Source organism: Indicator indicator, chromosome 8 (genome assembly GCF_027791375.1).
Source record: "Indicator indicator isolate 239-I01 chromosome 8, UM_Iind_1.1, whole genome shotgun sequence".
Classification (NCBI taxonomy): domain Eukaryota; kingdom Metazoa; phylum Chordata; class Aves; order Piciformes; family Indicatoridae; genus Indicator; species Indicator indicator.
Window position 1 is genome coordinate 16,582,792 of NC_072017.1, and position 72,089 is coordinate 16,654,880.

At 36.5% G+C, this 72,089-nt stretch overlaps 1 protein-coding gene across 5 annotated transcripts; it reads right to left on the minus strand.

Moving 5' to 3' along the window:
- Positions 1-5,619: 5,619 nt before the first annotated feature.
- Positions 5,620-41,175, minus strand: WDR17 (WD repeat domain 17). 5 transcript variants are annotated; one of them, XM_054382869.1, is made up of 30 exons: positions 41,089-41,175; positions 34,720-34,848; positions 33,444-33,627; positions 31,634-31,864; positions 30,326-30,577; positions 29,534-29,656; positions 29,003-29,190; positions 27,587-27,755; positions 25,679-25,770; positions 24,487-24,569; positions 23,549-23,635; positions 22,700-22,864; positions 21,012-21,214; positions 20,722-20,871; positions 20,500-20,630; positions 19,331-19,456; positions 17,926-18,081; positions 17,588-17,652; positions 17,072-17,204; positions 16,162-16,253; positions 15,189-15,288; positions 13,960-14,099; positions 12,752-12,772; positions 11,677-11,788; positions 10,600-10,741; positions 10,409-10,511; positions 9,574-9,675; positions 7,710-7,805; positions 7,346-7,529; positions 5,620-5,739 (listed from the first exon to the last, which is right to left on the minus strand). In XM_054382869.1, the coding sequence occupies exons 1-30, from the start codon at positions 41,152-41,154 to the stop codon at positions 5,620-5,622; spliced, it is 3,945 nt and encodes a 1,314-aa protein (XP_054238844.1). In that variant the 5' UTR covers positions 41,155-41,175. The 5 variants fall into 5 exon arrangements, with proteins under 5 accessions (XP_054238844.1, XP_054238840.1, XP_054238842.1 ...); XM_054382865.1 differs by having other exon boundaries at positions 11,677-11,810; positions 12,753-12,772; positions 41,089-41,154; XM_054382867.1 differs by lacking the exons at positions 22,700-22,864; positions 41,089-41,175 and having other exon boundaries at positions 34,720-34,842.
- Between the last annotated feature and the right edge of the window lie 30,914 nt (positions 41,176-72,089).

The window sequence follows — 72,089 nt, forward strand, 5'->3', positions numbered from 1 at the left end:
GAAAATGATTGTATAGCTTTAGCTTAACACTTACTAAATAGCTTTAGTGCTGTTCATTGTATTTATATTTTTAAAATCTGCTTGACACACCTGAACCACGAAGAGTTTGTTTGTCCATTTGAAGTCATTAAGTTTTTAAATATCTATTGTTTGTGTACCTAAAAATATGTGGTGATAGGTATGCTACATACACTGATAAAAATAAAATAACTAAATGTCATTTTTTTTTCTTCTTTTTCTTTATATAGAGAATTTATTTAATGACAGCAAGAGGCTCTATTTATTCTTACTCACTATCTGTGCTGTGAATTGGAATTATGCTGCTGTGAACATAATCACAATTTTCAGTTTTTCATGCACAGGTTATAGTTGCTCCATTTATTAGTACAGTTCATAACTTTCAAAGTTTCAGAGGAATATTCCCCAAAAAGCCTTAATGCTGAAATACTTTTAATCTCCTCTTGTAAAACAGAATTATCTGGGCTCTTTATTTTTTCCTACCAATGATGCATCACAACTCATGGGCATATTAGATAATTATTTGACTCAGAAAAAGGCATATGTAATTGTATAATATTTGTGAGGTTTCTGAAGGCATATCCTGGAGATGTGGATACTACATCTTCAACCTCAAGTTCAGGAGGTGGATGCAAGACTCCAGACTAATGTTCCCTGTATAAAGACATTATTTCTCTTGTGGGCTAGTTTTACAAACTATTTTCCAGCTCCAAAACTCACACTGCAGAATCCCAGAATGCTCTAGCAGACATTTCTGTGACCAGGTTGGAATTTTATTGTTCAGCTCTCTAACCAGAGAAGGAAAGCTGACACCTCCAGGAAACAGCAGAAACCCCAAAGGTTTTTGCCTTGCTCATGCCAGTCATGTCAGAAAAAGGTGACTTGACTAACTCATTGAAATACAGTGCTCCTTCTCTCAGTCTTTTTGTTTGGTCATTTTTTGAGAACAGATCACTTCTTCAGTCACTGTTGGTCAGTTCCTGCAACCCAAAGCATGAGACACATGAAAATTTGTGACTTGCCCTTGGTGATTCACCCATTCCTTTTCAGTGACTATTTTCAGTATTTATGTTCCTACTGGAAAGATGCTAAGTAAGGAACTAACTAGAGGGGAAGTTTTTGCAAAGAAGAATGATCAGTTGCTAAATTGTAACCACTTAATACAACTGCAGCTCTCTGACACTTGGCCTTGTTAAAAGTCATCTTGATTTGCCTTTGTTGCTTGCAAAAACTCTAGTGAGGACCTCTTCTTGAGTCAAGCCAGGTGCAAGTAAGAGGAACTGCTTAGGAGTCCCTAAAGTACATACTCTGTAATGGAGCAAGTTGGGTGGTTTTTATGTACAATACTGTTACTGTGTATTACTTCAAGAAACAAGGAAGTGCCAAGCCAGCTATGGCACTGTTGAACTTTCCTACGTAGAATGAGATCATTTAGACACACACCGTCAGGTGTACGCAGTGCTTTTCAAGTTTGACACAGGAAAAGTGTCATAGAAAAAAGTACCCATGTTCTATACAATAAGATTAGTGTTCAGCAAGCATGGCTACTCGGCAAAACACGTTTGAAACTAAATTAGAAGTTTTGCTGAGTCACATCAGAGTCCAAGCCATCTCATCTTGAATAGGTGTTTTTATGCTCTTGTGGCATTTGCAATGGCTGTTCTTGCCTTTCCCACTGATCCTTGCCATTGTCCAAAGACCAAATGGCCATTGAGCAAATAAGTTTATAGGTATTTGATACTACTCTCTTTTTAATTCTAGATTGAATGGTAGATTAGCCCAAAGAATAATGCAGAACTAGTTTACAGTAATACTATGATTTAAATCTCATGCAAGATGCAGCTTTCAATATAATCTTTAATCTTTTGCTTGAGTTAACCATATGAAAATAGAGTGACTTGGCAGGCTGAGCCAAGTTGGATGGGCATTCCTTCTGTTACTATGTAACAGGAACAAACAAAATAGGGAATAGATGTTAATCCTGCCAGGTCAACATGTGCTGGAACAGGTCTCTGGGAGATCAAACCATGCTAATGCCACATACCAAAAATACATAGCAATGAAATATCTGACATTACTGTTTGGTAAAGTACTTTCCAAAGAATGCTCTCCTCTTTAGCCAGAAATGAAAATGGTTTTGTTCTCATTATGTAGAGTCCTGTTACAAAGGGACTTCTGATGGGCTGAATTCTTAGTATGAAATAAATGTTAAGTAATGTATTAAAATATTTGGAACCAGGATCTGATGCAAACATTGAACCATATTAGAACACTGTTAAAAACAAGTACAGCACACTCAAGTTTAGAAGGCATTCTGCTAGAGAAGCTGGTGGTTCATGGCTTTGACAGGTGAACTCTTCACTGGGTTTAAAAAGTATCTGGATGGCTGAGCTCAGAGATTAGTTGTGATGGAGTTAAATCCAGTTGGTGGCTGGTCACAAGCAGCGTTCCCCAGGGCTCAAGTTTGGGGCCAGCCTTGTTTAATATCTTTATCAACAATCTGCATGAGAGAATTGAATGCACTCTCAGTAAGTTTGCAGATGACACTAAATTGGGAGGGACTGTTGATCTGCTTGAGGCTAGGAAGACTGCAGAAGGATCTGCCAGACTGAATTGATGGGCTGAGATCAATTGTATGAGGTTTAACAAGGCCAGGTGCTGGGTCCTGCACTTCAGTCACAGTATGGGTTAAGCATACAATCTTCTGAATTTTTCCTGGTTTTTCATAACATTCGATGGCTGCTGTGTGGCTACATTCAGCATTCGTTGGGTAGTGTTATGCTGCTGGAATACAATCTACGCTTAATAAATAGCCCTTACACCATTCACATGTTAAATACTCTCTGTTACTGAAGCTGCAGCATTCTTTGCCCTTCTTAGCTGGATCATTATACCTATGGTAGAAATATTGTAACTTGTCTTCAAGTCTTAAAAAACCCTAATGCCTATTCTGAAAAATGTATCTAAACTCAATAGTTTAGTTTTCTGTGTAAAGAAAGGAGTTTCTTGCATTAATCTTAAATTGTTTTAGTTCTGGATTTAAATGATTCTTAAGCAATGAAGAAATTCAGCTACATGGGTTTAAAAATTGTCATATCTCATTTTCAAGGCAGTCTTTGAAATGTGAGGAGTTTACAGCATGACAGATTTTTTTGTGGTTGTTATTGTTGTGGAAGCCACCTAGCAAAGTCTCAGATATGACTGCAGTCTGTGAAGTTTATAAATATGTCAGTAATGTTGGTCAGATTTCTTTAATAGAACAATGAATTTGATTTTGTAGGGATAAAGTGAACTGAGATTTGACAGTCATTGGAAGACACTAGCTGTGTAGCTTGATAAATGTCTTCATTCAAATAGAAATATGACTTTTACAGAAGGGTCAAACAATAATTTGAAGACAAAAGAATTCTTAAATGATGAATCTATAGTTTGACAGTTGCAACTGCAGTTGTAGCAGTACAAAACTGAAATCTTTTCTGCGTGTTCCCCTCATTACAACACGGGGTACAACCACTTTAAAGAAAATTCAACCTCATTTTATTCACAATGACTTATACCTGATAGATTCCCAATATAAAAAGCACCCTTTGATTCCATTGTTTGTGTCTCAGCATCGAAAGAGTTCATTGCTCTGAGTCCCTTAAAGTGAGTAACCCTCACTCTAATTTAAAGAGGGAGTAGATTTGTCCAAGGTTCTAAGTTAAGGCACAACTTAAGCACAAGAAATTGATGCAGTTATGGAACATATTGTAAGATGTTTAAACTGTGAAATACTGGTAAAAATCCCTAGGACACAGCAAAAGATTTAAAATATAGTAGAGTGGCAGTTGAGTCAATCCTTCAGATCTCAATCATCAATCACAAGCCTACCTGTTCAGTTCTTAACTTTGCTCTCCGACTTTCTATTAAAAAACTGCTAAATACAAGGCAGTGTAATTTATATGCTAAGACAGGTAGCCTTTCATTTGACAGAAGCAACATATCAGATACTGACTGCTGGAAAATTCTTTCAAAAACTATGAATTTATTTCTCAAGTCCAGCTCTTACTCCCCAAGCTCCACAGGGTTAAACAAAGGAAAACATGTTCCACACAATCAATGTACAAAGGAAAACCTTCTGTTCCAGCATCCAAGGATACACAAATCTTTTTTTGTGCAGGTTATAAACCAGTTTAGCTTAAACCTCCAATACATTCTTGCACCAGAAACCTTGTAGTAATACACTAGAACAGTGGCAGAGTGAAATTGTAACTTTTTAAAGAGAAAAAAAACCCAACGAAACACAAAACATGGGATTTCTTTTTATTTTTAATCTCCATCCCACCTCTCCACCGTGGTGGCGTCGTTACTTCTAATTAAATAAAGGCATTGAGGATTTTGTTCCATAGAGCCTGCTAAAACAGATGTCATTTCCAGTTTTAAAACAATTTCTGAAGAAATAGTTCTGCCAATTTTTAACTGGAATTTCTTTACATTTTATGTAACTATCGGGATTGTACAATTTATTTTTAAATAGCAGCAAAAAAATGTAACAACAGATAAAGCAGATTTTTGCTTGTGTGCAAAAATTAATTTTCTAGAGGTGAGTAATTCTGATGGGAATTATTAGTAAGATTTGCCTTATGATTAAATTCCATAATATACACAGCTTTAAAATTTAAATAGTCTTAGTATTCTATTGCTATAATGTTCTTTCCATTTGAGCAGTTTTAATAAATAAAAATATATCCAAAACTATTTACTTCTGGTCTGTCATACTATATGTGCATTTATAACTAATAAAAAATGTAAAACGAAAACAAGTATTTAAAATGTACATAATGCGTTTAAATAATTTTAATACATTTGATGTTTGTTCTTTACAAACCCTTTGTTATTTCAAGAAAACAAACAAACAAACATTTTATAAATAGGTTTTAGCTTCCAGTGAAAGTACATGGGGAACAGTTGTCAAAAATGGACTTAGAAGAAAACAGAATTTTATCATCTACCTATATAACCAAAATGTTAATAAACATCTTTGTACTGCTCTTAAGTACAACAACTAATGGACAAAATAAAATAATAATCTAAGTACTTTTAAAAATTTTCTTTTGCTATAGAATCCTGTGTGTAAAAATTTGTTACAATTAAAAAGGGGGAACACAACATGTGGAACAGCTGTAGGATCCTAGTCATTCTAGAAACAGGTTACAGTGGCTATCAATAAAGTCATTCTGTTGTTATGTATTTGAAAGTGTGTCTATGGATTTCACAGTTTGTTATCCATATTTTGATAATGTGCAGATAGTTGCTTTCTTTGCAAGGCATCTATTTACACAGAGTTGACAAATATGCCTATTTTTATTTAAAAAAAAACATGGCTGTCCATGAAGTTAAGACTTTTGTTTTCTTTGGATTCTCAAATAATTTTTTCTTTGGATTATCAACAAACATTTGGATAGAAATCTTGTTCTCATTTTGCAATTTTCAAAGTCCAAGTAATTGCCCTTCAGGAGGAGTCAACTGCTATCTTTCTGTCGTTTGACAATCAAAGTTAAATCAGTATTAACCTCCAAAGTTTTATTTTAAACACTACAATTTACAGAGGAAAACACCTCGTCAAAATGGGTTAAGTCGTATTCCTGTTCCTAGTGGTGAAAAAGGATTCACTTTGGCCCACATCAAAGCATCATTCAGTGAAACAGCAGATTTTCCATCTTCAAGGAAGAACACTGGACCCTGTACAGCAAAAATTATTTGATGAGGGAAAGAAAAAGTACACAGGTGTTATGAAAAAGCCACCACAACAGAAAGCAGTGTTATCTGAGAACATCCAAAGCTGATTTATAACTATTGTCTACAATTGTACTGAACTGTACTTTGCCACTTTAAAGCTTTAATAATTACACACTACAAACTGAGTGAACTTGTTACGCTCCAAAATCCAGAGACCTGTTATTTCATAATCCTTAAACTTTTAGTTTGATTTTTAATAACTGCAGTATTTTATATATGTTTGGCAATTATTCTAGAGTTAAATTCAGCCTGAATTAGAAAATGAAGAATCGAGGGTTTTTTTTCCTTCAGAATACTGTACTGATTTCATTGTGTCTGTTGTGTGCTGATCTTGAGTACTTTCCCATCTACAAAAAACATTGTAATGCCTCCATGAACTGTTTGAAAACATGGAGTCTACATGCAGGCCAAAAGAATAATTTCAAAGGTTCACTATGAAAAAGACAAAATACTAATGTATCTAGTGGAAGAAGAGGTATTTCTTAATTTCCTCACTTGACAATACATGGTCTCAAGGCTGCATTTCAAGTGAATTCTTAAAAGACCAGCTCTCCGAACTTGCTACTTAAAACTTGTAAACCCCATGCAATTAGGCTACTCTACCTTAGTATTAACTAAGCGATTTGTGAGCTGATCTGCATGCCTAAAACAATGACTTGTCATGGTCACTAATCCAGAAATAATGACACTGTAGAGACAAGCTGGTGACACCACATTTGCTATTCTTGTAGAACGGATTTTAACAAAGGCAGCTTTACATGGCTGTTAGCCAACATTGAGAGTACATCCATAGCCAGAGACCACTGATCTAATGTGGAAGTGTTGGCAGCAAGTTACTTCTAAATTTGATGGTGTACAGTTGTGAATTGTTTACCTCAAAAATCCCATTAACATCCTGCAACCAACCATTCCCAATGCAAAACTATCCCTGATACTCGCAGCTTGCACTGGACAGAGAAAACAGATTTGGCCTCGTATAAGAGAGTAAATTCACACTGAGGCACTGTCTGGAAACAGGAGCCTAAAAACAGTGTTTCCAGAGTCAGTCAGTTTTCCTTTTATGGGCATAACATATACCAAAGAGGTAATAAAAGGACTGTTATGTTTTGAGCACAAAGCTTTATGTGAGTGATGAATAAATATGTTTCAATATTTAGTCTTCTAATACCTGGCTTTAATCAATCACAAATTACAAGTTTTATGGTATTTATCATTCTGGAAATATGTACCAACAACAGAATGATTTTAATATGTAGTGATGTTGCACACACTTTAGACAGAACATTTGGCAATGGAAATCTGCCTTTCCCATGGAAATGAAAAAAGTTTTGTATTAGGAAACTAGGTCATTATTGGGCTGGATAATTCTTTTTATAGCCTTTCTTATACAGCAGAAGTCAGTCCCTGTCCTCTTTTAACTTCTGCAACTATGGCAACAAGGAAAATGTTTTTCCTCTCAAATGATAAGAGGTGCCTTAGATTTATGGCAATCTCACAACTAGTCAATGCTATCACCAAGAAAGAACATACCAACTCTCTGAAACCATACCTGTATCCTTAGCCCTGTCAAACAAGAGATGTGAGCATCTGAATGACTAGGAAGATTTGAGCCAGCGACATAATCTGGCCCAACCATTCCTTTCAGAGGCTCCTCTTGTATTCGGGATACAAGTACGGAATACACTGTTCTTTGTGACTCAGAAGGCGGAGTGCATGGCAAGTCATCGGTGGGCCTACAAACAAAAGACACTCAGTTTTCAACCGTACATCTTCATTTCTGTCAGAAATAAGAGCCACAAAGTACTCTTTCCTTTCACATTCATACTCAGGTTTTATAAAGGAAATAAATGATGCTTTTACAACTGAACGGTTAAACACTCTCCTTCGTGGTTATTTTGTGTTTTTCCACCTACTTGTTTAATTGAGTACAAGCTCTCCATGCATCTAGCTCCTCAGAAAGCTGTTCGATTCTCAAAGGTACAGATACTTCCCGTCTTTTTAACAGCTGACTGAAAAGGAATGCAATTAAAGTCCAAATTAATTCTAATAATTAAGTACTTAAAAACAAGACAGACTGTCATAATATAAAACTATTTTTGACAAGATTTGAAAATAACTTTATGGAAATAAATTGATCCTTCACAATAATCATTATATTAAACCTTAGAAATATTAAATTACTAGATATAAAAGTAAAGCTCTTCATTTAAGTCTGGCTTTAATTATCCATAATGTACACTTTCTTATTTAAGCTTGCTTTTAATTCACTCTGATTCTTTTTTTTTTCTTTGATACCATTGTAGATTTTGGGGCTGTATGCATTTTTATTTTGTAATGATAACTTTACCAAAATTAAGGACTCATTTTGCCTATATATATAGTAGGTATGTTAAAAATACAGTTGAGTAGCATGGTTCACTATATGCTCTAGGACAGCCTTGTTTCACCTGGTTTCTTGCAGAAACCAATTTCAGAACCCTTGCAGTAGATGCATTTTTATTTATCAAATCATAATTCAAGGCACAGTTATTACTTGACCTAATTCATCAAATTTTCATTTGTGGTGGGATACCTTAAAAATATCCATCCCAAGCTTTTAAGTGCCCATTTTAAGATGAGCTGGAATCTGAAAAATCTATGAATCCTGAAAACATTGGTTAATCTAAAGAAAAAAAAATACAGTGTTGTTCTATGGAACATCTGGAACATCCAGCACTGGAACATCTCTCCTACGAGGACAGTTTAAGCAAGATAGGGTTGTTCATCTTGGAGAAGAGAAGACTCGGGGAAAATCTAATAGAAGGCTTCCAGTACCTGAAGGGGGCCTACAAGAAGGCTAGAGAGGGACTGTTCACAAAGGCCTGTAGTGATAGGATGAGGGGCAAAGGTTTGAAATCAGAGAAGCATAGCTTTAGGTTGGACATTAGGAGGAAGTTCTTTGCCATGAGGGTAGTGGGACACTGGAACAGGTTGCCCAGAAAAGTATTTGAGGTCCAGTCCTTAGAGATATTCAAGGTCAGGCTTGACAGGGCTCTGTGCAACCTGATCTAATGGAGGATTTCCCTGCTCACTCCAGGGGGGGTGGACTAGATGACCTTTGTAAGTTCCTTCCAACCCAAACCATTCTATGATTGAATGATAAATTGAGCTGTTGCAAGTCACTCGAGTCTAATCAGGCAGATGTAGACAGATCAGGTCAAGTCAGGTGACTGTTTGGGACTGACCTAGGTCATATGGGCAGGACCAGGCCAGGTCAGATCAAGTGGGCTAGGTCAAGTGTATTAATGCCTCGGAATATTAGCTCTCTGAGTAACAGAAGGTCAAGCCAGGTTTCTTGGTAGGAATCAAGCTAGTGCCCAATCATGAGCTCTAAATTCAAAGCAACCTTGTTGCCACTAAGCAAGTTTTGACAAATGGTCTACACACAGATATTAAATTGGAACTCTTACTGTCAATATATATTCATGCATGGAGGTAATGCTGAATACCCATCTACTTCTAGAAATTGTTTTCCTTACTGAAATAAGAGTTTGACCGAAATCCTGGATTCACAACTTGTTGCATAACCTCAGAAAATTCTGTATAAAGTAAGGAAGGTTCTATATGCAGACATGGCCACACCCTTATAACAGAGCTGAGAACTCAGATTTACTTATTTTTCCAGGTGGATGGGGGCAGAAGGGGAGGAAACGTTTAGAGAGGGAAGTGCAGACAATGTACAGCATATGTCATAATAGGGACTGAGATTTCTCAGTGTTACTGAAGGCATAATATTACCTTGTATACTCATAAAGTGCAGGTACAATGCTGTTGTACTGTCTTCTGATAGCAAGTAAAGCTCCAATGTAACCACACAAAATCAACAACTCATTCCGAAATCTATAAATGGACAAATACTAATCATGAAGAACTACAAGCAAAAACAACTCATTTTCAAATTATAGTTTCAAAACCTAATTTAGCCATCCATCTTTTGTGGAGAATAAATTTTTACTGCTTATGCTAACTTTCCATGTGATGTAATTGTTAAAAAGAATCCATCTGCTTTATATTGATCTTAATTATTAAATTTTAAATTGCATGTACAAGACATAGTTATTGAAGCACAATCATGCAGCATTACAAAAACTAACATCACTAAGACCCTTTAAATGTAAATAAAATTGACCCACGTATTAGCATGCTACTTGAATTTTATCAAGTTTTCGCATAGGCCACAGAAAAAAGTTAAGATTTTTGCTCTTTTTAGTCACATGCACACCTGTGCAGACATCCAGGCCTAGCCTCAGCTATCTCTGATAAAGGTGAACCTCAGCTATTCAACTATTTTAGACTTAATTCTGAGAGCTATCACTCTCAGCTCAAATTTCCGTAATACTTTGATATAAAAACCCATGTTACGTGAACCACTGCTCTTTTCCTTCAGGAAACTGAAACCAGAGCTGATTGAAGTGAGATTCTTCAAATTCTTCAATCAACATTGATTCTTCCGTTGTGAATACCCCATAAAGAAAGAAGCAGTAAAATATCTGGTTTGGTTATTGTTGGTTTTTTTTTCAATTCCAAAAGTTTCCTTTCATTGAAATTCCATTTTTATGGAAAATATACTCACTCACTACATTTATGCAACACCAGTCGTTCGGTGCGAACGTAACTTAGAAGATCAAGGTATGGACACACTGAATCTAAAGTCCAATCTGAGCCACAAAGTTGTTCTGTTGAAAAACAGAAACAAAATGATCTCAAAAGGCAACCTACAGAAATCATTTAAGCTTTAAAAGGTTTTTCCATTCCAGTGTTTACCTTTCACATACTGAATGCCAATCGGGAGAGCCTTTTCAGGTTCTGTGCTTAACAAATAGTATTTTATAGTTTCAAATATATCCCCATCTGCCTGAATTGTCTCTGCCAACCGCATGCACTCTTCTACATCAGGAAGATTACACTGGAAAACAAAGATTATGCCAAAGGATGATTGCAAAGTTCAGTTCTCTAAGATGCAGAGAAATTCGGAAGTTTGCACAGACTCCAACTATTAACCTTCATCTGCCAAGTCCACCACTAAGCCATATTCCCAGGCAATGCATCTACACAGGTTTTAACTACATCCAGGGATGGTGACTCAACCACCTCCCTGGGCAGCCTATTCCAATGCCTGACAACCCTTTCAGTAAAAGAATGTTTCCTAATGTCCAGTCTAATCCTCCTGGGTGCTGCTTGAGGCCATTCTGTCTTGTTCTATGACTAGTTACATAATAATCTCAAACTCTCACAGAAAGATGAGTCATTGTTTGAAAGGACATACTTGCATATAATGCATGTTAAGAAAGCCATCTAGACCAGAGAACAACACAGCAGAAAAAAAGTTCCCTAACTTTTGATTTAAGCAGTACCAGTTTCCATTGCCAATGTTGTCATGAACTTTTACTACTGCTTAATAGATGTGCAGTCTGAATTGAATATTGTTAGTGGAGACCCTTCTGCTACTGAAGGGAAAAAGGGGGGATTTAAGGAGATTACACACACGAAATGTAAAACAAAATTCAGAATAGTACAGAAGGCTGATATGCAAAGACATGACTAGGCTGCACTTCCATTATGAGGAGGTTATAAATCATACTGACAGGTAATTCTGTAGATAATAAGCTACTTCAGGAAGTAACCCATGCCAAAGAAATAATACAGAAAGTTATTCTTGAGCAGTAGTGAAAATAAAGTCAATGAAGACTGAAAGAGCAAAAAAGGATACGTTACATATAAGACTGCTAATGACAAATTCATCCTGCAGATTCATTTGGCCTGAAGGTTTTTTTTTTAATTAGTAAACAAATCAATACATAACCTCTTGTTATCATTTGGGTAAATTCATTTTCACTGTACCTTTTCATGCAGGTCATTTATTTCTGCTACACATCCAGGATAAAATGCACATAGTTTTACTAACTGCAGTTTATTATCAGGAATCATCATAAGAAGATCAGCTGCTAAATCCCTGCACAAACAAAAGATGACACATAGTTACTCTTGATGGTTTGTAATAGGAGAAAACTGTTATCCCTTTTACATTACTTTTATAAAGAAGAGTTTACTGAAAAAAAATACTATATCCAGAGAAGAGTAGAAGCAGCTTCAGTCTCCAAGACTATTTTGGTACAAATAAATGAGGCTTAATCTATTAATTAATCTTTTGGGGGAAGTTATGTGTTAATTTTCTGTTGCTTTAGTTTGATGAATTACACAGCTGTGCAATCCTAAAGCATCAGAATGACCTCAAAAGTGAGATGGAAGAAAAGTGAGCAGGTATGGGAAGGAACAGTAGGATCTATCCAATTTGAAACATGTTAATGTGGCTCTGTGTCATTAAACCATCCTCAAAATTCCAGTGTTCATGAGCTCCATGACACCAGCGTAAAGCATCTCTCAGTGATTCAGAATGGCTAGTGTTCCTGTGGCATTACAAAAGAGAAACCATACAAGAAAAGAATGTGATACCTATTTTCATCCTTCCGAAAGGAAAATGGTGTTTTAGCTAACTGATGTTTCTGAAATATTCCTAACTTTTACCATTTCTTACCCCCTCCTTAACACAACAAGCAGTGAACACATATTAAGAAATTATTTTGAAATGGTTACTCAATTAAGCTTTTAATAAGTGATTATTCTGGTTGTTCGGTGACTCTTGATTAATGCAGAAACCATTTCTCCTGTGACTCACAGACTAACTTGCTCCTGTGTATGGCAAAAAAATCCTACTGAGTTCCCCTGCATTTTCAGAATGCAGTTCTTGGCTTAAAAACCTTTGGAGTAAGCTACTGTCCAAAATTTGCAACCGCTTTCTATCCCACTTTAAGATATTGCTGATAATTTAAAAAATAGAACACTTTGTTTAAGCTTATTTTTAGCATTAGTAAAGTCACATGCTTTTCAAATCTCTTTGTATAAACAAGCAAAATACCTGTATCCAAGTGATGGAAGGCTATAAGGAAGACATTGAAACATTAATGAACAAAACTTTTGTTTGTGTTCTTACTTTACAGAGGAAAAATCCAATAGAAAGTTATTCAACTACAAGAGCAAATCTAAGGGTCAAGTTAACCAATTTCAACACAAAATAAGTCTTTGACAACCTAATGAAGCTAATGACAAAAGGTCCTTGGAAAATCTGTTGTACTGTATTACCATACAATAGCCACTTTTCCAAGTTACAGAAAGGCTCTTTCAGAATGTAGGACATTTCACAAGTTCTTCAACTATTTTCAAGATCAGTTACTCACACGTACTCATCTTCATGGGCAATTTAAACATTTTTAAAAAAGTGATTAAAAATGGCTCAGTCAAAAAAGTGAAATCAAATGTTTATTTTAAAAAATCCAAAGAAGCCCTCATAAAATGGCCTACAAATTATGGAATAGTTTTTTAAGCACAAACTGTCAGGATAAACAACAAAATCTGGTGGTGGCTGAGTCTGCATATGTGGAATTCAGTATCTCAAGTAAAATACCACCAGCCTTCTCAATAGCAGAAGTTTGCTTTTAACAGTATTTGGGTGCTAAACACGAATAAAATGAAAATTCCCCCAAAGCTGTAGATTTGAGAAGATGGGGAAGAGCAGGAATATTTAGGTTTGACTTTTTATATTTTAGCACACTTTATAAAAAACACAAACAACAAAAAGCAAACAACCAAACTCCTGAAAACATTGCACCAATAAATAATTTCATTTTTAATCCATCAAGGTCCTTTCAGTATTCCTTGAGGTGTCTACAATTGAGTATGTCTCTACAATGAAATGTTTCCAGTCATTGGACATCCTGAAGCATAACACCCAGTAAAAACAAAAAGGGAAGCCTTCAGATATCAGAGCCCCTTGACTACCAGATTCTCCCTGCTTGATCTTATACATGCAGTAGACCAAGGGGTATTATACTGTGCCAGTATCTCTTTACTACACAATATGAAGAGATTCATGAATCTCTGATCATTTCCTACAGAATAAAAAAAAAATATATGCTGTAATGGCTGAAAATCAGAATCTGAGATTACAGTGTGCAACTGTAATCAGGGCTCAGTATAGCACAGGAAACGCACTGACAAATCCAGATGTTTACTTGGGCAATATGCAGTACACCAATTTAAATTTAATTCTTTGGATTAAATTCTTACCATGTTGTTACTGTCATACATTTTCTTGCTAGCAATTCTAGGGCATAATGTGTTGCTTGTGCTGCACTTTCTCCTAAGACAGTACCCACACTGATTGCCAACTCCAGTTCATTTCCACGAATCAGGTTTGCCATCGCAAGCTTGCTCAATGAAAAAATTATATCATTAAGGGACACAAGCATTTTTGGGGATTCACCATGTTGAGCATATGACATTCATTTATGAGACTGCTTTTTACAGGACAAAATATCTATTAATTAAAGTAGCTTTATATATAATTTGGGTCTCTTGAATAACTAAATATGTAATTGTGCACCACATGTTAACCAGTTTTTAAATATCCAAATAGATTTCCTTTAGCAGAATTTTCCTTTGTTCAGCCAAAGAGATTACATAAAAATCATAGCTAAAAAGCATAATGATTCCTTCCACTCTTACATAAGGACACTAGCTTTCAGAGTATGCATTTCCCCTCTCTCTTGATAAAAGGAGACTCAACTCCAAACCAATAATGGTCGTACTCCAAACCAATAATGTTCTTCCTGTCTATGGGCAACTGGAGGTACTGACAGAAGAATATTGAATAGTAAGAGACTACACAACAGCTTGAAATATGTCTGTTTTGAAATATAGACATTAACTCATTATTGTTTTCTCTCTAGTGCAATTTTACTCATTTTGCAGGGATAGAGGAGGAAGAACATGTTCAGTCAGCAACAACAAAATCCAGAGAGAATGAGAAAAAGGCAAAATTTGTAAAACTAAAACCAAAAAAAGTAGCAACATATTTCGTACATGTCAGCCCTATTTTTGTACTGAGGGTGGTTTTTTTCCTATTTATTTCGTCATGTAGAATGCAAATTCCTCCAGGTAAAGTTCCAGTTTGAATGGGTCTCTTGAGTCACAGTAAAAAGTAATATTTATATGAATATGGATATATATCTATATAAGATACTTAGCTACCTTTTATTTTCTAATATAACAAGATATATTAAAATATTAACAAATAATAACATAATAGCTTCTGTGCATGAAAGAAATAATTGAATTTAATAAAATCAAGAGGTTTGCTACTAACTTTAATACTGTAAGGATCAAACTATATAAGTATGTACAAGCAAATGTTATAGTAACACATTTTGGCATGTGATACATAGATTTCAAAATATAAAAAGGAAGTAAATGTTGGCCTTTCCATAGTTAAAGAGGAAAAAAAATATAAAAATTACCTCTATATTTTCAACAGCCAGATGGCAACATGCTGCAAGCACTGCATGGCCATTCTGGAAATACCATTCTGCTAGTTCTTTACTGACTTCATGCAGGAGCCTGCAGGAACAAAAAATGAATTCTGCAAGGTCATTCTGCAAGGTCACTTACAATTTTGAGTTCTTTGACTCTTAATTTGTATACAAGTCACCACATTTGCTTCTGTACCCTAAAATTTTTTTTAATTTCACTTAATAACACCACTAGATTCCAAAATGCAATCCAGTGCTTAGGTTGGTGCATATTCAGGTGAGTCAATATGGAAATGTCTCTTCAGATTGACAGAAGAAAATTCAAGTATTTGGGTATTCACTCTGTACCTGTTAACTCTGCATAAATATCTCTAATTGTTCAAAAATTGCACCTGTAAATGAAGTAACTACACAGCCTCCAAGCTTCTTTTGTTATGACACATATACACTAATAATGTAATTTATGTTTTTAAGCACTGTTCTAAACAAGAAGGTTTTTTTATGGATACATACAATGAAAATATGGCTATTAGTGTGCATTGTCAGAAACTTCACTGATGAAAAGTGAAGCTTCAGGAGGAAAAGATACATAAGAGACTCTCATAGATACTTGTTAATGCTAAATATTACTATGCTCACCAAAATTTCTAAGTTGGTATGCTAGATATTTAAATATATAAATACATAAGGTACATATGAAGGTACCTTAAACGGCAAGTAAATGAAAAGAATATTTATAATATATATGTATGAAAAATTCTTTTGGTGCCAGAAGGTTCCACAATAGGGGAACTAGTCAGTGCAGCATTAGTTAGTAAGTCTATCAACTAAGTAACAGGAGATGTAATATTTTCTTGTCAAATTCTACATTGCTGATTATCAAATTAAGTCATTAAGGTTTATTTAAGACTTCATGTTGTCCACTGAAGTGAGGCTTTAGATATAAACTAGAATAACATACTCGTTATAACAATCTGTATTGTTTTCACCAGAATTTGAAGATCCACTTGTTGTGGAGAGTGATGACATCTGTATATTTCCCTCACAAGCTGCCTAGAAGTGAGTAAAAAATGATTAATGAATGAAACTGGATATGAAATACGATTTTTCAGCAGCAAAAAAAATAAGATCTAGAAAATTTCTTCTAAAACCCACTTACAAGAAAGGAAATGTTTAAAACCAATGAAGCTATTCATACCTAAATCTTAGCCTAGTTTCATCCAACCATACAAGAAATTATATAGAAGCAAGAGATCTCTTCCTTCCTATGCATTTGTACAGGATTTTTCTGGCATCTGAATATGCTTAAAATGGACAGTGAGGGCTATAACCTTCATTTTTACCCCATAAGGAGCAAGTGGCTGTGAGTGAAGGATAAACTCCATAGATACTTCTCAGTATACCAGCAAATCTGGAAAGGTGGCATAAGCTGAACCTCTTTCATGTCTGGCAATAATTTTTTTCTAACATTAAATGAGAGATCAGTGTGGGTTAAAAGGAAATTCTTTCACATGCTTTAAGGTGTATCTAGCGAAACAACATTAAAACTCTGGGCTCAGTTAAAAGGGAAAGAAAGTCCTGATATTTTATTGCTTAATATTACCTGATTAAAACTTTGAGGAAAAGGCTATTTTATGAATTGCAGTACGAATAACCCCTACAATATGTCTCCTACAAGAAAAATGAAGATCTTTCTAAAGATCTTTCTAAATATTTATAAATTTAAGCATACCTCAAAGTTCCATTCTGTGCTCCATTCAGCTACTATTAGAAAATGACACACAGATAGACATTTCTAAAGGACAAATATGTCATCTTCAGAGTTGGAAACAAACAGCTAAATACATCCCCCACATTGTTATATATAATACCTGTGCAATAAGAAGAGCATCTTTAAGCTGGCCTCTTGAAGTAAAGAAAGAAACTAATTTTTTAACATCTCCAACAGCTATACAGTATGGGATGACATCATCATTTTCTTCCTGAATTAACTGATCAGCTCTCCTAATCAAACAAATTGATAAATAAACAAGAGAGACTTACATATTTAATTGATCAATAAACTCATCTCTATAGGTGCTAAATGAAACCACATGAATTGCAATGAAACCCATCTGCCTTTCCAGGCCTCAGAAGACTCTGGATACTGCACTAATGAGTTTGCAGTAAAGGCTGCAATTTATGATTAACCCTTTGATTCCTGTACACAAAATAATTACTGAAATCCTCTATAGTTCCATTCCAAAGCTTAGTGAACAAAAAGGAACATCTCTAGACCACTGTAACAAAAGCCAACTACAAGTGATACTACTGTTTATCCTTCCTACTTTTCTGTGTCTTTTTAAGGACAGAAGCTACAATTCAGCATCATATTTTTATTATTTTACCTTTGCATTAACTTCCTCCAGTATTTCATTGATACACCAGGTGCTACTGAGAGAGCTTTGTCCCACTAGAAGAAAGCAGCAATATATTTAACCTGATTATTTCATTTGTGAAGAAGCTCTATTTTCTAACTAGCTTCATGTTTCTTCCATTAAAATAAATTTATTAAGAGGTAAGGAATGATCTATGCACTAGTCTACATATGTTAAAAATAACTGTAACAAGATTACTCTTTTCTGGATTTGGGACCCATTTGGTTGCTACCCCATCTTTGCTAGGGTAGCTGGTTTTCAAAAATCTTCCTATTTCATTGTTCTTCAATAACATTCTGGTATTATACCTCTCCAAGTTCTACCATTAGTTCACAATATCGCTGAATTTGTCCTAATCTTAAGTGTATTTCTGCAGCTTCTTTGAGCCTCTCTTCTTTGCTCGGTGCACCAATACCACCTCCAAACTTGGACATTTTTACTGTTGTCAGTTCTTGTGCCTTGGACTGAGAGAGAAAGAAAGGAAAGATAAATTAATTTCTTTTTTTTAAGAAGTACAATCTTCTCTGATGTTTTAAACAAGTTTTCTTAAGAACGAACTAGTGTCAAACATTACAATGAAATATAAAGGATATAATTTAAGGAAAAAATCCTTTTGAGACTAATTGAAAGAGATTACTATGAGAGTACAGTGAACTAATTAGAAGACTTTACAATGAGATTAAAGTGAAGTTGTTAAAGTAACTGTGTGTTTTGTTGCATACATACATTTTCCTTGATTGTCTTCCTTTAATCTTATTTATATACATTTTTTTAGCCCATTTTCTCATATGTAGTAGTAATTCACCCAGAGGTCCACTGTAAAAATCTTGATCTTTTTGAAATTAAAAAGAGTATGTGAACATAATCCACAGACCTGGAAATTGTACTTATTACCATTATAATGATGCCCACATAAAGAAAGAATAAAGACAAGAGGCTCAACCTGTGTCCTCACCTGTCATACTCCATTACCTTTACGACTAATAAATGCATTTCCATACGCATACAATAGATATGGATATTTCAATAGATATAAATATTCCTGTATTTCCAACCCAGTCATTAGAGTATGGGATTTTTTAGTATCCCTAAGTCCCCAACAGAACCATGGTTCCCCATATTCTGCACAAATTGTATGTCTGGTTGAATATTCATTTATGCAGCTACTAATAAATTTATGGCCTAGTACTTGAATTTCATATTCATATCTGACTCACTCTTCAGCTGCATTATCTGTATTAATGGCAGGTTCTTATTTTTCCATTCCTTCTTCCAGGCAGCTAGATAACCTATTTCTGCTGACTCTCCTTCATTTTCAGACCTGAGTACCCCTGTACCTGCATCTGAACATAACTACAAACTTTGTGTTTATACAACCAAATATGACTCACTTTATTGAATATAAAAGTACAGAATATATAACGGGCAGACGAAATCACTTCATCACTCAAGCTGCAGTGATGCTTGCTTTGCAATTTCTTTTCTCTATTTTGAAAACTGATTTCCTAGTTAATAATTATAACCTATCATTTTAAGAGAGTATGCATGCACTTAACTAGATGCTATTGTTCTGGCAGACGAATCATGCAAAGAGAACTGCACAATTGCAATTGAAATTGTAACCCTTTTGTATAGCACTGAATGTTATTCTTCAAGACTGAAATACTATATGGATTAACAACCATTTTCACATACTGTTCATGGTTCACTTACCATTCTAAATCTAATGAGATGTTTCATATGCATAATTCCTTTGGAATAGTTTTGTGGAAGCAAACTGTCATCTTGTCCATTTATTACAGCAACCAAATCCCATAAATTTTTGCTGCCTCCTGGAGGCTAAATTTATTAGAAAAGAAAAGAGCTGTGTTACAGGGATGTTCACGAGAGAAACTTGAACTTATAAACCATAGGAAAATATTTATCAGTCACTTCCATGAAATAAAATATCAGTCCATTTCAATATTAGAAGCTATACTATGAAGACATGAAACTTCTCTAAGAATTACAATCCTTTTCTAAGGATTACAAATCAGTTCTGAGCTGATGAAAACTAGAAGATCCTACAAAGAGTTAAAAAAGAAAAGAGAGACAATTTTCTGTATTTTCAATCCCTTAGAGCTTGTAATTGACTCCCTATACTTTAAGCACAACACTTCTAATTTTCTGGACTCAAAAAGCACTGAACAGAGATGATAAAAAAAAGCTTTTGTTCTTAGAAAATGTTATAATTCTTATAATAGCTTTACTCTCGGATCAACACAGGATGTCAACATTTATAACTTCTGTAAACCAAGGAATTATATTTAAAAAAATTTAAACCGGGAAATGTCAGTATTTGTAATTCACAGAACTGAGGAAGATTTTTTCAGTATTTTACAAATCACACATTTGAATTTAGTTAGAAATCAAACCAAATTCTTTGGGTGAACCAACTCTTTGTAGACTACTGTACTGACTTATATTACAGCAGTGCTTGAGACAAGCTGTAATATAAGGACAAATCTTTGTTCTACCTGGGGTTCAGCTTCTATGCAGGTAAGCACTGATAGGGACTCACAGTTGAGTTTTTAACTCAACTGCACAGAAAGGCAGCAGTGATTTAAAATTTTTGTCAAAGCACTTTTCCTATGGATAATTAAATTACTCCATCAATTTCACTTCGTGAAAAACTGGTGTTCACAACTGACAAACAACTCAGTCACGAACATTTTTGCGTGCAGAACTGCTAAGGGACAGAATTGAGTTCTGCCTATTTTCTGAGCTCCCTTTAGAAAGAGAGACAAAAATTATTGTAGAGAAGAAATTTCATTTTTGAAGATTAACTTCAGAAAAGAAAGTCATGCTCAGTGACAACATCCTTAAGTTTGCAGAATACTTACTGAAAAACATTCTGAAAACCACCTTAGTTTTTTTCCTCGAGGATTTCCTGTCAATTTTTCCACTTCTTGTTTAATGTCCTTGGAAACTTTACCACACAGCAAAGGAGGAGCACCAGATTCTATAGCCCGATCTAACATATACAAAGATTTATACATGAGAACTAAAAAAGAAATAAAGTAACATGCAGAAAATTAAAATGACAGTATATACAACTTACTTACCTGTATTACTGATAATCTCATCCCAACATCTATCCACTAAGATATTTATTTGTAGAGGGTTTATAAGAGGTGCCAATGACCAGAGTCTCACAGTAGAGTCACGAGAGCAAGATGCCATAGTAAACGGACGACTAGGATGACATGTTAATCCTAGCAGAGAAAAGCATTTTAAAATGTAGTCAAATAATTAAGTTTATCTAATAACTAGTTTGATTAAGCTATTTTATACATTGTAAAATATTTTCAAATGCATTTCAATACCAAAATAAAACAAAATTTTAAAATATTACCATATACATCTGCACCATGATCATAAACTGTGTCCAAACATGTTCCATCTCTTGTGTCCCAGGCTCGAATTGTATAGTCCCAACTGCCAGATATTAGAAGGTAGGGAATTTCAGGGTTCCACATCAGTCCCCGTACTGGAGCTGTATGTCCACTAAGAATATTTATACAAGCATCCTGTGTATAATCCCATATCCGAACAGTACTGAAACAGGATTAAAAAGACCTATGTCCATCAAATCACCTACTGAAATATCATTTTCTCTCTACTTCGTCAATATGGTAAGCAAATTCATCAGAATACTCATTTGCAATATGTTTACAGAAGTTCTAATTGGAGAGGTTGAAGCCCGTGCCTTTCATGTTTAGGGCAGGATACAAAATATACCAAAGACAGTTCACCAGAGTAAGGAACTATTCTATCTACCATAGTCTTCAAAAATCTCACATGCTCCTTATCTTGCATGTCAATGAGAGAAAAGTTGCCTGTATGCCTGCATGCATAATAAAATTATGTTAGAACAGCCAAAATGAAAAAAAAATGAAAGGAAAGGAAAGCAAAACTGTAAGATATCTCTCTCCTAAGAGCCTTCTGACAGACCCTGGAAACTACAGATCTGCTAATTTAACCTGCAGTTCCTATAGAAACTATGAAGATCATACAGGGTAGTACTGAAAGGCATTTAAAGAATAATGAAATCATCAGGCACAGGCAGTCAGCATGGGTTCACAAAAGGAACATCCAGTTTAACTAATTTGTTATTCTTCTATGGTAAGGTTGCATGCCTAGTGACTGTATTTTAATAAGGCTTTGATACTGTCCTTCACAGCATCCTTTTAGAGAAGTTCTCCAATGGTGGGATAAGCAGGTTCATGGTGCACTGGGTCAAGAACTAGCCCCAAAAGTGAAAGTGTGACTGTATTCTGGAAATCCCTCTGTAATCAAGTCTTATTACATAGCCATGATAGGTAATAACATCAGTATATTTCATAATGACACTATGACAAAATTTTGGATTCATTGCACCCACATGAAATAGGATTTACATGTAGAAGAATTCTTTAGTCAAGTTTGTTTTATTCAGCAGTCATTCCAGTATAGATTTTGCTGTGAGCGTAGACATCTAATGAATGATACTGGGGAAAGCAATAGAAGCCAATACTCTAAACCTGTGATCCTGCATACTCTGCAGAAAAGTCATAGGAAAATCCTCCTGCTTATACCATAGACTAATGTGCTGTCCCTCAGGAAATGTCATCAAAACCAAACTGAAGTACCTAGCACTTATTAAAAATCTCCACAGGTTATACCTAATTATACATTTCAAAGACATCAAATAAAGGAGGCCTTGCACTCACATCTTAAATACATAATGTAAGTGTGTAGTATTCCCCTTTTATCATTAATGGGAGTAACAGGTATCAGTCACTGACTCTAATCTTTGTAAAGTATTTGTAAAGTTGCACTGTTCCAGCAGTTGTAGCAATTTTAGATAATGATCCTGCTGCCAAATACTATATTAAGCTATTTGTAAATCTACAGCCTGAGTCTTAACAAGGCAGAGATTTAGATTATTATATTATTCACAGGCTTTTCAAAGGTGCCAGTACCAGCATAACTAAAAATACAAAATTTTTCTCATATTCTTGCTTGAGGTTTTAAGTTTTCCAACAGATCAGAATTACACACCCATCATCAGAGCCACTGCAGAGGATTCCTTCTCTCAGAGGAGACCATCGTACATGAAACACCTTTGCAGTATGTCCTGAAAAAACTTTCAATGGCTGATCAGAGCTCGTTGCCAAGTAGTAAACACGAACATTTTTATCCTCACAACCAGTAGCAATCATATCTCTGCAAAATAAAAATGGTAAAATCTTTGGTCAGAGAGATCATCAAAAGAACTTATGCTTTTTTCGTTTAAAAATAAATATGGTATGTATTTCACAATTTACTTTTTAAAAGTGTGTTTTTTAAAGAAGCATTTTTGCTTCTCTTTTGTCTCTTTATAATTATTGATAACCCAAATAAATATGCTACATCAGAAAAAAAATGATGAAGATCTATTAGTTACAAAAGAGGAGAGTATTTGCACTACAGTCTGATCAAGCGCCCAACACAAAACTATTAATCGACTGAATCACTGCACAATTTTTTTTTGGATAAAAGTTCTATTAACATATATCAAATACGTATTTAGTGGCCTGCTACATCTTCAGCTTAGCAGTCATTAGAAGGAAACCAATCTAAACAGTATTGAATGCCTTCCCCATCCCTCCTGTTCCCCATTACATATTTACCCAGAGAACTTTTCTTATTTTTTCTCTCATCAATGGGAAAAGATCCTCCTTTGAAAGTTAAGTAAGTTCATGCAAGGCAATAAAATATACTACTGGGAATAAAAAGCTGCTACAGACATATCCTACTGTGGAACAGAAAACATTTCAGAGCTCTAAAATCACATTATGAGTAGCTTTGTGTTACTTTATTGTTAATCAATTTAAAAAGTATCAATTAGTTGGGTTAATTTTTACTTACTTGTTATTTTGACTCCAGTCACATCCAAACACTGCAGCTGGATGTTTGTACTTGTGAAGGACCTTGCCATCGATGGTTCGAATGATACTGAAACCAATTACAATGTAATATTGTGAGGAAAAATGCATTCTGAGTACACTACCCAAAATCAAGTTTGATTCTGTGCAAATAAGCCAGGTAGCCAAATGTGTAGCAAAGAAAATGAGACATTTTTATTCCTACAGCCTGTCAACTACAAGCTTAACTATATATGTCCCAACAAAAGATTTAACTTGACTTCAGAGTCAGTGTTCTTTCAGAAGTGCTGTAAAGATGTCCACTGAAAGGATCTTCATAGCCCTAAATCAAAGTTGTAGCTATAGCTTTAAGCAGATCTTTAGGGACTTTTTTTTTTAAAGCTGATTGTTTTCTAAAATTCATGCTCATTGTGTTTGAGCTGAAATAATGTGGGTAGCAAAGGAGAAGAATGAACATTTAAAAATCTACTGAAACATAACACATGCAAAGTCGTTCACAATGGGCATTTGCAATTTTTTACAAATCAGCTATTACACTCCTGAAATAGTATCATTGCAATTACTTTGTTCTAAAATAGTGGTTCCTAGTCATTCAAACAACAGACATAAATTTTTTTTAAAACAAAGGCAAGTAAAGTAGGATAGCTTTTGAAGTCTCCTTCACATCTACACAAGAAATCTAGGGTATTCCTGGCTAAATAAAAATCATTATTCCATTTCACTATCAGTGTCTTACATACTCTTCTTCTTGCAACTATTTAATTTTTAAAATCATGAGAAACATATCCTAACATGAGATTAATATAATAAATATTTTTCTAATAAGAAAAATTTTACAATTAATCACTGATAGACCTGGCAAAGTTTACTGACTTGACAAGTGCACTTAGGAGTTAGGTTTTCTTTTCCAGTAACACTCACCAAAATCCATCACTGCTGCAGGTTGCTATTCTTTTGGAATCTTTATGACTCCAGGCAATGCAGAAGATTCCATTCTTTCCATGCTTCAAAAAATGCAAAATACCTATCAATAAGAAATAATTCACCCCTTTTTCTCTCATCTGTTGACTCATCTTTTTTGTATTGTTCTCCTATGGGTTTATCCCTTTTCTCCCAGCAATGTATACGGTGCAAAATCACATTGTAATCAGTCCTCAATACAGCTATGACATTTGAGAATCCAAGTCCAAAAATTTGGGCTGAGGGCAGAGACACAGTAAAAATACAATATTCTTCAGGATCTAAGAGATAGAACTGGGTCAAGTTGAAGAATGAGAAGTGCATAACTATAAAAACCAGAAGACTGAAAAAAAAGGGGCTAGCTGCTTTGTGGAATAATGAAGTTAGTGGGCATGAATAATTGTGGTATGGGACATATATTAGGATGAGTATTTGAGAAAGGAAGTTTAGTAGCACAAGTGCTAATTTTGTGGGTGCTATAACTGAAGAACTCATTAATGTTTTGTGCCCACCTCCCCAGTTCTCCATCCCCCAATACACCATCCTTGTCTTCTTAAAAACATCCTAGCAGCAGATGCTGCGGTTAATTATGTCTGCATTATCTGAATATTACAGCTGTATACCAATACACAAAACAGTATTAAATAGCTCCTTATGCCATTAACAATTATGCTACAGCTTCAGGACTTGCACAGATTTCAGGTAACAAAAGGCAAGATTCTAAATAAGGCCAACTGTTCAGTGTGCTGCAAAATACAGTTTTATGGATCCAGACTTCAAGGACATAAATTTTTTTCTGTGTCTTATGTATGAAAATACAGAACATTATTTTACATTTTGTTACCAAGTCTATACTTCCACGTATATTTACATGTTTAAGAAAGAATCAGCTATGCTTTTGCTGTGTATCATTACAGGACCAGTTTTAAGAAAGGAGATCATTTAGTGCTTCATCATTCTCACATCACAAACTCAGTCTGAGGAGGTAAAAATGCCTCAGACATAAGCTGGCATCCACATAATCTTTATACAGATATTTATATTATAGCAACCTTTTATAAAAATATGAACTCTGACTCATTTTTTTATAGACAATAGAGACAACACCTAAATTACTTTCATATAGACAAAAAAAGAAGTAATCTCAGCTTACCTCACTGAATCTGGTTATAATTTTGCCTTTTCTGACATCCCAGATGAAACCACCATTTCTGGATGTTGCACCTGCTATGCAGTTCAGATCTCCTTTAGAGAAAGACATTTGTAAGACCTCACAATAAATATAAGATCACAATATCATTTGACTAATGAGTTCATACTGTAACTTCAAGAAACGTAACATAAACAGAACAGGTACATAAACGAGAGTTTTTCATAGTTTAAGGACAGCATTTGATATTAAATCACAAACATTAATTTCAACAAAACTCCAACCTGCTTTTCCACATTCTTATTTTGAGTAAAGGCAAAATAAAAGTTGTATTGTTGTATATTCTGAATCTCTGTTCAAAGTTAAGGTGGCAAAAGGGAAAAAAAAAGATCTCTAGGTGATCCTGCTTTGGCAGGAGCATTGGACTTGATGAGCTTTGGAAGACTCTTCCAACCTCTACCATTCTATGACTCTATGAAATAACATCCACAACACATACAACTCAAACTGAAGAAAGATATAATCTTAATGTTTCAAGCACAAAGTTGTATCATCTAGAGATATTATTTTCAAGTTCCCTGCATATTAAGACATATCAGGAAGACTGTGACAGAACATCTAACAGTACTTTTTCTTAATCTTGCATGACTGCCGCCCTAAGCCCAGCAATTACGTAGCTGAATCTGTAACCACACGCTCTGTGGTGGAAAATCTTCAATACATGATTCCACAGGGAGAACCTGAAATATTCAGGTAGGAGAATGATAGGGTTGGAAAAATTGAGTAATCACTAAGTTCAAAGGTCTTTTAAGACTAAATACAAATGGTGGTATCCATTCAGTTATACCTTAGGAATAAAGTACAAGGCAAAGAGGAACTCTCTAAGAGTAAGGGATGTGAAAGAAGCAGGGAAAGTTCGGCATGGGATGGATAGGAGCTTTTGGTCTGGATGGTAAGGAAGCAAAGTCAAAGCACATACTTTCAGCTAGTTAACTTTTTTTGCCTTTTATGTAAAAAAAAATCAGAATGCAAGACTTGAAAATCATCACCCCAAGTTAACAAAGTATTCTCTCAATGTGAGATACTACTACAAACCAAATTCAAATTTCAAAACAAAAGGAAACACCATATTTCATAATGCCATATGCCTCTGTGAAGAACAACAACATAGAAGAAACACTCTGAAAGGAAAAAAGTGCAAATTAATTTCACATATGGAGACTATATTAAATTTCTCATCACAGTATTTTTTTCTTGTCAGCTATTGTTTCTTAGAGTTTGAAAGTATAGGACAGAAACAGTGAGATGAATTATTTAGACTTTTAACAAAGTGCATCTTGAGATGCAGGAAGAATTAAAAACACAACATGAAAGCCTATCTATCATCAACTATTACCATCAGTAACTAGTAACATAATCCCAGGTTCAGTTCAGTGGATTGCAGAACAGTTTTAAGAAAATTTCCCACTCACTTCAGTGCCTTCTCTAAGAAAAAGTAGATGCTGAAAAGGTACTCCCTATTCAAATGAAGTAAAAGCAAGGCTTTTCATTGTTTAGAATCCTATGCAAAGAAGGAAGAGAAAGTACTAAATACTTATGTTCCACTTTTTCACCACAAAACAGAATCTCAATTCCTTTAAGTAGCTGCTTCCCATGCAAAGAAAGTCTGCATAAAGTTCTGCTAGAAAGATTCTGGAGATTTCTCTCTCTGCATTCTGACTCAGTATGAAATACTCATATGGGTCGTCATCAACAAGGTCTGAAACATTGAATTCTACAAGTTTCACTGATAACACTTCAGTCATGTTTAAATCTTAGAAGGTACCCTCCTATCTCACACTTTTATAACACAAATTCTGCTATTCAATGCTAATTCAAAAAATATTTAGACCTAAAGCAAAATATTCTTACCTGGAGCCCAAGAAAGGGAATAAATAACCCCCTCATTACCAGGAGATGTGTAAACCGCTGTTAAAGTATTTATGTCCCAAACTTTTATTGTGCCATCAAATGAAGCTGTAGCAAGAAGATCAGGGTTATCGGGTTTGAATTTGCAATCAAAGATGGTCTCAACATGTCCCTTAAATGAAACAAATATTTAATCCATTTTTATTAAATTTGATTTTTTTTCAAAAATCCATCTCTAGATCATACTCTAAAATACACTGTATTATAATCTGTTAGGTCTGAGTTAAACAAAACCCTGTATGTTATGCCTCAGTCAGAATTAAAAGGCTTTAAATAGCTTGGACTATAACACTTCTCCCTTTCATAGATCATTGCTAAAGACAAAAAAATTCTACCCTGAAACAACAAAGTGATGCAGTGCCAGGGACTTGCTGGTATTTTCTGTTGGAACTGAGTTGATAAAAGGTAGAATGACAAAAGAGTCAACCTAAAAAAAAGGAAAAAAATATTTGTAAAAAACAAAAATACTTTCTAATTAAAGGGCAAAATTATGTGACTGAAAAAATAAAGCTTAGTATGTTGATCATGTTCTACGAGTTTTCTACTATTCCATTGAGTTTTACATGTTTATACAGTCTATGCTCTACTGCAGTTTAAACCGCAATCCATTAAAAATTTTACATCAGTTGTGTATTTTCTAAGATATGCATTTGTAGAATTTAATTTGGTACATACACAAGAAACATAATATGCAATTTTTTTAAGCCTCAGATGCTTTACAGGATCAAAACCATTAAAAATTGAAAGAGAATGATAACAAGCAGTCTCAATTCAAATACATATAGGAGTTCTGATGAAAGTTATTCAAGTTTCTCTCATAAAAAGGGAAGAGTGAAAAATGAAAAATCTTCAAGAATAACCAAAAGCAGAGTGAAGAAGAGGCTCACCTAGTATCTGACAAACCCCGTTTTGAACTTCTGCTTCAAGAAATATTTACTAATTCAGTTTGTCATTTTAAACTGAGTGACCTGATCATCTGAGTTGCATATCTTTTTCTCTCTGATTTGACTAGAACTTTGATTCTGATTTATAGCAAATTCTCTTGATACCATTTCTGAGAAGGCCATCAAATTAAAATTTCAGTTAAAATCCCAAAAGAGCAGCTAACAAACCCAAGCCCTTACATCTTTATTTCCAGATAAAAACAAACTGACAGAATACAACCAACAAGATTTAGTCTTTTGAAATGAAGAGTTAATTTTAACTTCAGAACTGTCATTTTGTTTCCTAGAAATTTAGACTCCTTTTAATCATAGAAACTGTTTTGCACTGTGAAGATTTCATTCTCAGTATTTTGCTGTTAGAAGAAAGCATGTAAGCCAAATAAACTCTCACTCTGAAGACAGAAATGAAACATACCAAATCTCTAAGGAAATCCCACTTTTTGGCTCCCATGTCATACAGCCCCACTCCACCATCCATGAAGCAACAGACAGCATGACCAGGAGGAAGAGAAAATGCTTGGTTTTGGGTTAAAGTTGGAGGAGGAACAGCCTCACTTGTTGAGGATGTATGGTGATTTTTAGTAGGATACTGTGATGAATACGCTTAACAAAATAAAGCAAAAGATATAAATAGGAAGATTATTTTATACTTTTTAAATTTAATAATAAATAAATAAGAATAAAATGCTTTGTATTCCAATGAGATTAAAAACATAAGAAGTGGAGAATTACTGCATGAAGCATCACCTACTAAGGAAGGACTTTATAAAGTACTTGATCCTTTACGCATTTTCTAGTCCACTGCTACCAGAGCGTATTTTGTTTACTTAAGAACTACGGAGCCTACGCAAACTTACAGAGACCAACTTGGATATAGCAAGGTTCACAATCAAGATTTCCTTAGCTTGCAGACACTGCAATGAATAACAGTCAAAATTACACTTACACTTTTTCTTTGGAGGAGAACTTAGCACATGCAAACCATGGAAACCGGTTTTCTTCAATTTAAAATTGTCTATAGGTGTTGTACGTGAAACATTCCAAACACGTAACACACCAACCTGAGAATCTGAGGTTCAAGAAAACATAAAAAAAATATTTTTTTTAATTTATCACCCTCTTTTTCCTGTACACAGAGGTATGCAATTTGTGGACTAATGTAAGCAAAAATACAAAAATTAATGTAATTTAGAATCCTAAGAAGAATTTTATAAGCAGGTACTGTCATCTCCATGGTAACACCACTACTAACAACGTTAGTTAGTTAAACCTTAGTAGATGAACTTTCATTATGAAATATTCCCACAGTCTCGCTTTCCTTATTCATTAGTTCAACCTCAGCAGTAACATCTGTGGTGTAGAAATGAGGCAGCAAATAGATAATTATTTTTTTTAAATTCTTCTGAAAGTAGAGGAAAAAACGAGGGGCTCAGGAAGTGACATTGACTAGTAGAATGCATTTTCCTTCCCATTCCCAAAGTAACTGTCATATGTTGCTAAACTGTGCATGAGGAAAATATTCAGTATAAAAAATAACTTGTTTGTGTACACAATGAATACAAAATAAGCCAAAAACTCCTCAGTTTTCTGTTTTTTTTCTACAGTGTTATGTAAAAGCATGCAGGCATGCTTTTGTTTATAGAAATTTTAAGAAACAGATCATCTTTGAAGTATCAATTTTGAAGACTCAGTCCTGTATTTATTACCTTCGTATAAAATCAGGAAACAAAAGGCTTACCTCCAGTTATAAACATTCCAGGTGCACTTGAAACCCAGGCTAAACACTGAACAGATGCTGCCGCACTGGGAAAATTAAAAGTTGTGATACAGGATAGAGACTCAGAATCAACTAATCGAATACCATTATGTAAATTAGCAACGAGAAGGTAGTCAGTTGACAAAGGGTCCCACTCCAGTGCTGTAACTGGATCCTCTTCATCTGTTCCTTCAAGAGACTCAGGTCGTAAGACATGTTTCTGATTTTTAGAGCCTTTAGGGGCACAAGAAAACAGATTATTTCAAAATAAAAAATTTCGAAATAATCCTTTCAATAGTTACAAGATTTGCAAACATCAGTTTTGTCTCTCCCTGGAATTTTTAGTAGCCTGCTCTACTGTATGCACTAGTGAAAGTAATGAAGCTGGCTTTGCAATACTTGACTTAAAGTATTTCTGACTCTGTCAGATACAACTGTCTTTTTAACAAACAAAACAAAAATAGCTGTCAGGTTTATTAACATAATTTCATACTAATGAAAAGTATATTAAATCATATACAATGTTCTCACATTTTCCAGGAGTCAAGGTTTGCAGCACAGCCTAAAATATCCAGTCATTTAAGAAAATCTGCATACCACAGCAAATACAGGCAAAACTAAAGGCAGCATGACTTAGGAAAAAATAATTATGGCAGTCAAAAAAACTCTTTATGAACAACTGCTTTCAGATATGTGCTCCGCCAAAATCATGTGTGCAATTATGAAGTGGTCACAGATTTTGAAGCCAGAACAGGCCACTAAATATCTAATCTGACACCTGCAAAACAGAAGACTTATTTCACTTGATCTATAATATTGAGAGCCACACTTTCTAACAAGATGGTTTTTCCCCCACTTTTTGTTTTTATCAAGAGCTGGCTCTCATTTTTGTAAGAAAGGGTACAGTCCAAAAGAATAATTAACTTATATCTGTAGTTCTGAAATTGCGATCTATTCTGATAGATACTGGAAAAAAATGCTGGGAAGTTTTTCGTCACTGGGGAACAGTCTGAAAATAACTCTCATCATTATTTTCTAGGGAAAATGCTTTTAGTGCACATTATATCTAGAGTAATTTAATAAATTGATTACCAGAAATGGGGGAAATAATTTAAGACTGCACAACAATTAATAGCATAAACTGGTATCTCCATTTATGTTCGTATACAAGACAACTGCTAAGTGCATGCATTATAAAACCTAAATGACAGAAGTGCAGAATTACATGCATATACTGAGACAAGAGATACATATACATAAAACCAAATATTTTACCATAGCAGTTTTTACCTGGCTGAAAAATTGAGAGGCTTCCATCAGTATGTCCAAATACTACTTTTCCTTTTTTCTTTGGATGCCATCTAAATAGACTGATATCTGACAAAAAACTATGTGCTTCTCTATGTACAATTACCCCACTGTCAGGTCCTGAGATAGTCCAGATGTACAATGGACCTCTGTGGGACACAAATGCAACTGCATCACCGGCATTCCAGCACCAGCTAAGGGATGCAGGAATTCCTGAAACACATAGGTAAACCTTATAAGAATCAGGATATGAAATTCAGTGCATTACTGCTTCACTCATTACCAGCAATTGTCATTAAAAGCTATATAAATTATTACTCAACAACAAAAAAAATTAGACAGCTGTATGAACATCTTACAGTGCAGAAGTAAACTACACATATCTACAGGCAGGAAGTAGACTGTTTCCCAAATTATTTAACTACCACTTTGATGGGATTATTTTATAATACCTGTACTTTGTTCATGCTAAAGCAAATCACACATGAAAAAGGGTAAGTCTCATCCTTTAAACAATACTTTCCTCATTCACAGTTCCATTCACTGTTATGTTTTATTGTAAGCTATTTGTTACTAAGCCGGTATGATACTGAAAACTTTACAATGTCTGAATTTGCAAAACAAAATGGAATTTAATTTAGAGATAAATACAACAGAGGTAGGTATTTGTGACAAAATTGGAAAGCTAGCTCTGTAATCAAAGGGAACACTTGGTAGTTTCCTTCTGGATATATGACAGTTGCCTAACACTTAACTGGAGGCATTCCAGTATAAGGATTTTGATCTTATGCTCTCCAGCTCTCAGTAACATAACTTAATAATAGGTATCTGAAGGAAAAAATGACAGTAAGACAAACTCCTCAAGCTGCAAATTCAAAACTGTTTGTATTTAGACATTTTAATATGGCAATGTCAAAGAGAGTAAAAGCAGTATTAATAGGAGGCTTAAACATACTATTCTAAAAGGAAATTAACTTTTAAAAAGTTTTAAATAATAATAACAACAGTTTTTCACTGGTAGTTTTTTAAACAAGCAATGTATTGAAAAACAAGTGTCAGTTTTGATATTAATGCATAAACTAAGACAATATTCCTTTTAGAACCCATTAAATCAGTGTGGGTCTTCTCCTACTTATTCCTTTTGTAGAAAATGCAAGATGTAGAATTTTTTCAGAGATATTGTACGACAAGAACAGAGTAGGGGGTCACAAAATGTCCCCCTATGTCATCAAATATTGACTACTCTTGGGTTACATCTGTTTCCAAGAACAAAAATCTAGGAGTCATGGAAACCCCTTAGACTTCTACTACAAAAGCCACATCACCAGTTTCAAGATGCAGGTAGACAAGCATTAGGGTGTTTAAACAAAAGCTGGTTTTCACTGATAATTTAGATTTCAGTCTGCTGAAGGCTATATTTTATTTTATTTCACTTCTGTAAAGTGTTCACAAAAACACAGAATGGTTTAAATCATTATTATTTATCCTTTTACACAGTGATGTAAAAAAAAAAAAGTTTTCTTTTTCTGCTCCAAAAGAAATCAATGGCAAAGAAAATTCCTAAATCTCGTTATCAGTTACTAAATAGTTCAGAGCAATTTACTCAAACACATTATCATTATTTTCTAGAATGACCTGCAACAAATCTGGCAGGAATATTGCATTATGCAATAGCTAAACCTTTGGCTTACTAACTGCTAGGAGTTTATTCTCTATCAAGTATTTCTGACACCTTTGGATGAAAAATCTGTATGGATCAAATGGATCAAATAGATCTCCATGTCTGAAATACCTTTTGTATTGTCCAGCTTGGCCACAACTTTCTGTTCAGTGACATTCCAAATGATCACCAAACTATCTGCACTGGCACTTGCAAACATGTCAGGATTGTGGGGACACCAAGATATGGCTGTGATTGTCTTCTTGTGCTCAGACATAATTGCTTGGAGCTTGAATTCATTGTATCGGTGATCCAGCTAAACAAAAAGTAAAATCCATTTAAAAAACAGTATGTATTTTGTAAATTCACTTTAAGTACTGTTAGGTTGGAGAAAGCTCATATGAGCATATCGGACTTACAGATGAATTTATAGTGGTTTTGATATTTATCAGTCCCTGACATCTCAGTATATTAAATTCTTACGCATTTTGATTCAGACTGAAAAGTTGTCAAATACTCAATTAGCCCAGACAGTATTAACAGTCTTTCCTCTTTCCACTTGTAAACTATTCTAGATATGTATATATAGTAAGTTACATATAAAAACTGTTATATATTAATACTGCAGTCAAACACGATCCTAAATTGCATTATTTATAAACATGGTAACAGTCATTTAGTAATCTACAAGGGACATGATAGAATATGAAAATCAGTTTGAACTTTTTCTCATTTCTTAAATCACTTAGTACAATGAAAAAAAAAAATGAAGCCCAAACCTGACACAGTAAATTTTGTTTCTATAATCCTACTAGCAGTATAACTCATGGAGTTAAAATAAAAAAATCCTTTATTTTCTGACATATATCTCAGTCTGAAAATTCTACATCACTTCATTTCTACTTTTTTGTTAGGTGCTGACAATAGTAACTTCGAACTTTTGAAGACCATGGTGCCAAGCAGTCCAAAAATATAAAAAGTAGTAGCATGTTCCACATCAAAGAAAGGTGGGTCACCAAACCCACAACTTTGCACAGTGAATGAAACTACTTCAAAAGACTGTTCACACACTGCAGCTTCAAAGGAAACTGTGGAATTCATTTCTTTCTTAGAACCCTCTCTTCTACTGCTTCACTTTATTCATCTCAAGTGTTTGCTGGATTCAGAGTCTGTCTTTTAAGAAAAATATTTGACATATGTAACTTCAAATACAAATTCTACATCAATCTTCTGCACTAGCTGTAACAAGGAGGAAAAATAATTTGTAAGGGGTACTTGAATGGAGGACTGAGCTTTACACAGATGACGTCTCAGCAGCAGTCATACTTCCCAAAGTATTGTAGAAACACTTATAGACAAGGTTAAAAGTGAAACAGACAACAATGTAAAAATGCAAAAATAATCTTACCTGATAAATATAAATAGCAAGGGTAGCACAGTATGCAAATCTGTCCCCACTAGCAGCACATACATCCTTGTTCCATGGCTGGCATCCAGCAGCTAGAAGTCCCACTTGTTTAATCTGTGACATTTTTGCCTTTAAAACAGAAACTTATTAGACTACACCAAGGCAGTAGAATGCTGAAGAACAGAATAATACATTTTTGTTCCCATAAATAACATATACATATGCACCTTGAAAGTATAGCCAGCCTTTATGATTTAACAGCAACATCTTGTGTTGATGAGGTACAAATGAATGTACCCAAAATAAAGCCAAGCAGATAATTCACAGGCCTCAGTGATTCACAGTGATTCACAGAAATCATTTTGGAAAAAAAAACAAAAACCAGCAGAGCACATGAAAACTCAAGATATTTCTTGATTTATACTAGCTGAAGCTGTTCATCACTTTCATTTTCTTCTGCAGCCTGGTTCAACACTTTTTGTATTACAGTGCTCTCTTTTTCCTTTCATCCTCCATAAAGACAGCTGGACAAAATAAACCATATGCTAATACTGTTGTGCATAAGTTACGCAATATGTCTAAAAAGGTCTTCAAACTGTAGTGCTTAGAGACTATGACAGAGTGCTAAATATCTAAAGAAAATAAAATGTTTAACTAGTGAAAATTTTGGTGAAGGAGACTGAACAACAGAAATACACAGAAAAAAAAACAGTTACAAGACACAGCTCTGCTGCAGACTACGGCTTTGGCTATTAGACTTCCTTTCTGTCTCTGCCAGCAATATTCAACTTTTGACTTCTGCAGAAAGGATACTTCTATATATTGCAGCTCATCTGCAATCCATCTCATGTTACAAAGGACATGAATCCCACAGAAAGTTTATCTTATTATTTAAAGAATCATCATCAGCAACAACACAATGTGACAATTGTCTATAATGAAGATATATCTTCAATCTTGTTTAATTTGTGGCTTGATTACAAGTTAAGATCTCTTACAGATGCCAGAATGGAATTCCACAAATGGTTCTTTCAGAACAACAGAATTGTCATGTAGTATTCTGCAGTAATCTGTATGTAAAAATTCCTGTTAATATATTCAGTAGATATTCCCTTTTGCCTTGTTATGAGGGAAAGAAGTTATTCCTGACTACATGAAATCTAGTCTATAGAAAAAAACTTGGTTCTAAGTGTCTGAGAAGAAGAAGGCTTCCAAGTCTAAGTGCTGAAATCTAGAACAGAAAAAGGTCCTCTACACTGGTTTTGCAATTACTATGATTACACAAAACAGATTAGTGCTTTGGTCTTGAAGATAGTTCCACCACTAGGACTACTATTTCCATGTTTTCCATGAGGCTGACTTACAATGATAAGGTTTTAATATTTTTTTTCATGTCATCAGGACACCTGTATAGTTTAAGGTATTTTTAATAGTTTCTAAATGCATATGTCTCTGACTAGAATTCAGACTAGATTAACCATGACCAAAAATCACTGTTATCAAATGGCTATAAACTTATTTCAGCCTAGTTCTAAATGTATGTTTGTAAGCATTACTGCCTATGTCATACTAAGCACTGTATTTGAAACAGAACACATTTTTCTTCTCTTTGTTCTATGTTTACATTAAATACAAAAGATAACTTTAATATTTTTTTAAGAAATTTAACAATAAAAGTCTCATTCCCAAGTTTAATTTAAACTAATCTTTTTTTTTTTAATAATGTACTATTTTTAGTCTGATACTCAAACAGAAATGTCTCCTGCTCAGAGGAGCAACATTTAGAAGAAAACTGCTGCCTTTCGATGTATTATTATTTCTGAGTTAGTAATACATGCTTAAGAAGCATTATTGAGATGATTCTTCACATAGATTTTTCCTATTTAGGTGTATCCTAAAAAAGAAAAATAAATACAAAATATTCTGAATTGTATTACAGAAAAGAATGTACTTTATTTACTAATATGTGCTGGTTTAAACTTGCTAATATTTTCTGTTCTTGTAAATTGAGTAAAGTAATACCTAGAAGAAGTTACAACTGTGTGGCATACAGTTATTCTCTTGTAAGTACCATGCATTCAAGCAGTTTTCTGCAGATCTTTTCAGCCATCATATTCTGTTGAATATACTAATAAGGGAGAAAGCAGCATTCATCAGAACAGCCTAAGTAAAATGGCAGAAAACGAGAAACGCAGTATAACTGAATACATGTAGGTATGATTTCACATATGTTGCATTTTTATACAATGGAGATTTTTCATACTTTGTTAAAAAAAATATATTTCAAAATAAGGAAGGTACAAGTAAATATATTGGACTCTTACATCTACACTAAAAAAAATTGTGCATGTAAAAATGTATACCACACTGGGAAAGCTACCAAAGGAAGTCCACAGTTTCCAAGGAGATGAACGGATAAGGGAGGACAACAAAAACCTTTATTTTCTGTTGGCATGAGCAGCAACGCTCTAAGCCCTTCCTTGTTGCTAAATATAGGGGGAAAAAAAAGATTAAACTGAAATTTTGTATACCACAGAGTTAATGCTATTTAAAAATAACTGGACTAGATACATAGACATGGTTATATACCAGTAACTGAAAGATAAATGCCTAATAATCCCTACCTTAGCATAGGTATCATTTTTTGTAAACCACTTAAGAATTTCCGTGTTCATTCCAATACCTTGCTTCTCCCAAAAAATGCAAAATCTTGCTCAGGCTGTAGAATAAAATCACTTTACTTGACAGATGAAATAACTAAACCTTGATGTTCAGAGGATGATGCAGTTACTGAAGGATGCAGGAGAAAAGACTGAGCATTGAGTCGCATACACACACAAAACAGCAGTGTCAGTAACCTGGCAACTGCAGCTCCTTAACAGGCACCATTTTAATTTTAACCTCTGCTTCAGTTACTCAGTGTATTTCATGGCTTCTTGTATTTCCTGACTGTACTACAACAGTGTTTATAGAATAGCTCTTTAAATCCACCACTTAGCACCCTCAAATGTGCTTGCATGTTGTAAGTATTCATAAATTTATAACCATCAAGCATAACCAGTAACATTGGCTTATCTTGTTAGCGATTGTGGTCCAGATGGTGGCTGACCTGTCCAAATGAGCACATATGCAGTGTGACCTGCACACAGAAGTGAACAAAGTAGCCTTGTGTTAATCAATATGCTTCTGTGTATACAAACCCCTAGCTTCTGAACTGCTATATGCAGTGAAGTATGTGTCCGCTGTTTCTGTTCATTCTACTGTCACTATCTTCCAGACAAACTTCTATGTTTTCTTATGTGTAAAGCTTGATGTCACTCCTGTATGTTTCACACATAAAACTGTCTCATCCAGACTACTGTCCCCAGGTACCAGTATTTTTGTGAATATGTAATAATTAAAAATCTTATTTAATTATATAGAAGTAACACCCCCCTAAAGACATTAGGTATATTTTCTCCATCTTTGTGGAAAAATCCATTGCTGATGAAAATGTGACCACCGAACCACAGAGTTTCAAATTCATTATCCTATCCAATGGAACCAGTGTGAAGCACCAGATAACAGGCAATGAGTTTATCTTGTTAAGAAAACTGAAGGTCTTCAAACCTACCAAGAAATCTCTGCATGACACAAAGAAAACCACCTCCTTCCTGACTGTGCCTGCTTCAACAGCACTGACTGTCATGTACGAACATAAGCAGAATTAGTACTAGCCTTCTTCCAACGGGGCTGGAATACACCAAGCACATTATATTCATAATAAGAAATTAAATTCTGGTTATTATGTCCAGATCCATGAATAATTGGTACATATGCAGCTGAAAAGCCAATAGATAAACTAAATTTACTAAGACTAAACACAGCAAAGTTCCAAAAAAAATTAATGTTTCTAGAATGAGCATTTTCTACATTTTATTCTATGTCACCTGTTACATTAAATGTATTTTTATCTATTACTTTATGAATCTGGGGAATCTCAAAAGTAAACATATCAAGAAATGAGAAGAAATCTTATACTATGAAAACTTTGGCAGTATTTATATTGTCAAAGATCAGTTGTCATGGATTTTAAGAGATGCATAAGAAAAAAAAAAGTTCAGAAACAAAGGAATAGATGGCAGTGTGTATGGTATTTCAGTTCTAATTTCTTAAGAACCAGATATCTCAGCATCAGTTGAAGCACTGCCTTTAAACAGAAGTCCTTACTACAATGTGTGGAGTATCACAACATGAAGAGTTTTAAGTTCTTGATGGTATAATCAAACTGCAATTACTACTGCCTGTCTCTAAATAGTCTTAATGTGACTGTACAAATGCCACTTCAAGCAACTGCTTCTGGACATAGGCTGAGCCAATGATATCAATGATGATAGTCACAATGTAGAACAATGCAGAATAACTATGTAAATTTGTGCATGTACAGTTCTAAAGTTAAGACCTTCATACTTTCCATTAGAATTTAACCCAGGTAGTCTACTGCTTGTTAAAAGTGTCAGGATGTTTACTAGTTTACCACTGAGCAGTACCAGGAGAGTTTGTATGCTTCTCTGGGAAGATGTGAAAAGGTTTTTTTTTCCCTTCTGTCTACAATTAATGGCACACAGACCATCTGTGGCTCCTGGAGTATTAGAAGATTGACCAAAGGCAAGGCAAGAGTACCATAGACTAGATTTTGAATTTCAGCAAGGTTCTTCAAAATCATGAAAAGCCTCGGCTAGACTCTTGTAACTAGTATTTGCAGATGACATTGCCTATCATGATAACCTAGCAATTGTTCAAAGTTAGTGCATTCAATTATCCAGACACTGACTAGGAAAATAACACTGTTTTTTAAAAAATCATTTTGAATGAACATGTGTTCTACTAGTGTTCACAGCCTATTAAACCACTACAATAAACAGAGAGCCAAATTCCTCCTATAATTCATTTAACCACAGTATTTCTGTCTTCACAAGAAGTTGTAAACCTCTTGCTGGTTTGGAAAAAGTGTGGATTCGAAACACTTATTTGAAATTAAAAGCAAATATATTAATCCAACGTATATACACTGCTTAGAAAACCTAAGGCAAACAACTTAAAAGAAAATAATCATAACTTGGGTAAGTCTTACAAAGGAATGTTTTTTGACTGTCTTGACTATACCACTTGTACAGCTTAACTAGATTACCCTTTATTGTACAACTTTAACAAGGTAGTCTAAAGAACAATACTAGGGTTTGAAACAGGGCATGGAGAACCACTGGTATTTCTAGCATCACCAGTATTGTTGGACTACATACCTAATCAATCTGAGACAATCATATATTGCATCATCTCTAGAGTACTGGCTAGTGATATGGTACCACAGTTTTTGGGTACTGTATGTAATACAAAGAAATAGATACAACAGCATCTATCTCAGTAAAAAGCATGTAAGAGTTTCCATTAGAATTTTGTACTCATCTTCTAACTCAGAGCTACTACAATCATCAGTTGCTTTTCTGCTGGCAAGTTGCCAAGACCCTTCTGATTTCAGCTAAATTTACTTCTTGACATATCTAGCACTTGAATCCCTGATGAGCAGCTATTAAAAGATAACTCCACATCTGAAACATTCATATTATGAGTGACATGTAACAAGAGAACAGTAGAAAATTATTAAAATTGGCTAGTTTTTAGTATTTATGGAATTAACAAGTAATATGCAATAATATAATTAAGGCAGATGCTGGCCCTTATGTTTCAGTAGCATCTCCTGCATTAGCTTAGAATGACAAACAAAAATTACAGACATATATGATTACATAAAGGAGCTTGATACAGTGAAACAGAAGTGACAGAGATCCCCTTCCTATCATAAATCTATGAAAGCAGCAGCAGACCAAGCTTGCCCAAGGCATGCAGTTAAGAAACATTTTTTTCTCAAGTTATCCTTGCTACAGTAATGACTCCTCCTCCTGGGAAAAATAATAATAAAAATACATAGATACAGAAGGTACAACTTGGAAATTACTCCAGGTGAACTGAACAACTCTCAAATATTTTTGTTTTACTCAATTACTGCTTATAATTCTTTTATTTTATTCCATGCAGAGTATACTAATTCCTCCTAATACAATAAAATGAAATATTTGACTTCTATCTCATTTCATATTAAAGAATGTGCAAGCGGGTGTCCACCGAACTTCTAGTATCTTTTATTCAGCAACATTAATTAAAAAAAAATAGTTTAGATGTGCTTACCTATGATTCAAAACCCTATTAAAACTACTAAAAATCCCTTGTAAGTGCCACTGTGGGAATAGTATTTTTAGTACTAGTAATATAATAACCATCAGGAAGAAAAACACAAATGAAGTAAAAGAGAAAATATTAAGCCATTCTTACTCTTTGTTGTCCTTCATACCAATCATCTTCATCAAACCAGTGGGAAATATAAGTCATCCAAGCCATGACAGAAGGCACAGTTGTAATAAAAAAATACAGAACCTGAAGACATGTAAATACAATGAGCCCTGTGCTACCTGAAGATCAGATCTGAACTCTGTGATATGATCCTAGAATAATAAGCTTTATATTCATTAATATATAATCTCAAATAATTTTAGCAGCAATTTAAATATACCTATTGAATTCTGAACTGGAAAACAGAAATCATCACTAAAACAACTACTAGAGTATATATTCCAGTATTTTAAATTGAAGCAGGTTAGTGCTTCAAGTCTGATTTTACAGTGCCTCTGAGCTCTGAAAATGAGATGCTGCTTGAGTCATTCTGATTTGTCTCCTAAAAAAAATCTTTCCAAATGCACTGTCTGCAAGAAATGTGGCTCAAAAGCAGTAAGTGTGCACAAAAACTTATATAGAAATGTAAAATACCTTCAGAATCATGGAAAGTGATACGTTTTGGTTATGTAGGGGGTGGTTTTAACTGACGCAGTGGGAGGGGCCATAATTATCATAAGTGCTAAGCGTCTTATGTTTAACATTTTTAAAGAGGAAAAAAGAGAAAGAAAATATCTACATCTCCATTGTTCACAGCCAGCAGAGCCTGAAAGGCTCAGCTACAGCCACCAGCACAAGGTTAGAAAATTTAAAAAGCCCAATTTTCATTAATTCATGGGAATGCATCTGTTCCTTTTCTCTCCCTTGGGAGAGTTTCACGTATCTGACTGTAATTATTCCTTCTGCAACCAGTTATCCTATTCTGGTATGCTCCCAAGTTTCACATCACATTTCACAGTGCATTATACCAATGAAAATAAGAGGTAAAAAAGGGAATAAAAGCTCTACTGCTCACACAGTTCAGTACTGCAGCAGCACACTTCATCAGCTGTGGTATTTTGGAGACATCGTACAAATCTTCCTGACTGCATGATTGCAGCAACTACCAAATTCTCAACAGAGACTACGAACATCTAAAACCCCCTCCGTTTCTTAAAAAATCTGCAACTCAAACAACATCTGTCTTTCATTTTATTTATTAATTAGTGCTGTAAGAACCTTTACATTGAGAACTTGAAGCAGGTTATGATCCTAAATATCCTTAAATAAAGCCTAAAATATAATGTTTAAAGTAAGGCGGTGCAATAACCAATCATATGACAATGACAGAGCAAACCTGTGTCTCTGTGATCCTATGTCTTATGTGGTCAGTTAAGAATTAAGATTTCCCCTACTCCTCCAAAACTACTAAAGGCACAAACATAAGCAGGGATCTAAATGGTTGTCATTTTTGGGTTTCCCCTCATTTATTCTTTTCCAGCAAGCTGCATGGATTTACCAGGACACCATCATCATCACCAGATCTGCACTGGGATGAGACTTTAAAACAACCCTCCCACAAGAGTACAAGGACAAAAACATGGCTATTTTTAAGATTGAGCTTTATCAGTTTATGAAGAAGATTAGGCTCTAGCTGCCAACAATAGCAGTGGATAGGACTTGATCACCTATCTTCCTAAGGATGTTTCATAATTGGATCTAGAAAAAACCAAATTCAATGAAATTTTCCACAGTCTTTTTCTTCTTGAAAAAAATAAATTAACATAAATGCATATGTTTATATAGAGAGTACCAGAGTTCTATGGCCTCACAGATGCCTCTATTCATATTCTGTGAAGAATACACATAACATTCAAGAAAAAGAGAAGATAAATATGTTTAATTTTCAAATTCCTTGGTCAAAAGACACAAAAAGGGGCACACAGGATATATGTGTGCATAGAGAAAAATTATAGTCTTATTCATAAAGCTATTTCTGTACTGAAATGCTTGTCTCAGTTTCATAACTGCTATAAATTAAAAAATACTCAAAGCTGAAGTGCCTCAGAAAGAGGCACTTCAAAAGAAAAAAGAACTTTCAGTCTGTCAGCAAACAGCAAATATGGCAAGAAAGATGTTGCATGGGGGTTTTGTATCATGCTCACAATTTTTATCTATGACTAGTTCAGTCATTGCATTCTAACATGCTATTTAGAAACAGATTATAGTAAATTTAGATTGTAACAGTGCAAATCCCAGTCTGGAATGATAACAAACACATTTTAAAAGAAGTAGTTTAATAATAATAACTTTTTGAACTATATGTTTATAGTACTTGATGTTAACAGTACTTGATATTTAATTTACATTATGCACACTTCTATGGCAGTTGTAAAGACAAAAACGTTTCCTCAGCATATTTAACTCAATGCAACAGGAATTTTGCCTAACAGAAAAATAAAATCTGCATCTGAAGCACAAATCAACCTTAAGAAAAATTAACTTGCAAGTAGCGGGAGGGAGGGGATATTACAAAAGAAAAGAAGGAAAAAGGAGAAATGATTCTCTCTAGCTGTAAAGTTCAAGATAATAACTAAAATCCTTCACATCTTAGTGATGTCCTTTTTAAATTCATCATCTATATGTATTTGTTATAAGAGAGGTTGACTAGCTGAAGTGTGGATGACATCCAGCTGTACATCATCTTACAACTGTACATCTTACAAACCACACCCTCTCAGACATCTGCTAACACTAATTTTCAAAAATTGGAAAACTAGCTAAAGCTGGACAAAGGAAAGGTAGAGTTGATTTTATTAGAAAAACAGATCAGCTCTTGAAAAGTTTGTCTACAAGACAGCTTTCTAAAACAGAGATTTTCTGTTCTAAGGATTTTTACAAAGCAGTCAATTTAATAGATCTGTTCAGGCACTTCAGGGGCCAAATGCAAGAAGAACCCCAAGAAAACCTCACCACAACCCAGAAACCTCTCCCTCAAAAAAACTGCAAGTAGAGATGATTGGTTTCAAGTGACCATGAAACTGAGTGCAAACTACACAATTATAGTACAAGGGGCAGAATGGAATCACTCAAAAGAAGGGAAAAAACCCTAACAAAATCCAACACTGAATGTGATAAACCATGGGAAAAGTATGAGCTACCAACAGGATATAGCCATGACAAGAGGTGTACAATGTGTTAGGAAAGCCATTTTCACAACAGGAAGAAGCTTAACGCCATCATACCAGGTACTCACGCACTATCTTTGCTTAGCATATTCAAGAGAGATGGATTTAACGATTTCAAATACAGTGTTTTAAAAAACAATGTAAGGAGGAAGTAATTACCAGAGACATAAAAGTGTTATAGATACGATATAGGCTAAGAAGCTGAATTTAAATTATCCATACAGGCTGGAAAGTAGATAAAGATTTGTGTACCTGAACCAGATTTCTCATCAGTAGAAGCATTAAAAAAAACACTTCATTAACTAGGCAGTATTAACTTCACCAGTATAAGACCTATAATATACAGGGAAAAAAAAAAAAAAGATTACACTAATAATTTTCCACTGCTTCCAAGAGCATCCTCCATCATTAAACACTAAATTAGACTCTGGACACTGAATAGAAAGATTCATCACTGGTGAGTATTTTTTGAAATTATAAATTATCAACTTGTCTGCTTACACACAGCTTTACACCTAAAACTGAACAAAGCAGCCCAAATGAAAAAATCAAAGAAGCCTTAGCAGAGATAATGGTGCAGTCAAGATCATCATGATAAATGAAAACACCACCAAATGAAAGAACTAAAAGAGATGAGCTTCCACACTTGAATCTGCCTTGAGAATTACACTGTGGTATTGTCAACAACATAAAAACAGGTCAGCAAAACTGTACAAACCGATACTGCTAATCTAGTAAATCCCCCTCCATCCCAGCAAACCAGAATCTCCAATCTGTCCTAGAATAGGGGGAATATAGGAATAAATAAGGAATAAAGAATGAATGGTTATTATAAAACTTAAATGGGGAAAAAAATACGGTACAAAACATCTGTCCAGGACCCAGAGTACAGTTCAGTGGCTAACATAAATAATTGCTATGCTGAAGGACACTATGTTACTGAACTGGCTACATCCTACAGTAAATTCTCAGTTCTCATAGCCAGTTGCTATAATTCAAATGCTAAATTGATATTTACTTTCTCTTCTTGTGCTGCCTATCTTCTGCATATATAACAAAATCAAAGAGTTATAACACAATAGCTTCATCAGGATTTGCTGAAGTAACTTTTATTGTCCACATGAGTTCTGACTCACAAACTGCAGAAAGGAAATACAGCTTAGGGATCCCTAAATTCTCATCTTCTTTCTGTTACCACTGTTAGAAATAAAATACTGGCCCACTGAGCTAAATGGACTTAGTCAAACTCAGCAAGGACTTTCATATGTTGCTTTTGCTATGTGGAAATTTTCCTCCCAGCATATGGCCAATTTAGAAGTTTAGCATTGTGTTATGGATCCCTTAAATAACCAGAGCTATTCAAGGAACCTGAGATTTGGTGTAATAGAATGCACAGCATGACACTTCTATTGAAACAGAGACATGGAAGAAGACAGTAGATACCTTGTCAGGGAGAATAATTAATAAGCTATCAAAAAATCAGTAAGTAAAACAATGCTCCCATGGTATTTTAACATATTGACATCTGTATTTCTCCATCCATACTCCATATTACCTTTACAAGTTCTTTAGATCACCATGCCTCCATATGAATTACAATTAGCCAAAGATGACTACAGTCTTAACTGAAGCTTCTGAGCAATTCTGACAGGCAAAACATAAATAATGACAAAACAAAGCTTGACTAACTTGTGCAAGACACTTATTCTCTAACAAAAACCTTAAAATGTATCAGTAAATACACAGTTGTGCCTTTAATCTGGAAAGAGGTGGCATAAGCTAAGTGATTTTCTCCTATTTTTGGACTAAAAAAATTAAGAAGTGCAAAGGTTAGCAACTTGAACTTGTCTTAAAACAGTGGGAAATATTGCTCCCCATTCTCTTCAGAAGAAAAACACTGCTAAAATTTGAAAAGGATGTCATTGTTTACTCTGTGAGTTTATTAACAGAATTCTTCCCCTTAAATGCTCTTACAAATAGGACACTGCACAATCTCATGATAAAATTTTATACGGAGATATAAAACCAGAAGTTCTGCACTCCCAACACAGGCGAGATTTAAACTCTAGAATTAGCTGGAAAGACACAATGGACTTCCAGCCCAAGATGGTTTTGAAAGACCAACTACTTGGCCATCAGAAAGATATTCTTGAAACAAACAGTTTTGGTGCTTGAAAGGAAATTTTTGAGTATTTCTGTTCTATATCATTCAGTGGTTAAGCCAGATATTAAGAGCTTTATTGATTTTAAAATCCAGGATCATGATTTTTACTGTAATATTCCAAATAATTGAAAGATCTCGCTCAGACTTTGATTTAATGCCTGGCACTTTCAGAACATTCTCAAATTGTCGCATGACCATTTCTATGTAAAGGAACATCTCTTAAGATTTCAGAGTTTATTTAACAGATTTTTTAAAAAAAATACTCATTCCTTCGTTTTGAGATTTGACGCCTGAAATTTATTTTCATACAATTTGTTTGCTTACCCTATAGTTTGCTTTTGTACATAAATATTTTTTTACATTCTCCAAGCTATTCGTCGTTCACCCTTCCCGCACTTGTCTCAGCTGGGAAAAGCATCTGAACTACAAACAAGCCCAGAGCTTTCCCTCTCCCTAAGGAGCGCAATCGTCTTCCACACAGTTGGCCTCTCCCAAGTATTTCTGCCAACGTATTTACTCGATTTCAAGTTTACATTTCCACACAAGCACGCCGGTACAGATACGAATGCAGTAGAAAAGTCCCAAAAGCAGTGCAAAACGCCAATGCCGTCAGCGCGCTCCTGGATAACTTCAGATAACTGCCCAAAGCCCCGAAAGCCCCGGAGTTGCCCTGTACCCAGGCCGCAGCTGGGCGGCGCGGCCCGGCAGAACCCCACAGGACCGCCGCCCGCAGGATAATCGGGCGCGCACCAGGTTCAACCAACCCCCCAAACCGGGCCGCCCCTCGCCACACGGCGATGCAGTACACGCCGTAACGCACACCTCTTGCCCTACCCGGCTTGGCTCGGCCCGGTTGCCGAGTGCAGGGCCCCTTGCCAGTGGCGGCGGCCGCCAGCCCTCACCTGTCAGCCCGCAGCGAAGACAGCGCGACCGCCACCGCCGCCGCGAAACCAATCCCGTCTCCCGGGCAACCCGGCGGGCCCGCCCCCACCGTGCGCTCTTTGGAGGGAGGGGCCTGCGGGCGGAAGCCGGGATCGCGTCCCTTGGCAACGGAGCAGCGGGAGAGGGTCCTACAGCAGCGACCCCCAGAGTCCCGTAAACGGCAGCATCACCATGACCCGGGGAACACTGAGGGGGCAAACCCAGTCTCTAACTCTGTTCTTCCATACGGGCTTCAACTCGTTAACCGCAATTGGCAGAGGGGAGGTTTTCGAGAGCTCCCAAACTTCCTTCCGTGTTCCCCCGAGGGAACAGAAGCGAGAATCGGGAAGGAAGGGCAGCTTTTACACGCTCCGAGGATCTGCGGTGAGTGCTGGCCTCATGCCCCTAGACGACGGTGTTGTAAGATTACAGGAATTTTGAGGCACTTAGCTGTAGCTGCACCTCGTTCTTGGACAGCATTGCTCCGTGCTGAGTGACTGCAAAGAAGCGCAGAATAGCGTGTTACACACTGATAACTGTCAAATACAAGTCACAAAACACATTCCACTGGATCCAGCTCTACCAGCCTGTGCATTTAATTCACAAATACTTAGTGCACAACCTCTGCTTGGTTTTCTACTTTTTCCCTCCTCCAGTTTTCTGTACTTTATCATGAGGGTGGTGGAACACTGGAAGAAGTTTCTCAGGGAGGTAGTTGAGGCCCCATCCATGAAGATATTTGAGATCAGGCTCAACAAGGGTCTGGGCAATCTGATCTAATGGAGGATGTCCTTGCTCACTGCAGGGGGATTGAACTAGATGACCTTTGGAGGTCCCTTCCAACCCAAACTATTCTGTGATTATTCTTGTGTTGGGGGACTCCAGAGCTGGATGCAGTACTCCAGGTGGGGTCTCCCTTGACCTCCTGGTCACACATCTTTTGATGGAGCCCAAGATATGGTTGGCTTTTGGGGCTGCAAATGCACCTTTCTAGCTCATGTCAAGCACCCCCAAGTCCTTCTCTGCAGGGCTGCTCTCTATCCATTCTCTGCCCAGTCTGTATTTGTGCTTTGGATTGCCCTTACCCAGGTGCAGGACCTTGCATTTTGCTTTGTTGAACTTCATAATGTTGGCATGGGCCCACCTCTCCAACCTGTTAAGGTTCCTCTGGATGGCATCCCTTCCCTCCAGTGTGTCAGCCACATCACACAGCTTGATGTCTTTGCCAAACTTACTGAAGGTGCACTCAATCCCACTGCCCAAGTCATTGACAAAGATATTAAACAGCACTGGTCCCAGTATCGACCCCTGAGGGACTCCACTCATTACAGGTCTGTGTTTGGACACTGAACCATTGATCACAACTCTTTGAGAGCAGCCATCTAGCCAATTCCTTATCGACCAAGCAGTCCATCCATCAAATCCATATCCTTCCAATTCAGACACCAGGACGTCACGTGGGACAGCATCAAACTCTTTGCACAAGTCAAGGAAGATGATGCCCATTGGTGTTCCCTTATCCACCAATGCTGTGACCCCATCATAAAAAGCCACCAAATTTGTCAGGCAGACTTTGCCCTTGGTGAAGCTATGTTGGTTGCCACCAACTACCCCCTTGTTTTCCATGTGCCATAGAAGAGTCTTCAGGAGGATCTGCTCCATTATCTTGCCAGGCACTGACATGAGACTGACTGGACTGCAGTTCCCCAGGTCTTCCTTATCTCTCCTTTTGAAAATGGGAGTTATGTTTCCTCTTTTCCAGTCAGTGGAAACTTCACCAGACTGCCATGGCTTTTCAAATATAATGGAAAGTAGCTGTGAACTTCATCTGCTAGTTCCCTCAGGACACATAGATGAATCTCATTAGGTCCCATAGACTTGTGCGCCTTCAGGTTCATTAGATGGTCTCAAACCTGATTTTCTCTTACAGTGGGACAATCTTCATTCTGCTAGTCACTGTCCTTGCTTTCTGCAATTTGGATGGTGTTGTTATAGCCTTTACCATTGAAGACAAAGGCAGAATTGTCGTTGAGTACCTCAGCCTCCTCCATATCCCGTGTGACCAGGTCTCCTGTTTCCTTCCAGAGAGGGCTCACATTTTCCCTGTTCTTCCTTTTGTCACTGACATAAACCCGTTTCTTGTTACCCTTGATGTCCCTAGCCAGATTTAATTCTATCTGGGCCTTAGCTTTCCTAACTTGATCCCTGGCTGCTTGCACAATTTCTTTGTATTCATCCTCATATTTTAACCTATATGCTCTTCTTGAAGACTTTAACAGTCCTATTTGGTCATACCAGCAGTTCCAAGCACTACATTCCATGTCCAGCATTGGTTAGTACAAGGAGTATGTCTAGAGAGAGTAAAGAATGAAGTCATATGGCCTTTCCCTCATTATGCTATGCCTTTTGACAATCATGAATTATGGACTTGGTCATAAAAAAGGCCCCACAAGCATTATACTCCATCTCCAACAAAAGCTTCTAGCAAAAGTAGGTGAAAAGGATATAAGGAAATAAAAATGTATTCTTTTCCTCTTCATGTTCTATCTTTTGGCAATTATAAACTATGACAATCTTCTACTAAGTGTTACATTCACATCATTGATATGTACCCTTGGCATTTATCTTGCTCTATGTGCTTTTGGTCTCCAAAAGCATCTACATTCATTACTTTAAAAACATCCATCTGGTAATCCATGTGCTCTCTTTTTAATGATACATAGGAAATCATAATTTTTTATTCAATATTTTTATGTCACTCTTTTCAGCTATCCCTTTCCCAGCTTGAAGACATCTAGCCCACTTTGTCTTTTTTTCTAAGACCTAATCTATAAATTAAAAGGATCATTCTTGTTGCCTTTTTCTTTTGTACTTCTGCATCATTCTTTTGAATGCCTAAAGATTATTCCTGGAAAAGAGAAGCTGTGTAGATCTTAGAGCAGGTTCATAGGGTCTTAAGATAGTACAAGAAGATTATTCAGATTAGAAGGGGCCTTCTGAGACAATCTAGTCAAACCTCCTGTTCAAAGCAGGGTGAGCTATGAGGTCAGACCAGTTTGCTCATGGCCTTCTCCTCGTAGTTGTGTGCTAAACTTACTCCATTTCATTGATTCCTTTCTTGTGTGAGGGGAACAAAACAGGATGCAATATTAGAGATGTGGACTAAGAAGTACCAAGTAGAGGAAAAAAAAAAGTTAAGTATGTAAAACAGAAAAATGTTTTCATATTTACTCATTCATGTGTTAAGGATAGAAACCTTTTATTTAAATAGGACTACTCACATTTGAGTGCATAGAGTTGTAATTTTCTGTGGATTCTGAGATTATATTTAGAACTGCAGTCTCTGTTATGTTGTGTTTTCTTCTAGTTAGAAAAGTAATACAATTTTTAGTAATTACTAGAATTCTTGATTAATTAAGGCATACATAACAGCTCATTTATGCAAGCTGTCTAGCTCTGCTGCATTACTAAGGACAAATCCTACATCTAATTTCTCTGTGACTTTCATCTTGAGAAATGTGAGTATTGTGGTGAAATATGCTAGCTTATTGTCATCCATGTCCATCATTATACAGTCTTATCTAGACCACTAGTTACAGTTGTCAGTGCCTTAGGTTTCTGCAGAATGTTTTCTTCTTTCTCAGTCCCTGAAAGGTAAATTGAAAGTTTATTCAGCTAGTTGTTTCTTACCAGAGCTCTGTATTTTTTCCTGTTATTAAAGCAGTATATATTTATCACAACTAAGAATAATACAATAAAATAGTAGAAAAAGAACATTAAATTGGGTCAAAAATGGACTTTCTGTTTCTATCATACATAAAATCAATGGGTACTTATACTTTTCGTAGTTTCATTTTGTGACTGACCTCTGGTGGGAGTCAGCAAATGTTATTTTATTTTAATTTCTCACCAATAATGTGTTTTTTTTTCCACTAATGTTCCCATAATACTATTAGCCGGCTGCCTGACAGGGATCGTATGAATTTCTACTTCTTGTTAACTGTCAAATTACATCTAGCAAAGAATTTTATGTAGGAATCAGGCTGTTGGTTATTTTTCACCATTCTTGCTGAAAAGTGCTTACTAAAAGGTGTCAAAAGAAGAAAACAGTTTAAATAAGTTTCATTCATTACATTTAGTTCATATTTTATTAGAAGCATATAGTCTTTTCTGTGGCTAAAATAAAAAGCTTTTACTAAGGTATTTTAAAAGGAGGAACTGCCACTTTGGCAGTGCTGTTGATATTCTCCATTGGTAGTCACAGCATCATCACTGCCTAGAATTAATTTTGGAAAATGGAGTATCTGCCACAGAGCCCAACATTTGCAAATGAGATCAGACTAAATCAGAAAGTTCCTTAGTAACTTGCTTGGGGTAGATTTTGAACACAGAGGTTCTGTGGAATCTGTGGAAGTACAAGGTGACAGACTCTCTGGCTGATGATCACCAGTAGTTTTCAAAACCCAGATTTTTATAGCAACATGGGATGCTCACTACTCTGAAATGTCTGGCAGAGAGTCTCTGGTTACAAAACCTATCATGAGGCTGGGATTCACTTTGAGACTGAGGCACTTGCACTGAAGTGCTGGACCAGTAGGTATATTATGTGCTATTACTATTAATTTCTCACAGGATGCCTACAAGATAGTTCACAGTCTCATAGAGTATAGCTCAGTTTACTAGAGACTGGCTGTCTAGGGTAAAATGAATTGTTTGCTAGAAGCTATTGACTGTACTGATTAGATCTGCATTATTGACTATAACAAGAATTTTAAAAAATTAAGTTTAAGCTGTTTGAATCTCCACCCTAGATTTTTATTGGTAACAGACTTTTAGCCTAGGTAATGCCATCTTCCTGCAGTGATCCTAACCATAAGACCATCACATATTGCAGAGCTGCTGTCCCAGATAGTAGCGAGCCTGCGAAGGTGCAGGCCTGTGCTGCTGTGTTGTGCTGCTGTGCTGTGCTGCACATCCTGCCTGACTGCCAGGCCTGTGCTGTGCTGTACTGCACATCCTTCTTAGCCGTCAGGCTTGTGCTGTGCTGTGCTGTACATCCTATCTGTCTGTCAGGCCTGTGCTCTGCTGTGCTGTGCTGCACATCCTGTCTGTCTGTCAGGTCTGTGCTCTATCGTGCTGTGCTGCACATCCTGTCTGTCTGTCAGGTCTGTGCTCTGCTGTGCTGTGCTGTACATCCTGTCCGTCTGTCAGGCCTGTGCTCTGCTGTGCTGTGCTGCACATCCTGTCTGCCTTTCAGGTCTGTGCTCTGCTGTGCTGTGCTGCACATCCTGTCTGTCTGTCAGGCCTGTGCTCTACTGTGCTGTGCTGCACATCCTGCCTGGCTGTCAGGTCTGTGCTCTACTGTGCTGTGCTGCACATCCTGCCTGGCTGTCAGGTCTGTGCTCTACTGTGCTGTGCTGCACATCCTGTCTGGCTGTCAGGTCTGTGCTTTACTGTGCTGTGCTGCACATCCTGCCTGACTGTCAGGCCTGTGATGTACTGTGCTGTACATCCTGTCTGGCTGTCAGGCTTATGCTGTGCTACACTCCCACCCAGCTCTCAGGCCTGAGATGTCTGCACTCGTCCTGTGTTCATTCCTAGGATGAATTCAGCCACCTCACTGTAACAGAGAAGACTGATCCAACTTGGTATTGGTGGTTGTATCACCTCAGTGGCCTTGTCTTTACCTAAAAGTGCAGCAAGAATTTCTCCTGCGAATACTCCCCATTTATCAGTAGAAATGAATACAGTTGTTTCCTTGTAGGAAAATCCCATAGTAGCTCAAAATTACCAACATGGGGTAACCCTTTCTACAAGCAGGCTCTGCAACAGCATGCTGCAGGCTGATCAGAGGCTCATTTGATGTGCAACTTAAGGCTCCCAGTATCTAAATGGAGATAAGACTATCTCTATTATTCTCACTTTCTTTTTATTGTTAGCTATAATAAAGAGCATTTTAAATGGCACCTTATAGTGTCTGAGAGCCTTTCTGACTGAGATCATAAAGGAACAGCATCTCCTGATGAACAATATCTCCTTTTTCTGATTTTTTTTCCCAGTAAGTACTTGTAGGTTTTCTAGTCTACTGAAAAAAAAACAAAAAAAAAAAAAAACAAACCCAAAAAAGTAACATTAGAGGCCTATTGTTGATGCTAGTTAAAACAAATGTTTTAGAATCAAAAAAGTGCTGAGGTTGATATGGTTCCCTTCTTCAGTTATTATACAGATCTGGCTGACCTGGCAGAATTCCTTCAAGGTGGAAAAAGCAAAAGAGCTGGCAAATGTAATTATCTGTTACTCCTTTTATTATAGAGCAGAATAAATAAATTTTGTAGACTGGAACAGAGATTTGCTGAAAGCATGGTGCTTTTACACATATGTGTAGGAAGGAGCTCTTACAAACACTACCTACAGGCCTTTTTGTTATAGATAGTAGATACTAATGTCATGATATGTGCTCAGGTCTCATAGCAGTAATGCATGGCCCTGTATGAATCTCCACAACCAAGGCCTATGACTGAACTATTGAGATTCTCATTGAAGTAATTATCTCTTTGTTACAATGTCTTCTGCAGCTTCCATAATTAAATATCAAATGCAAAAACTTAAGATGTTAAACCCAAGAACCAACATCTCTGTCTCTAGAGTGTTATAAAATGTACTCAATGGACCTATTGATTTAAGAGTATTGCCCCTCTTGCTTGCTTCCTTCTTCTCCTCTATAGCCTTCTTCGAAAAGATAAGGACAGAGACAGGTATAAACCTGTCAGGTTATACCTGACAGGTATAAACCTATAAATCATTCAATCCCACTAACAACATGTCTCATTTCACAGATAGTAATCATATTTTCTTTCAAATTTTTTATTTCATACACTTCTAATTAAACTTGAAGTAATTATTCTCATCTTACCTGAGATGCCACAGGCCAGGATGAGGTGTTGTAATGCTCAGTGAGGTGAAGTGAGTCCCAGCAGTGGTGTAAGCAACTGGAAGGAAAAGAGAAATCATGGTAGATGAACTGCTGAGGACAAGCTGCTCTGTGTGCCTCCAAGGGTAAAGCCTCTTCTGTGATGGGTGGAAGGAAAGCCAGCGGCCCTTACAGATCATCACCATGGCTCTCCTCAGGGTGCTCTGCAAGGTCACTTTAAAAAAAGTGCTATAAAAGCAACCTTGTGTGTTTGGAACCTTACTTTTAACATGCACAAGCTTACACAAGGCAGTTTCAGAGTGCTTCTTTATATGTGCTTGTAAAGGCTAAACCTGCGTGGTTTAGTACCAGGAAATGAGAAACATGCTTACAGAGGGTGCCCCTTGGTTATGTCTCCAGCAGTCATATGTCACAGCACTAGTTAGGCTCAGGTCTGCCATCTTTGAGAGACAGACCGAAATCACCCATTTGACTAGGAAAGTCTTTGTGTCATGCTCAAACAGTTTGTGGGTGGGTCTAGATGCAGTGGGATTGTGTGAGTCCAAATACAGTGCTGTGTCCGGTGCTGATGGGTGTGCAGGCTATGGAACTACCTGGGGTGTTCAGTGAGACCGGGATGTGTGGTGGGGCTGTGTGCTGTGGGAAGGGGCCATGCAATAGTGCTGCACGCCACAGAGTGTGTGGCACGTGTAGGAGCATTCTTCACTACTTCGTAAGAAGGAGACTGGAAATAGCATGGAATCAGTTCTTTTTTTCATGCTGGAACTAGTTTTTGAGTTAATCCTTTCCACTGTTAGTACATTAGACTGTAGAGCTAGAGTCTGATTTCTTCCCTTGTGAATGTGTCTACTGCTCTTACTGTGTTCCATGAACTTCTGTCCTTCCCTCCTGTTCTGCTTTCATACTTCTTTCAGTCCCTCATCTGCATCTTTTGTCCTTGAGTAGCCTTTCAGGGACCAGGTGCATAACTAATTATTTGCTTCTAGTTCTCTTCCTTTACTGTGCTTTCCCCTGTATTTAAATCTACCTTAGGAGCTTCTCCTTGGCAGAAGTTCTCTCTGCTTTTCTTTCATCTTCTGTTATCATTATCTCTTGATCACAAGTTAAGAGTTGACAGCTTTCAAGTGAGGGATGGTAAATTAGTCAATACTCTAGTAACATGATGTCAGGCTGTGACAGTTCTGTTTTTAATTCTGAAGAATTAAAAAAAGTCAGAATCCACACACTCTTCTTGTCTGTAGTAAGGTGTTATGAGTATCAATCCTTCATATGAAAAGAATGGCAGATTAAAGAACAATTTCACTCAATTCACATCTCTTTCCATTTTCTTCCTTGCCCTTGGCCCCACCTTGGTGCCACTCAAACCCTTCAGTTCTTACTGAATAAAACGGGATATCATATTTCTTGTCAGCTGCTTTCATGCAGGTATAATTTCTTTGTGCTTGCTTACTCATCTCCGGAGGCTAAATCAGTGATTTCCAGAAAAGCAACATACATAGTGGCTGTGACTGGAATAGGACCAAGTTCCAGAACAGATCTCATTATTTTTATATTTGGAAAATTATGATATCTACATAAATTAAAAGAGTACTGCAGCTGTTTTAATAGAAGCAATGCATTTTTAAAACCTGCCTTTTAAAGAACTTTATGGTAGTAAGATCCAGGGGTAATGAATCCTGGCTTTCTTTTTATCAAGCAAAAGTTTTGCCACTGATTTCCATGGGGGGAAGATTTTGTTTGGACATACTTGAAACATAGAGATAAGGTCAGTTTTGAAAGTACTGTCAATGTTCAGAATTTACTGAAATATCAAACCTACTCTTAGGAAAGGACAGCAGAATTGTGGTAAAGAAATGCATTGTTCCATTCTGACTTCAAAACTGTTGGAAACAGCTGTCTATTTTTGATCTCTAATTAATGGACTCTATTCTTGACAACTGCTGCAGTGGCTCAGATTTTTAATAATCTAGACTAATATTTCTGGTGGTATCACTATTTTGATCTGTCATGTAATTTTCTGTATCTTAATCAAAATGGAGGAAATGGTAAATTTTTTTTCAGAACTTGTTTGACGTAAGCTAGTTACTGTAAATGTGTGTTTAATTTCCTAACTTTTGAATGGTTTCAATTGTGTATAAGCATATTGAGCATTATATAGCTCTATTAATTTCCTTTATGTAGTCATCATAAGTTCTTGGGTTTTTACATGTAGTAGTAAACTACTGAAGAATGTGAATCTAAATTACTTAGGTAAAAGGCAAAAGAGAAATACATGATGACAATTCAGACTGACACACTAATCACAGTTGTTAAAGATCATCTTTTAACTTCCCACTGGCTCTTATAAAAAAATCTAAAATCTTGAAAAGCATAGGAAGCCTTGCTGCATTCCTTTATGTAAAACGTTTGCAAGAAAAGACTTCTATAGTTTTCAGTGAAATGTTGCTTTCACTTGAAATATTTTATTTACATGAGGAAACAAAAGTCAATTAATCATAGAATTTATGTACCCTGTCTATAATCTCAGTCTTAAGTAATTCATTTGTACAAGTGAAAATAACAGTTCATGTATTACTGAGGATAGATTGAGGTTTTAAAATATTTTGAGATACTAATTAAAGTTAACTGACATTAGATCATGATTAGTTCATGGATTTAATATTATGCCAAGAATGTGAATTTCCTTCAGTCTGCAAATGATTCTTCATTCATCAAGCACAAGTTTTCATTTTACTTCTTTTGAGCTGCATATTTCTATTGCATCCCATAACTTCAGCATCTATATGTTTCAGTTTTGAGTAATCATTTCTAATATGTATAGCTTTAAGTAAAATTATGTTTCCAGGATGAATGACCAAATTAGAAAATAAAACATAAACTGAATTTATCTTAATGACTTGTAAAACTCAACCTCTGATGGATGTGGATGTTTCAAACTATACATCTAGTTTCAACATAAAATGGAGGGTTGAAAGGAAGAATTGCACTGATTTGCTTTTAATTTCCTCTCCTAATTGGAACAAGGATAAATAATCTTTGCCCCTCTTGCCCCTGGGAAAGCTGCAGATGTGATTGTCCTAACTATAGGCCTGTGTATATTCATCTCAGTAACTACATACACAGAAGCAAAATAGAATGTGTGCAAGCTATTAAGTGATATACAGTCACTTAACAGTGACTGAGTTAATATTTAGAGTTAATACACATTTATTATCTTTGAAAAGTACATTATTCCATAATTTACTAAAATTAGCAGTATGCTAATTTTTATTAATAATTATCTTGAAATTCTACTAGGATTAAGTGCTGGTATATATCAATGCTTCAGAGCCAGCAGTTGATAATGTGTAACTGTTGTAGAGAAAAACTCTGGTAGCATTAAGAATTTGTGTGGGGATCAGAAAGCTCTTCAGTTTGCTTTGTTCTTGGGCTTTCTGTCTGCTGTCAAGAGGGTTAATAGAAGAATTGATCTTTGGCAGTGAATTCTCATCAGATGCTTTCCAAGTAGATGCCCCATTGTATGTAAATTTCTATCATCTTCTGCACTGACAAAAGCAAGCATCTGTTTTTGCTGAAATGCAAGAAACTGAATATCGGAGAGGGAAATAGCTCCTTAAATTAAAGCAGCCTCATATGAAAATGTTGTCTTGTTTTTTCACTAGCGGAATTTGTATTGTTAAATATTGACAGTTTACTTGGAATGTTTAAAAAATAAAACCTACCTATTGCTGCCATTTAGTAGAAAATAAGTATTTCTTTTGCGCTAGCTTGCATCATACATTTTTGGAGTACCTGATCAGTTTTTGGACAAGTGATTCTAGAATGTTAATAATTTAAGCTGCTGGTGAATGCTAATTCTTCATATTATTTGCCATCTTAAATAAGTTAGTGTGTCCTGGTTTTGACCCAGCCATTGTCTGAGTTCCAAAACCAGCCAGCTTACACAAGCAAGCCTCCCACACAGACTGGGAGCAAAAGTAGCTCAAAAAGCCCTGTGGGTTGAGATAAGGAGGGCTTAATGGAATAATACAATGTACAATGCCATGCAAACAAGCAAACAGGCCAAGCCAGCAAAAAACAATCAGCAAACCATCCAGCAAACAGAAAAGGTCATCCTCTAAGCCCATAGCCAGCAAAGTGGAAGAGACCAACCTGCTAAACTAGAACCTGGAAGAAGGCCCTGGAAACAGAAAGCATCTCAGGTTACACTCCAAGCCCCATCATCCTTTGCTCCAGCCAGCACTTTTATTATAAAGCTGGCATAATTTTAGCATGGTGTAAAATACTCATCAGGAGATTGACTGGATGAACCCATGGCATAGTGCAATGGAAATCTGCTTCTATGAGCAATTAGAAAACATGTGTTTCTGATCAAGGATGACTGTAGTTTTTTGTAGCTTGTAGTATATAGATTTGCCTGCTGTGCTGTAAACAGATTGCTAATCCTTACAGTTGGCAGCCAAATAGCTCTAAATTTGTGCTCTATATTCTGTGGCTGGGTTTTGCTCAGAGTTTTGAAGTATTGAAACAAATCATGGTGATCTGCCTACATGCTGGAATTTATAAGCAAGAAAATATATTTGGGTAAATACAAGAAAATCTGAAAGGCAACAGTAGGATTTTAATTAAAAAATAAATTGTAGATTATTCATAAAATATAATGCAACATTGGAAAAGGGTCAAACCCATCTTTTTGGTCTGCTACATTTGTTAAATAATGACATATATGTGTGTGATTTGCCTAAAATAGTAATACACTCTTAAGGGAAATAATTTACCTTACGTAGTATTGAACATTTCATAAAGCAATGTCAGGGAATACTACATTGCTTTCAACAGAAGCCAGATCTTGTACTTATTCTGTTCTAGATGATTTGTCAACTCTGAGATCATTATAATGTCTTCTTTTCTGCATAACTGAATGTGTCGGTGTGAGCTGAAATTCCCCCCCCCACCAACAATAACCAGGCTAGCTCAGTCTAGAAGCAAATGAAAAGCTGTATTTACAAGCAGAGTCTAAAATCTACAATGAAATGCAATGAATATGTACAAATATACAAAATTCACAACATTTACAAATATATACAATCAACAGAAAAGCACAACCGATCTCCCTTTGCTTCCCCCCAAGGGGACCCTCCCAAAGGGGCCTCTCTCTCTCCCAGGAGCTTCCCCCCAGACCCCCCTGGACAGAGAAGCAGAGTTAGTTAAGCAGAAAGTTGTTAACTTAGCTGCCAAGGTCAGTACGTGTTATCTTCAGCCAGAAGAGAAGAAGAAACAGCAGCCAGACAGCCCAGCAACTGCCCCCACTGCCGAACGCAGAATGTGCAGAATGCCTACTTTGTTTTGGGTAATAGTTCTTAAACATTTCTATCTATCCAATGGAAGTGTTTAGAACAATCGTTATTTTGCTTTCTTACACCCAATAGTGACTTATTTACATTCTTTCACTTTCTCTGTTCTGAACTTTGCAAGGAAAAAATTAAAAAGACAGTTTCAAACCATCACACTGAAGATTAAGAGGCAAGTTAGGGCAACATGTAAATTTTCATTATTTCACGGAAGTGGTTGAGGATTTTTTCAATTCCTTGCTCTTTATTTTTTTTTTTTTATACCTTTCTCCCCCTTTTTAGTTTTTAATCTGTGCTATTTTTACTGAGAGTTCTGGAAAAAGATAAACCAAATGAGTTTTTTTCTCTGATCACAAACCTTGCAGCTTCCAGAATACTGTTTCCAGAAGGCTCAAAGCTTCTGCCTTATTGCTGAGTGATCCCATATCTTGAGTTTACAAGCTCTGCTTATTGAGGCTGGTGGTTTCAATCAGCATCACTAAGAAATATAGCAAATAGCAAGGTTGGCTTTGTGGATGGGGATGTGTTTTTTTCAGGAGTATTTGACGGAGGAATTGTGATGATACAGACTTTGACTTGGTGTTTGCAGAAGAGTCACTGCAGCAATGAGAAATGTGGGCTCATTTTGGAGATTTTATTTATTTGTTTTCTGTTTTTTGGCTCTTAGGCTTTTTTTATTATTATTTGTGTGTGTGTGTGTGTGTGTGTTTGGTTTGGGGCTTGGGGTTTTGGGTTTTTTATGTTGTTGTTGTTGCTTTTTTTTTTTTCCCCCTTTTTTCATAAACTGCTTATGTTACCTGCATAACAGGATGTTTCATTTTTCTAAGCAATGGTACTTGGTCCAGTAAAACACTGGAGACTGGTAGTATTGCTGACTGACTGCATGATCAGCTCTGTACCTCATTCAAGCTTGTCCATTAATTGCAAGACACAGAGGTAATTTACATTAGGATTGCAGCATATGCTGGTGACATCTTCCATTTGTCACTGCTGAATAATGTGACTTGATGGTTGTTCAAAGGGGAGTGTTTCTTTAAGTCTTTCTTTACAATCTTGCCATGTTCTGTAGCATACTAATGAATAATAATAAAATTTGTCAGAGCAGCTATTTCAAAGCCATACTAAGAAAAGAGCAGAGTGAAAACCTATTGGAATATTTGGGTTTTTTATGAAACTTAGTAGCTAGGAGCTACAAAGTTGAGGTCAAAAGCCATCACTGCAAACACGGGAATGTGGCAATGTTGTTATCTGCGGCGTCCCTCTAAAGTTTTGAAACTCCTCCATGTATGAAGTGAACTCAGAGTGTTGCCTATGGAGCCACGCTCTGAAGCACTTTGGACTTTGCAGAGCAGCAAGAAACCAGCAAGGAAGCGTGAACAGCAAATTCATGGCAAGCTCCCCTTTTACAACAGCCTCTGGCTCATTACTGACACAAACATCCCTTACTTTCTCTGACGACAACTGACGGCACCTTTTAAGTCGCTCACAACACCAGGCTCGTGTCCCGCCCGCCCCGGTGCTCATGACGCCGCTTCCCGGGGCGTCCCGGCGCTCCGCCCGGGAACCCAGCAGGGGGCGGTGTGCTGCCGCCGTGGGGGCCTGAGGGAGCGCGGTAGCACTGCGGGTCGGGCTTCTGAGCGCTCCGCTCCCCATCCTCTGCTGCTTGCAACCTCCCTTCGCTGAGAATTCATCGAGATCAGAGCACAGTTTTTAACTAGAGAGCATTTAAAAACAGTTGAACAGAATGGAAATTGAGAGCATGACCTGGAATCGTCTCGGCATCCTGCTTTTTCTTTTCGGTATTTAATGCTATCTTTCCCTTTTCAGTATCCTGTGGTAGTTAGCTCTGTTCTGTACAGAGAAAGCAATGACTGCATTATCTGTTTTAAGAGTGAATGGAAATCCCTTTTTTTTTTTTTTTTGAGGGGAAGAGTGACGTGTTTTTCTCCCACATCATGTAGGAATGTGGATGCACCTGCCTGCTTGTAGGTGGGGAACTCAAGGATAAGTTAAGGTCTAACAGAGAGCACATCATGGGGTAGGACACAGAAGCCAATATCTTAGGATAAATTTCTTGAAGTCAAAATTGTCGAGTCACTGTTACATCATAAAACTAGCCACATGTTTGGGTTTTTTTTTTTTTTTTGCTTGATTACAGCTGATTTTGTTCACAAAGGCTTGCAGTTTCTATCGAAGCCAGTACATAAAGCTAGTGCTAGGTAAGTGAGGGCAATGTAAAGCAAGGATCCAGAAGGCATATCGGAGATAGGAGCACTGTGTTGGCTGACCTCTTTTTATAGAAATACACCTTGAAAAAGACATCTCTGAAAGAAAAATTGTGCTTAAGCCTTTTAAAATAGCCTTTCTGTCAGGTCTTCATTAATTGCAACAGATTAAGTTAAAATACAGGAGACTTTTAATAAAACACTAACAGAATTCACTCATAACCTTTCTCAAAAATTGGGGAACTAAACCCCATCATCTGGGAACTGTATGCATAATCTATCTCTGCTTAGAGGTAGAGAAGGAGAGGGAGAAGAAGGAACAATATTGGGGAGAGGAGAGCAAAAACGATATATCACATCACATTTACTCCTCATCACTTTCATCCTTCTTCCAGTTAGGCTCCAACAGAAGTTTCTAAGGCTCTAGCACTTAGCACTGTTTCGACTTACAGGCAGGGATCTTCAAAGCATTTCTTAACTTGAGGGATGTGTTTGGTCTGTCATTTGTTTTTGCAAGTTGTTTTGCATTACCTTCTGCTTTTCAAGAGGGGAAAAAGTCTGGAAGGATTGACATAAAGTCCATGCTGTGGAAGCGAGACTTCCTACATAGTTTTCTGCCCTTTTTGAAAAGTTTTACTGGTCTTTATCCAGAACTTGTATTATCAGGTCTGCAAATAGAAGCAGTGTGTGCTAAGGTGCCTGCTGGCTTGCAGTACAGCTTGGTTATCTAAATATTCCCAATGTTGTGAAATGGGATATTATTTCTTGATAGAAATTATGAAGGTCCTTGTTATGTCCTTCTGTTCAGCTTCCTTTATTTCCCAACAAGTCATTTGAAGCACCTCTGATTCTCAGTCTCAGGCCCTCTGAAAATCTCAGAGGGACTGTTCTTTTCCCTTGCTCTTCAAGTGAGCACACTTACACACAGATATATGCTTAGGAAGCCTTTATGGTGTCATGCTCAGCATAAAAAGGTATGGAAATGTATGAGGAAAATGTAGGGAATTTTTATTCTAATGACTTTAATTGTGCTACAGCATGAGGTTGTGATGCAGGCTGTGATCTGGTATCAACCTGAGTAAAAATACAGAGTTTCGATAAATTAGTGATGATTGCTTATAATGTTGTAACCTCATTTTCCAATCAAGGTATTGCTGATTTGGGTTTGATTTGGAAATGTTGTATTGTGAGCTAAGGCTTTTATAGCTCATATATTTGCACAAGGAAACAGTGAAAAAAATTCTGTCCCTGTCAGAGCACTCAAAATCTACTCTTCTAAAGAAAATAATATGTAATAGTACTTTGTATAACAGTTCTCCCTGTTCTGAAATTCTTTCCTTGTATTGAATGAAAAGGAAAGCTTCTGAAACTAGACTCTTATGGACTGGTTTCTTTCATGTAGATCTGTTTGTGCCACTGCCAGCCAGCATGCACTGAAAATTGCAAAACGCCAGTATGTGGTCTGTATTTATATCATAGAAACATCTAAACATGTGAAAGTGATTTGTGTGGCACATTTAACTTGAACACAGTTCCATATTTCTATTACCAATCATCATGCTCTGCATATAGGATGGATGTTAATTGTGCATAGCAGCACAGGTTTTTAAACTATGTAATATTACTTTTCCTTTCTTTAACAATTTGTTTTCTCATAGAGCTGTTCTTAGTAAAACAAAGCCATAGTAAGGGTGATACAAATATTACTGGTGATACTGGCTATTGTGGCCCAAAACTGGCTGCAGGTTAAATAGTAATGACTGATAGTAGGTGCTGGAGGCATCATGCTAGCTCACCTGGATTATTGCCAGGATAAATGTTTATTTAGTCCTGGTAGATGATTGATTGTGTCTTTCTAGGCATATGAAGTAGTCCAGATGTTACTGAGGTACGTAGACAGAGGTTCTACAAAGTTGCAGTAATCAGTTTTCTGTTAAAGAAAATAAAATGTACTGCTAGTAGTGAGTAGGAGGGAGCATGTTGAAGTCTGGTTCCAAAATATTGCTTGTGAAATATGCAGAATTTTGCTGGTCTTTGAAAAAAGAAACACTATCAAGTGTGACACCACTCCCCCTGACCCCCCTTTGTTTTTGTGACATATTTTTGAGCAATTTTGACTTTTGGTGAGAATCCTGTTACCAATAGTAAGCCAGTTAGGGTATTGCAAGATATGCTTTTATACTGTGTAAGAATTCTAGTGCAGTCATTGAATTTATTGATGTGGGGAAAGAGAGGATGATGATAGCCTAAATGATTGACGAGACTAATACTAGTGTGTGAAAAAATAGTGAATATTTTGCTGTTGACTTGTGTGTTTACAACTTTGCATTTTCATTAACAGGTCAGGTAAAATTTCACAACTATCCTAGGTGGACATTATTTCTTTATCCTGAGTACTAATTCATTTTACCAGAGCTGTTACATTTCCTTCTTTTCCCCAAACCACTTAAATTCATTGGCAACATCCCTTTGCTCTGAAAGGTAAAATTTTTCAACTAAATTCGAAAGCTATAATCATTCCAATGGCATAGTAAAGAGATTAATTGGAGATTTTTCCTCACCTCTAGTGCAAAAGTTGTATAGGTTGTGAGAAATAGGCATGACTTATCAGCATGGTTTCATCTATATATGGATTTCTACATTTTTTTCTCTTTCAGTTATAAAAACACAGTTGTAAAACCAAACCCAGTTTTATGTTTTTAACTATTTTTCCCCTGTTTTTTTGCAGAAGTTAGAAGAAAAGTATTGCCTACTTCTACTGATAAAGGTGCAATTGAAAATGCAGAAAAAAAAAGCGGAATGTACTCACTGTACAGGCCACAGGTTTTTAATTAAAAGGTGAATATGACAATTTTCCTTACTCAAGTGAATGTTGATGAGGTCCTGTCCATATCTCTGGTTCTCGCTGATTTCTTTTGTTTAGCAAGGACACACAGAGTGTTTAGCTTCTATGAAGGAGAGGAGATACAACGGTAGAAAACACTTTTTGCTTCAAAATACTCAGGCAGAAGTAGCAAGGGGGAGAAAAAAAAAGTCTTGTGTCCTTAAAAGTGTTGCTCTGTGTCGTTTCATGAATATTTGCGCTGGTGATGGGAGCCAGCAGAGGGAGCAGCCCAGGAAAGGGCTTGACTGAGAGTCACGAAATTGAATGTTTTTGGACTGAGTCCTTTCCTGAAAAGAGACTTGGAAGTAATCAGTTGTGTTGATTATTTTTTGCAATCAGGAAAAAAATATCGTGATTTGGTTTATATGAATATTTTTTTTTCATTTGAAATCATGATCCTGATCAACAACAAAATCTTTTCTGGCCTTTCATACTGGAAAACTGTCTGTCTGACAAAGGTACTGATATTAAACATTATATCTGAAATATTTATTCATTGTTTTCTAAATCTCAGAGAATGGCATATATTTGCACCAGGTCCCCTGCCATAGTTTTCTTCTGAGATGTGTGTTTTCTGAACAGGTCTCTTACATTAATAACCCAATAATGTACCAAATATTGGCAGAGAGGCATAAATTGTCCTATTGTGAAAGCAAGTACAGCTTGTGAAACTTTAGTATGGTTAATATACCTAGGCTGGCCAAGCCTCTCTCCATCATTTTCCACCAGTCCTGGCTCACTGGAGAGGTCCCAGAAGACTGGAAACTGGCCAATGTGATGCCCATCCACAAGAAGGGACAGACAGAAGAACCTGGGAACTACAGGCCTGTCAGCCTGACCTCAGTGCCAGGGAAAATCATGGAGCAGATTGTCTTGAGGGCAATCACTGCGCACCTGAAGGATGGCCAAGGAATCAGGCCCAGCCAACATGGATTTAGGAAGGGCAGGTCCTGCCTCACCAACCTGATCTCCTTCTATGATCAGGTGACCCGCCTGGTGGACGTGGGAAAGGCTGTGGATGTAGTCTACCTGGACTTCAGCAAGGCCTTTGACACTGTCCCCCACAGCAAACTCTTGGCCAAACTGGCAGCTTGTGGCTTGGACAGCAGCACTCTGCGCTGGGTTAGGAACTGGCTGGAGGGAGGTCATTGTACCCCTGTACACAGCACTGGTTAGGCCACACCTTGAGTACTGTGTCCAGTTCTGGGCCCCTCAGTTTAGGAAAGATGTTGAATTGCTGGAGCATGTCCAGAGAAGGGCAACGAGGCTGGGGAGAGGCCTTGAGCACAAGCCCTATGAGGAGAGGCTGAGGGAGCTGGGACTGTTTAGCCTGGAAAAGAGGAGGCTCAGGGGTGACCTCATTACTGTCTACAACTACCTGAAGGGAGGTTGTAGCCAGGAGGGGTTTGGTCTCTTCTCCCAGGCAACCAGCAGCAGAACAAGAGGACACAGTCTCAAGCTGCGCCAGGGGAGGTTTAGGCTGGAGGTGAGGAGAAAGTTCTTTACAGAGAGAGTGGTTGGCCATTGGAACGGGCTGCCCAGGGAGGTGGTGGAGTCACCATCCCTGGAGGTGTTCAAGAGGGGATTGGACGTGGCACTTGGTGCCGTGGTTTAGATAGTCATGAGGTGTAGGGTGACAGGTTGGACTTGATGATCTTTGAGGTCTCTTCCAACCTTCTTGATTCTATAATTCTATGATTCTAATGTTTTTCCATTTTAAGATTTGAAAATTAGTGCTCTTTCTGGGCCTCTGGTCACTAGCCATTGCCAGGCACAGGAAGGTAAATTAGGTGGTTGAGACCAGCCAGCGTGGCTTTTCCAAGGACGAATAATCTCTGACTAACCTGATTACATCCTGTAATGACTCAGCTGGCTCTCTGGACAAAGGGAGAATAGGTAAACGATGATGTTCACCTTGATTTAAGTCTTTGATATAGTTTCTCCCAGCATGATATAGTGGTGGTCATAGTGTGGGTGGGAAAGAAGTTGTATGTCTCATAAGAGCAGAGGGGAATATCTTGAAGCCCAGTCGTGGTTGCTTACAATTGGATGCTCTTTAGAGGCTAGTGCTGGTGCAAATGTTGTTTAATGTTTTCATCACTGACCTGAAGGATGGGATGGAAGGTGCCCTTATGTTTGTGAGTGATGGTAAAATGTGGGAGACAATCTATACATAGGGCTATACTTGGGGCTAGGATTCAAAAAGACTTCAACTAGCTGTAGAATGGACCAGAAGGTACTTTGTGAAATTTGGAAGGAAGTCCTTCAGCTGGACTGGCGTAACCGGATGCTATAGCATAAGCTCGTGGGTGACTGGCCACAAACAGATTAGACGTGGTGCTTGGGAATATAGTTTAAGGGTGAACTTTGTCGAGTAGGGTTATCGGTTGGCCTTGGTGATCCTGAAGGTCTTTTCCAACCTGAATGTTTCGTGATTTCTGTGATTTAGTAAAGGACTTGAGGGGAATGAGAATTTAAATATGAGTCAGCACTGTGTGATGAAAGCTATCTGCCAGCTTGGTGGCCACAGTATGTATAGCCAGAATAAAAAGAAAAGTGATTCTTCCCCCTTATTAAGGACTTGAGATTGTATCAAGTGCTGCATGGAGATATGTCCATCCTTTCTCTGCCACCCACAAGGATATTGCTAAACAGGAATATGTTCAGCAGATGGCTATCAGAATGGTTTAAGGGGATGGAGCACAACAGAGAATTTATACTCCTGAAACCACAGAGCTCTAATTTTATAGAGGGATAAATATCTATAATTATTTAAGACAAAATGGGTTATTAACAATTTTGTGCTTTTAATACCTAAGATTGTGTGCACTGAGAAGTTATGATGTAAAAGCAAAATCTGATACCTTTGCTAGGAATCAGTTTGGAAAGAATACAGTCCTTTGTAAACATTCAAAGATTAATAAAGTAATATCTACCCTTAGTATTCTAATTTGCATTATGAAAAAGATTAAAAATAAAAAGATTAAAGGAGTTTTATGATTGGATTATTCAATATTCTCCTTTTACACTTATTCTAGTCTGCTTTGGTTTCCATAGCTACTAGTTTAATCATGATGTGCAGAGTTATTTCTAATTACAGTATATGCCAGCATAAAATTAATTCTTTGAGTATCTTAAGTAACAAGTAGTTTGCAGTTCATTCTTTGGCATTTTATTACCACAAATCCTAAATTTTATTAAAAAGAAAATAAGGCTTTAGATATATACCTGCTTAGACCTGTGTCAAGGGAAAGACAAAGAAAGAGTGTATTGTACCCAAGGCAGAGATTTGCAGACTTTTTAGAAATTTGGGCTGGAATCAACTGGAATCCTCCTGGGTTTGCTGGAGCAGAATCACAGGCAAGCCATAGGCTGCAGGCCATTAGCCATTAGCAGTTCTGAGTCAGCCAGGACTGTTTCCCACACTCCAGTATGAAGGAGAAAGTTTGCTCTAAAGAGGGCAGCCTTCTTCTCATACTGGCTATTTTCCTTTTCATGCTCTTGAGGACTGCCTTCCTGGATATTTTGACTGCTGCACTTTTGCTGAGCTAAGTATAACTTTATATGTCTTGTACTGATCATAACCCTCTGTGTCTTATCATTCAGCCAGTTCTCAATCCTTCTCTCTGCCCACTCATCTAACCCACACTTCCTAAACTTACCTATGAGGATGTTATGGGAAAGAATGTTAAAGCCTTGCTAACTTTAAGGAGGCAACATCCACTGATCTTCCCTCATCTTCCCAGCAGGTCATGCTATCATAGAAGTCTATAAGATTGGTCAAGCATTATTTTCCCTTTGTGAATCTGTGCTGACTACTCCTCATATTCTTCTTTTCTTCCATGTGTCATTGGCTTTCCTCCAGTCCTCAGACACCTTGCCTATTCTCCATGGCCTTTCAAGAACAATGGAGAGTAGCTTAGAAATATTAGGCAGCTCCTTCAGCACTTATTGGTGCATCCCACCAGAGCTCAAGGATTTATGGGTGTCCTGCATGACTAGATGATCAAACTAGACACCCACAAATGGATGGGTAGTATGTGATTGTATTTTGATTATTTTTTTTTTCCCCTTCACTGAGTAATAGGGAAAGTGTGAATTGAGCCTATGAAGATGTTAGCCAGTTTAGACTTAAAATAACATGACTTGTTTTAAAGTTAGCTGAATCCAATGAACTTGCTAGAAGCAAGGTGGCAGCTTCTCTGTTTCCAGGCAGTCTGTAGCTATGCTAATTCACAGTGGACACACACATGCACACACAAATACATATTATAGACACAGCCAGCCTTTGTGGACACCTACATAAACACATACAGTGCCCACAAACAGGAATATGAGGTAGTCAAACATACTGACCAGTAACTTGCTTACAAGTTTCTTTTATTCCCTGACTCCTCTACACTTAGCTAGTCTTGTTCCTTATAGAGCCATCCCGATCTCACCTTATCCTCCCTTGTATCTCCTAAAATTAACAGCTTGCAAATTATTTCTACTCGATGCATCCCAGTTGTACCTAGGTACAGAGTCTGCTCACCAAAACATGACTATTGCCTCTGTTAATTATCCATGAGGTTCATTCATTCCTGCCCCAAATCTCTCAGTGCAATTTGCAGCTCTTGTCAGATTGTCACTCTGTTATTCAACATGTCTGGCAATTCCTCCTATCATGTTCTTTAGTTATGTAGTGTTCAGACAGCTAAACCCCAAGCCAGAGCCTGGTCATCTGCCCACATACCTTAACAACTCCAAGAGAACAAACACTCAAACAAACATCATCTGTTGGTGAAATATTTCAACATGTTTTCAACAGGCAATTCAATATGGCATCCTGTTTATTGAGTACAACTCCCAGGCTTTTTTCTCCTGAGGCAGTGGGTTGGTTTGTCTGATTTTTATTTGTATTTTTTTTACTTCCCAACACTTTGGTACATGTAATAGAATCCAGATTTTTCAATAATTTTCAGGTTCAACTGTGCAACTTCTTTGCACAGTTGTTTTGTGATTACAAAACCCCTGTGTGTACTGAGGAACAAGCATATGAAAACTGCCTGCATGAAGGGAAATGATACTCACAAAAGCTGTACTTGTGTTCAAGACCACTTTTGAAAGAAAAAACTCCAAATTCTTAAGAAAAGTGTGGCCTCGTAAAGTGACATAAATGTTACAGCTTTGTTCATCTCTCTTTCTGATTCATGATTTTGCTGGGGCAAAATAAGATGAACAGAAGGTAGAATCACTTTGACTGTGATTTTCCTTGGTATGTGACCCACCAATGGTGTGGTTTTCAGATAAACTCTTTGAATTTTAAAGTTGTGGGGATTTTGTGGTGTGCTTTGTTTTGTTTTGTTTCATTTTAATATTTAATGCTCATACTCCAGTTATTGTGGTTTGGATTAGAATTATCATCAACAGCAAAAATGAAAAGCGAACTCTGAGCTGTAATACTGAAATAAGTTAGGAGACACTGCTTGTATCTCAAGTTGTATAAAAACGATTACTAAGAGCGTATCAAAACTCTCATGAAGACTTCCTGGCTTTCCATAGTTATTCTTTTCTAGGAGGCATTTGTAATGCTTCTAGGTATGCATCTATCTCTGGAAAAGAGTTAACACACTGTTTGTTATAATTAAGGCAAGTTATTCTGTCACAGAATACCTGCTGGTTTACTTTCAGTCAAAGATAATATTTAAAATGCATGAGACTTTGTAGTGCATTATAAGGAGGCTTGTATTTCTGCAGGATGTAGGTGACTTCAGTGTTAGGACACGCCAGGCTAGTTTGGGCATAGAGATTGCAGCCATTCTTGAAAATAATAAATGTGGATTTGGTTTGGAAATACCCTTTATCTGAAAACAGCTGTATGAGTAGCATAGTTTCCATCTATGCAATGACCTGTATTATAAAAACACTGTCTCTCTTGGATAAAATAAGACCATTTGGTTGATCTAACCTAGCCAACTATTCATATTGTTTTGTCTGAGATGGTAGTGTTGTTATTGTTGCTAGGTGGAAGACAGGCATTTGCCTCAATAGTGGAAACAGATTTTGCTAAAAGCAGCATTGTTCCTAATATTGTAGTTCATGTTGCATCAGACATATAATGTGAAACATTGATTTAAAATCTTAATTTTAAAAGGCTTAGTGTGATTTTTTTTTTTTTTTTGGTAATATCTATTGGCTTTGCAATACAGTATACACTTTATAAGCAAAGAAATTTTACTGTTTAAAAAGCATGAAATGTGGATGTTTAGTGTTATCCAAAGTGCTTATTTTGACTGGCTAAGTGTTCTGATGGGCCATGATGATATAGATCTCATAAAAGATTGCTCTTCAGAGTTGCTGATAATGGAACTGAAAGAATTAGCAGTATCTCTTGATTTTAGCCTTGAGCAGTACACAAGGCCTAGTCTGAGATGCAATTATGAAAAAAAGAGTAGCTCTATGAGGATTTTTTTTTTATATGGTAATATAATTAAATTCAAAATCTTAGTAGGAACAATTGACCCATTCAATTTAGTATTAGCTTTCTACAGATTAATTTTTTAAAAAGGGAATTAGAAGAGGCAAATAAATAGTTAAAATGCTCACATTTAGCAGGGAATTTTTTAGAGCATGAGAAGAACACTGCAGCATTCCTAAGCAGGTTCCTGTTGCAAGTATATGTTTGAAAGTGAAAAGTGTATTTGAGAAATTCCTAATGATTGATATTTTTTACAAGTCTTGAAGTATAGGATGTGTTCCTGTGTGACCTGCCCTAGGTGATCCTGCTTTGGCAGAGTGTTGGACTCAGTGATCTATCTCCAGAGGTCCCTTATGACCCCTACCATTCTGTGATTTTATGATCTAAACACAGAAAAGAGCAAAGGCTCAGGCATAATATGGTGGTACTTTGTTTAAGTCAAATGAAAAGAGGCTTGAACAGCAACCCACTATTCAACAATTCCCCCATTCCCTAAACTTCTTTAAGTCCTAGAGATATCACCATAGGGGAACTGAGAGACCACTGAAGTATAGAATTTGAACTCAAGAAAGATATAGCAGCAACACACAGGAGCTAGATTCCACCTAATGGGTAGCAAAACTAGAGCATGGCTTCAAATGATGTGCAGCAGAAGTGATAGTTAGGAAAATAGTAATTGTTTGTCAGAATCAAAGAGAACTCCTGTGGGACTACAGAATGAAACCTGAAGTTGCTTAATTGTTAACTGTGGTATTTAATCTGCAATTTAAACCAGTCATAATGCTGAGTATGTGGCAGATAGCAAAGGAATGTACTTTTATTTTTTTCCCTTTAAAAGAAGGCAGGAGGGCCCGTGGGATTTTTTTAGGGTGCTACAGACTAAAATTGTTTGAATAATAAGGCTGTATTATATCAAAGGTGTATTCCCCATTTTATTTTCTAAAAGTGTCTATTGAACTTTTTTTTTGAAAGCTGAGTGTCAGGCTAGTGAAATGTTTAG

What these genes read in the sequence shown, in the direction of transcription:
- WDR17 (XM_054382865.1), bottom strand. Translation starts at nt 41,154, where the DNA reads ATGGCTTGGATGACTTATATTTCCCACTGGTTTGATGAAGATGATTGG. An exon ending in TTCCCTTTCTTGGGCTCCAG is followed by an intron (nt 25,771 to 27,586) that starts GTAAGAATATTT and finishes CTTTCTCTAAAG; the next exon opens with GAGATCTGAACTGCATAGCA. An exon ending in ATCTCATTAGATTTAGAATG is followed by an intron (nt 18,082 to 19,330) that starts GTAAGTGAACCA and finishes TTTCTCTCTCAG; the next exon opens with TCCAAGGCACAAGAACTGAC.